At 36.0% G+C, this 53188-nt stretch overlaps 2 protein-coding genes and 2 non-coding genes across 4 annotated transcripts; 2 read left to right on the forward strand and 2 right to left on the reverse strand.

Moving 5' to 3' along the window:
• Nucleotides 1-1245: 1245 nt before the first annotated feature.
• On the forward strand, nucleotides 1246-1352 carry LOC131007363 (small nucleolar RNA R71). Its single transcript, XR_009096066.1, has one exon. It is a non-coding gene; the product is annotated as a small nucleolar RNA R71 (small nucleolar RNA).
• A 10364-nt stretch (nucleotides 1353-11716) lies between these two features.
• On the forward strand, nucleotides 11717-11823 carry LOC131007353 (small nucleolar RNA R71). The gene has a single exon (XR_009096057.1). It is a non-coding gene; the product is annotated as a small nucleolar RNA R71 (small nucleolar RNA).
• A 3823-nt stretch (nucleotides 11824-15646) lies between these two features.
• LOC131025692 (amine oxidase [copper-containing] gamma 2-like) lies at nucleotides 15647-20494 on the reverse strand. The gene is made up of 5 exons (XM_057955486.1): nucleotides 19719-20494; nucleotides 17850-18520; nucleotides 17644-17757; nucleotides 16041-16588; nucleotides 15647-15970 (listed from the first exon to the last, which is right to left on the reverse strand). The coding sequence occupies exons 1-5, from the start codon at nucleotides 20362-20364 to the stop codon at nucleotides 15760-15762; spliced, it is 2190 nt and encodes a 729-aa protein (XP_057811469.1). The 5' UTR covers nucleotides 20365-20494; the 3' UTR covers nucleotides 15647-15759.
• Nucleotides 20495-32370: 11876 nt separating this feature from the next.
• LOC131025699 (amine oxidase [copper-containing] gamma 2-like) lies at nucleotides 32371-38152 on the reverse strand. The gene is made up of 5 exons (XM_057955492.1): nucleotides 37380-38152; nucleotides 34321-34994; nucleotides 34137-34250; nucleotides 32842-33389; nucleotides 32371-32767 (listed from the first exon to the last, which is right to left on the reverse strand). Exons 1-5 carry the CDS (start codon nucleotides 37996-37998, stop codon nucleotides 32557-32559), a joined length of 2166 nt encoding a protein of 721 aa, XP_057811475.1. The 5' UTR covers nucleotides 37999-38152; the 3' UTR covers nucleotides 32371-32556.
• Nucleotides 38153-53188: the final 15036 nt, after the last annotated feature.

The raw sequence follows: 53188 nt of genomic DNA on the forward strand, positions 1-53188 counted from the left end.
TTAATGGTTCCTATTTCAAGCTTGTTGAAGATGGAGAGAGGCATCAAATTTATGCTTGCTCCCAAATCACACAAGGCCTTTCCAAAACGACCATTTCCAACATCACATGGGATAGTAAAGCTCCCGGGATCCTTGATCTTGATGGGTAGCTTCTTTTGAAGAATGGCACAACATTCTTCGGTGAGGTTGACCGTCTCAAATTCTTCTAATTTCTTCTTCTTGGATAGAACTTCCTTGAGAAATTTTGCATACTTGGGCATTTGTTGCAAAGCTTCAACAAGGGGGATGTTGATGTGTACCTTCCGAAAGATCTCAAGGAATTTAGAGAACTCACTCTCCACATTTTTCTTTTGAAGTCTTTGAGGGAATGGAATTGGTGGGCAATAAGGTGGTGGTGCCTTGTACACATCTTTCTCCTTCTCCTTATCGCCTTGCATTTTTGAGGAAATGTTCTCATCATTGTTCTTGACTTCTGGAGGTATCTTGGACTCTTCAAGTATCTTCCCACTTCTTACAGTGATAGCCTTGCAATGTTCTTTTGGATTCACAACGGTGTTACTCGGAAATTGCCCCTTTTTATGTTGGTTGCTTAAGGATTCGGCAATTTGTCCCACTTTCATCTCAAGCATTTTCAATTGGGTTGCTTGAGCCTCTAACCTTTCATCGGTTCTCGTCATGTAGGCTTGAGTGGCCGTTATGAATTTCATTAAGATCTCTTCAAGGTTGAGCTTCTTCTCTTCCTTGATCATGCCATCACTCACCGCAAATCCGGGCGGTGATTGCAAGAAGTTATTGGGATTACCATAGGAAAGATTCGGGTGACGATTTGCTTGAAACCCTTGATTGTATTGCCCTTGTCCTTGATAGCCCCCTTGTTGTTGGGGCCGGAAGTTCCCATAGCCTCGGTTGTTGTTGTTGTTGATGTAGTTCACATCCTCAAAGCTAGTTTGTTCTTCAACCACGGGTTCTACTCTTGATATTGACATAGCATCAATCTTGCTATTTATGGCGGTCATTTGAGCCGTCAAAAGGGCTATGGGATCCGAGCTTGTTGTAGCCGCCACTTTCTTCAAGATGATCCTCTCCGTCGGGAATTGATGGCAATTTGCGGCTAAATTCTCAATGATGTGGGCGGCCTCCTCGTGGCTTTTCTCCAGCAATGCTCCATTGGCCGATGCATTCATATCTCTTTGCATCTCACCACTACACCCGGTGTAGAATACACAAATGATTGTGTTTTGATCTAAGCCATGGTTAGGGCACTTCCTTAGCATCTCTTTGAATCTTTCCCAAGCTTCATAGAAGGATTCTCCATCAAATTGGTGAAATTGGACTATGTCCTTCTTCATCTTCATGGTTTTACCCGGAGGATAGAACTTGTTGAGAAATTTTTGAGCCATCTTCTCCCATGTAGTGATAGAACCACCCTCTAAAGATTGATACCATGTCTTGGCTATGCCCCTTAGTGAGAAGGGGAAGAGTCGAAGTCGAACGGCATCCTCCGAGACTCCATTTATCTTGATGGTGCCGCATATCTCCAAGAAGTTTCCAAGATGTCCATTCGGGTCATCTTGAGAAAGACCGGCGAATTGGTTTTGTTGCACCATATTTATGAGGGCGGGCTTGAGCTCAAAATTATTGGCATTGATCCTTGGAGCATGCACTCCTCCTTGTTGGAACACGGGTTGAAACATGTTACTAATGGGTGGTGGTGGAGGCGCATTCCTTTGAGCTTCTTGCTCATTGATTCGTCCTTGCATAGCCTCTAGTTGCCTTTGAAGTTGGAGGATCAATTCTTGATTTTCCGCCATGTTTCCCTCCATTTCTTTCTCTCTTCTTGCTCTTGCTTTATTGTGTCGGCAAAAAGTTTCAACCTCAAGGTTTATAGGTATAAGAGGTGCGCCTTTAGACCTTGTGTTCATACACTACCTATCAACCAACAAGGACAAAAAGTCAAATCACAATCTTAAAATAGAAAACAAAAATAAAAGCAAGTAAAATGTCTAAAGTAGTTAAGCACAATGAAGACTTGTTCGCTAATATTTTCACCACGCCGCAAGTATACGGGTAGTTGTAATATATGGAAGCAAGGTCGTATTCCACAAGGATTGGTGAATTTAAACTTCTAAATATTATTAATAAGTTGTTTTCAATCTATTTAGACAAACCAAAGATGAAGAGATATTGAGAACTAAAACAAAGCTAAATAAAGCAAGTAAATAAAATAACAACAAGATAAACTTAGTTAATAAATTGGGGAATGACTCGAATGAAAGTTATCCTAGGGACTAGATTTCGATGGATCGTAATGAACTTCAATCTAAAGCAATATTAATCTTGATATGGCCTACTTATCTAGGGCGATCTCCCCACTAGTTTTAGCCCCCTCCCGGACGACTAAAACAGTATATTACGGGTCATAATTGCCGTCCCCGGTCAATTTCTAACCTATTACTCCCAAGAGCACAAAAGATCAACAAGCCCTCACCCAACTCTCAACCTCCCGGTTTATTGAGATGATATGTATCAAACTCCTAATCTATTGTAATTATCCTCTCCCGATTCAAATCACAAATTAGAAATGCACAAAAGGTGGCCAACCAATCATACAAGAGATAAATCTAGGACTTGAAAAGATAACAATAAGCACAATCAAGATATATATAGAACAAAGAAATCAATCCATTACAAATCCATCTAATCTAATCCCTAAGATAAGAGATTTTAGCCAAGCATATTCATAATAAAAGCAAATCTCAAGTCATAAGAAAACATAAATAAAGATATAGAGAGATAGAGATTCATAGACAAATCCTATAATCTTGATCTTCAATCATGTAGTCTTGATGAGCTCCTTTCCAAGTCTTCCCCTTCTTTCTTTGATTTTGGTGTTGTTCTTGTGTGTGGAAGAGAGAAAAAATGGTAGAGAATAGAGGCTAGGGTTTGGAAATGGAGTGTTGGGGAAGATGAAGTGGGTGTGTGTGTGGTGAATGATGTTAGAAAAGAAGGGGAAAATGGAGTTTTGGGGCTAAAATCGCGTCTGGGGCCCACTTGGGGGAAGCCCCGCCCTTTTCCCGCGGTCACGGCCCGCGTCCGCGGCCTTCAAACGTGGGGGATGCTCAGGGGACCCGCGGTCCCGCCCCGCGGCCGCGGGTGGTGACCGCGGGTGACTCCTGGAGTCGGGAACAGCTGACCCGCGGTCCCACCCCGCGGCCGCGGGTGGTGACCGCGGGGTACTGGGCGTTTTGCACAGTCCGCTCGTTTTGCTCCGTTCTCCCTCGTCCGGACTCGGATTTGGTCGCCGTTTGCGCTCACGGATTCCTCTCGAGACGTACTTCAATCTCATATCTTCAAAATCCTCCAATTAATCCTTGATTTTTCCTGAAATTACTCCAAAACTACACCAAGACATCAAATCTTCATAAAACTCAACATTATGGTACAAACACGCATTGGCAAACAAAACATGAAGGAAAATGACAACAAATCATGTGGAATTGAGGTACGAAAACCATGTTTGTCAAGCCCCCAAACTTAAAGCGTTGTTTGTCCCCAAACAACAAAGAGAAGAGAAATAAAAGATAACAAACATGTGAGAATGAATTGGTGTCATTTCAAGGGCTTCAACAATTTCAAAAATCTTTCAAAAGTGTATCACAAGTAGAAATGCATTCCAAGAAATCACAAGTGATGAAGAGTTCAATATTATGGCCTCCAAGCTTGAATCCTCACAAATGTGGATGTTTCAATGATGCACTCAACTCTCAAGTGTTTAGATTGGGCGTGTTTGCACTCAAATTGAAACAATGTATGCAATCTACCATAAGCTTGCCATTTATCCTAACTCTCTATACTTCAATGTGTTATAAATAATGATCAACAAGGGCTTTTCTTTAGGTTGCAATGAGGGCTCTTTGGTGAGGTGAGGTGTTTATAGGCAAAGTGACTCATATATAATTCCCAAATTGAATAAGTCATACTCACCATTGTTCTTTTCAAATCAATCAATAACCAATATCCCCACATTTCTTCTTTTTCACCCTATGAATACTTATCAAGATCATGATTCAAAAGGCAAATCACTCCTCTTTATACTTCCTTTATTCAACATTTCTTTTTGCTTTTTTTTTTCTTTTCTTTTCTTTTGGAGCTCATAGGGGACTAGTGATTTTCACTCAATCAAAGTTAGACAAGTAATTTCAATCATTTTCCATACATTTTCATCAAAGTAACCACTAACAATCTAAGTTCTACCCATCATTGGTTAATTCAAAGAAAGGCTATAAGGCACAAAGAGGGTAAACTAGGATCGCATGAGAATTTGGACACAATTTAAGTCAAGTGGCTAACAAGGATGGCCTTAAATCACTTCAATATTAACAACACATCTACTTTTATTTTCAAGAGAGGACTCATGGCAAGTTCTAGAGATCAGCACACATGCTCAAATGATTTACACTCAAGAACAAAATGAGATTGTAAATGTATGACAATCAAATGCTCAATTCTCACAAGCTCATTTTCTTTTTCAAGTTCTTGGAGGTATAACATTTAGCTCACTTGTCACAAGTTCAAACTTTTCATGCATAATCCACAAGTGATACACACAATTTTTCCAAAAACAAAATTCATATCATAAGCCCAACACACATTTCATCCAACTCATATTTTTCAACAATCAAGCTCAAACTCAAGAGACATGGAAAAGCTCAAGAAAATAGACAAAATCTCATTATTCGAAAACTAAACTAACTAAATAAATAAACAACGGAATAAATGAGATAAGTAACCCGTCTTCACCCTCCCCCAAATTTATTTCACACAAAGGAGAAATAAGTTTGGATGAAGGAGAAAATGGTCACTTGTCTCGTACTCACAAGCGAGGTGGAGGCTTAGGCGGTGGCCATTTCTCATCAAATTTGCATGCTCCATCCGTCGCGATCCAAAAATATGGTGGCTTTGCAATTCTTGAGACATCCCGGGCGTCATGGTAATCTCGTTCACCATCTAGAGTATCACCACACTCAAACAATTCCTTATTAGGCAAATCAAAATAAAAATCAAAAGATGAACATAAATAAAAGTGAAAGAAGCAAGCCTTCGTAGAATCGCCCGTGTCGAGGTAAGGATCGACCAAATTTATGACTTTGCATTCTTTGAAGCTTGTGCAGTCTTCATCTTTTTGGAATTGTAGAGGTTGCATTGGAAAAGTTGGGCTCTCGGCTTCAAGGGGTTTGGAAAATTGATCATCATCTCTCTTTTCTTCATACTCTTCTTCAACTTTGTAAGGCTCTTCACTTAGCATTGGCATTGGTTCCTCATACAAGGTTCCATTTTTTAGGCTAATGGTTATGCACAAATCATCAATTTGCTTTTGATTTTCCATAGTGGTAGCCAAAGACCTTCTTTGCTCTTCTAGCATAACATCCGAGTTTGCTATACTTTTTTCTATCCAAGCTTGTGTGGCTAAGAAGCATTGTAGGAGATCGTCTTTAGAATTTGGTTTCTCCTCTTGATAGTACCAATTTTCCCCTTGGAAGCCTTCTTGAGTGGAATATGAATTTTCATAATTCCAACTATTGAAATGATCCTCATACTCCAATGGTGATTGCCACTCCATGGCATTGCACCCCATGTCATAATACCCACCATAAGAAGGTGTTGGTTGGAAGGCTTTTTGGATCAATGGTTGCCTACAATTTCTTTTGGCTTCTAAAACTCGCAACTTAAGTTGTATCAACGCCAATTGTAGTTGGAGTTGCTCAACCAACTCATTCCTTCCATCATCCATTTAATTTCTTTTTGGTGCCACTTCTTCGGTTGTGCGGCAATTTTCTCTAGCAAAAGTAAATAAACATATAAAATCTAAATTAGACAAAAGTAACTTTACATAATATCAAAAGTAAAAACTCAACCAATCCCCGGCAACGGCGCCAAAAACTTGTTCGCTAATATTTTCACCACGCCGCAAGTATACGGGTAGTTGTAATATATGGAAGCAAGGTCGTATCCCGCAAGGATTAGTAGTTCAATCTAGTGATTATCCTAATTCATTATGCTAGAGCTATTTAGACTAAACAAGGAGGTGAGTGGTTTGATTAACTAACAAATTCAAAGACAAAATAAGAACAATCAAACAAAGTGGATTAATTAAGTGATGAAGGTGGTTTAGGGATTAGGCATCGATGGATTAGCAATGGACTTCAAATTAGCTCAATATTAGTCTTGATATTCCTATTTATCTAGAGTGATCTCCCCACTAGTTCTAGCCCCCTCCCGGACGACTAAAACGGTAGATTACGGGTCATAGTTGCCGTCCCCGGTCAACTTCTAACCTATAACTCCCAAAAGCACAAAGGATCGGTAAACTCTCACCCAACTCTCAACCTCCCGGTTTATTGAGTCAATATGTTTCAAGCTCCTAATCTATTATGATTATCCTCTCCCAATTCAAATCACAAATTAGAAATGCATAGAAAGTGACCAACAATCCATACAAGAATTAAAGCTAGGGCTTGAAAAGATAATAACAAGGAAATAATCAAGACATATATTAAGCATAATAATCAATCCATCACATAATCAACTAGCCTAATCCCCAAACCAATGGGGGATTTTATCCAAACATGTTCACAAACAACAAACCTAAATCAAAGAAATACATAAATGAAAGAGAGAGTAAGAAGTGACAAATCCTATTAATGAGCTTTCTCCAATCTTCTCTCCTCTTCAATGCATTCAATCTTGGTAAAAAGATGTGGTAATGGAGGCTAGGGTTTGGTGTGGAGGAATTGGGGAAGATGGAAAATGGGTGTGTTGAATGTTGGGGATGATGAATAATGTGAGGAAAAGGGGGAGAAAGGGGTTTAAGGGGTGAAAAACCCGACTGGGGCCTGATCACTAGTTTCTTAGCAACAAAAACTGCAACTAACACAGGTAATTGTAGCAAGTAAAAAGTAACCGAGTATCGTATCCACAGGGACTATTAAAACGAATCACTCTAAGTAATCCTAATTAAACTCTAGTAATATTCAGGCAAAACAAAAATGAAGGTGAAACTCGAACTAAATTTAACCAAATAAAACTAAAGAACATATAAATAACGATAACTAACTCAAATATAAGGAAAACTCTGACCCTAGGGATGTACTTTCACAAATCAACTATATGCATTTAACCTATTGATTCAATTACCAATTTTAATCCAACCCTGATGAAAGATCGCTATATTATTCACAAGCGTCTCTAACGACCACCTATGAACGTAGATTAATAAACCCCTTTTCGCATTCAAGACTCCAAGGAATAAATTAACTCCAAATAGCACATAAAGAATAGCTTCCTATAGGTTCACCTATCGCATTCAAGACTCAAGGATAATACTATATCATGCATTCCTGAATCGGCTGAACAATTATCGCATTCAAGACTCAAACTGAACAGCTAGACATGTAAATCATTGATCAGATAATTCACAAGAGATTAAGCACCAGGAATCATGAATCATAAGTTGGAGGGCAAAATGATATCAATAAATCAGAAACACATAATTAATTAGCTATGTACAAACCCTAGGTTCAGAATAAAAGACTAGCCAGACATAATGAAATCAAACATAAACATAATTAAAAAGAACGCAATTGTAAAAACTGAATTAAATAAAAACCGAATAAAAACTGAAGTAGCGACTTGAATCTTCAATCTTGATCCAAGCCTTAAAAACTAGAAAAACAATAAAAATCTAAAGCTAAAAACTAAAGTATGAATGCTAAGGTTTTCGGTGGTCTGCGTTGATCTCCTCTTTTGAAAGGCCAAAAGAGGACCTATTTATAGGCTTCAAACTTCCTTCGGATCACCATGGAAAGTTGCCATGCAAAGTAGGATTCTAATGGAAATAGAATTCCAAAGGTAATAGAATCGTGTGAAATAAGGCAACTTTCCAGCTGGATGCACGCACTGAAAACACTCCCACTCTCGCTGCCTTCGCGATTCTCGCCAGAGGAATGGATGTCTCTCGGGGAACGGATTGCGTCAGAGGAATGGACGACTTCTCTGACCTCGCCAGAGGAATGGTATCGCCAGCGGAATGGTTGATCTCTCTGGCATCTCTGTCTATTGAGCGCTGAACTTTACGTCTCTGACGCTGGCGCTTCTCGGCAGAGAAATAAGTGATTCCTCTGCTCTGGAGATGTCGATTCCTCTGGCCTCGACTCCTCTGGCCTTGGTTTTTGACTTCGCTGATCTGGGCTTTGACTTCTCTGGTCTTCCAGAGGAATGAGTGATTTCGCTGCTCTGCATACCAAAACACCTAAAAATCGCGAAAATCATCTAAAATTGTATTCTTCCATCTCGAAAGCCTAAATCTCCTGCAAAGCATAAAATACACCATAAACGCACCAAATTCCAGAAGATTATCTTAAAACATGCACATGCAAACCCCTAAAAATAGTGTAAATTAAGCATAAATCAACTCCCCCACACTTAGCCTTTTGCTTGTCCTCAAGCAAAATCTATATGAATCCTAGGAAGAGATTGATTTCAACAACGTTTATTTCCATCCCATCATTCACAAAGTCAATTCAAAACTTTACAATCAACATACATCTCTCGGTCATGCAAGTAACTCAAAGTTTAAGAAGCAACAAAAGAGTAATGCAAGTAATTCGATCAGACCCAATTCTCCGCTAGAAGTGAATTCCCTAATGTGATCGCCTTTATAATCAATATCACCATTTTTCACACTTTGTGTGCTTGAGATTTCGACAGTTGAGCCATAATTCATGAAATAAAACCATTTGGATGTAATCCAAAGTCTTTTCACGTGGTTTCCCATGCTCATAGTTAGACTAGAGGAGCAGAGACTCAGAGCTATCACATTATAGAACAGGCCAGATGTTTCAGAGCTGGCAATTTTGAAGTTGGCAATTCGTCCAACATTTTTCACATTTCACAGATAAGATACGATCGTAGGCAATCACAATGACAACACTCCTTCTAGCATCTACCGGACAAATCACGTTTTACTAACTTACAAAAGTGTTGCAACAAAACTCAAAATTCTTTGCACAAACAAGAAACATATATCAAAAGTAAAACAAGAATATCCTCCATTCATTCACAAACCCGAAATGCACATTGGAAACCATCTTCTCTTCCACAAATTCATAAAAATTAGCCAGATTCGAGACTAAAAACTAAGCATAGAAAGATCAATTTCGCCCAATTTTGAAAAATATAAGCACAAAACACCACTCCCCCACACTTAAAGTATGCCATGTCCTCAGGGCATAAAAGAAATATGAAAAGTGTAGAAAACTTCCCTGAATATCGGCATTGCAAAGCTGAATCTTCGTGAGAGGCGTTGAAGAGGTTTGTGGCCTTGGGTAGAGTAAATAAGGCGGCGCTGGGTAGGGCAGCGAAGTGAGTGACTTCGCTGGTCAGGACAGAGGAGAGGGTGGCTTCTCTGGACAGAGCAGCGAAGTGAGCGGCTTTGCTGAAACACGAAAACCTCCAGAAACCTGACAGAGAAACAAAAGCCCCAAACAAAACAAAGAAACAAAAAGAAACAAAACAAAACACAACGAAACTAAAAGGAAGGAAAACAAAACAAAGAAAAATAGTTGGGTTACCTCCCAACAAGTGCTTAATTTAACGTCTAGAGCTCGACGATACCTCAAAAACTCATGGAGGTCGGAAACAACATTCTAACCATCGGAAGGCTTTTCTACTCTTGGGTGCCCTCTCCACCAAAACACTTCTCTTGGCTCGGACATCCTCCACCAGCATTGCCCCCTTCTCATTCTTATTCCGAAAAATTCGGAATTTCACTTTCTTCTTCTTGGGGGTATGGGTTTTCAAAGACCCCCCATCATGCTCCAAAAACAAACACATCTCAAAAGTCAGAACTTCTTTTGGTTTTGGAGTTTTTTCCTTGGCTTCATACTTGGGCAGCTCATTTTTCGCAACCTCTTCATCCTCCGAATTTGCTAGAAAACTGTCAGCCAAATTAATCACTTCGTTCTGGGGAACTTCCTTTGGTGGAGGTTTCTTGAAGATCACCGTTTCCCCATAGGCTCCCAATATCATCGTCCCCATTTGCATATCTAGCTTTGCTCCACATGTGGCAAGGAAAGGTCTCCTTAACAGCAAAGGCATCTTTGGATCCTCCGGAATATCCAACACTACAAAGTCGACTGGGAAGAAAAAATCACTCACCTTCACAAGCACATCTTCCGCAACTCCTAGAGGTTTAGAGCAAGACTTATCAATCAGTTGAATTGTCTTGTCGGTTGGCTTCAAATCCCCCAGCTGCAACTTCCTATATACTTTAAGAGGCATGACATTTATGCTTGCTCCGGTGTCACACAGCACTTTCTCAAACAATGACTTCCCAATCTTCACAGGAATATTGAAACTGCCCGGATCTTCTCTCTTTGGAGGCAGCTGATACTCCTTCACTGCGAGCACCTCCTCAATTTCATTGAATGCACGCTTCTTTTCCATCACAGCCTTCACAATTTGCACCACATTTGGCTTGTTTCTCAAGATCTCCACGGAAGGAATATTCACAGCCAACTTCTTAAATGTCTCCAAAAAATTGGAGCTTTGCTCATCTAATCTTGGTTTTGCCAGGTGATTCGGGAAAGGCGCCACAGGCTTGTACTCTGGCCTGGGAAATGTGGGATTAGGGATGGGCTCCTTAACTGCAGAAGAACTCGACACCTTAGAAATTGGTGGCGAATCGCATACAATCGTCTCCAAATCATCCTCCTCAAAAATCTCGACACCTTTTTCCTTGCCATTCCGCTGCTCTGGAGGATTCCTCTGCTCTGAGTGATTTCGCTGTTCTGGAACCCGCTTCTCTGGAACCCTCTGCTCTGGATCCCGCTGCTCTTGATTCCTCTGCTCTGGATCCTCAACTAGATTATCAACCACCCGGATGGAATGACATTGCTGATTTTGCTGAGGCTGCTGATGTTGGCTCTTCGGATTGAACTGAGTGTTGCTAGGAAGTTGGCCTGGCTTGTTCTGCGCAGCTGCTTGGTTGGCCATCTGACCAACTTGAGTCTCCAACATCTGCACCTGCTTAGACAATGCTGAAAAATTTTGCTCCATGTTGGAAATTTTGGTCCCCATGTTTGCCGAGTTTGCCTCCATCCCGGTCACCTTCACCAACACTTGCTTCATCATCTCCTCTAGTGAATCCTTCTTCGGCTCATTGATGACTCCTCCACTAGACACAGAAAACCCAGGTGGAGGCTGCACAGCATTGTTGGGATTTGAATAGGAAAAATTTGGATGATTCCTATTATTGGGATGATACGGTGGATTTCCACCCTGATGTCCCTGATAGTTTGGTCTATTGAATTGGTACTGCTGCTGGACAAAATTAGCATCTTCAAACTGTGTTACATCGGATAAAATCGGCTGCTGAGGAATTTTAGCTAGCAATGCTTTTCTCTCCAACTCATACTGCTTTTGAAGAGCTTCATATTTCTCTTTAAAATTATCTCTCTCCTCATTCACAGCTGCAATTCTTCTCGTGGAACTTCTGTCATTCGGCCATTGATAACTGTTGGAGGCCATCTCTTCTATCACACGATATGCCTCCTTTGTGTTTCTATGGAGAAGACATCCACCTGCAGTGGCATCCACCATACTTTTTGTCAGACCAGTCAAACCATTATAAAAGTGAATGATTTGCTGATCCTCCGTGAAACCATGTTGTGGACAGTTCCTGAGCAGCTCACGAAATCTTTCCCAGGCATCATGAATGGTCTCATCTCCTAGCTGGGAAAAGTGAGAAATCTCCGCAATGATTTTCTGAGCTTTAGAGGCAGGAAAGTATTTTGCTAGGAAAGCTCTACACAAATCCTCCCATCCAGTAATAGCACCTCTGTCCAGACTCTTGAACCACTCCTTCGCTCTGTCCCTGAGAGAGAATCCAAACATCTTCATTCTGATGGCATCAGGTGGCACTCCATTCTGCTTAATAGTGTCGCAGATATCTAGGAACTGGGTAATGTGAGCATGCGGATTTTCAGAAGCCGCTCCACTAAACTGCTCAGCTTGCACCATGTTTATCAATCCCGGCTTCAGCTCGAATGTGTTGGCTTGCACAGTTGGTCCCCATTTGCCTCCTTGAAATTGATCAACTCGAGGCTGATACATGTGATTCAGTGGTGGCTCTGGTGGAGGAGCCCGGTTGCGCTCTCTTTCTTCATCTAGTTGCCTCTGAAGGTTTGTCACGACTTCCACAAGAGTTTGAAGGTCCATGTTATTCTCTGCCATTGCTAGCTTTTTCTTTTCGCGGTTGTCTCTTTTGTATTGCTTTTCGATTTCCAAGTTCAAAGGCACTAGATGTTCCTTTCCTTTGGATCTCGTGATCATACACGCCTGAGACAACAAACAAAAACAGAAATTTTAAAAACTAAAAATAAAATAAAATTAAAACTTATAACGCCTGAAATAATGCTTAAGTCTAATCAGAAATATTAAAGTAAATTCTAAATAATCCCCGGCAACGGCGCCAAAAAGTTGATCACTAGTTTCTTAGCAACAAAAACTGCAACTAACACAGGTAATTGTAGCAAGTAAAAAGTAACCGAGTATCGTATCCACAGGGACTATTAAAACGAATCACTCTAAGTAATCCTAATTAAACTCTAGTAATATTCAGGCAAAACAAAAATGAAGGTGAAACTCGAACTAAATTTAACCAAATAAAACTAAAGAACATATAAATAACGATAACTAACTCAAATATAAGGAAAACTCTGACCCTAGGGATGTACTTTCACAAATCAACTATATGCATTTAACCTATTGATTCAATTACCAATTTTAATCCAACCCTGATGAAAGATCGCTATATTATTCACAAGCGTCTCTAACGACCACCTATGAACGTAGATTAATAAACCCCTTTTCGCATTCAAGACTCCAAGGAATAAATTAACTCCAAATAGCACATAAAGAATAGCTTCCTATAGGTTCACCTATCGCATTCAAGACTCAAGGATAATACTATATCATGCATTCCTGAATCGGCTGAACAATTATCGCATTCAAGACTCAAACTGAACAGCTAGACATGTAAATCATTGATCAGATAATTCACAAGAGATTAAGCACCAGGAATCATGAATCATAAGTTGGAGGGCAAAATGATATCAATAAATCAGAAACACATAATTAATTAGCTATGTACAAACCCTAGGTTCAGAATAAAAGACTAGCCAGACATAATGAAATCAAACATAAACATAATTAAAAAGAACGCAATTGTAAAAACTGAATTAAATAAAAACCGAATAAAAACTGAAGTAGCGACTTGAATCTTCAATCTTGATCCAAGCCTTAAAAACTAGAAAAACAATAAAAATCTAAAGCTAAAAACTAAAGTATGAATGCTAAGGTTTTCGGTGGTCTGCGTTGATCTCCTCTTTTGAAAGGCCAAAAGAGGACCTATTTATAGGCTTCAAACTTCCTTCGGATCACCATGGAAAGTTGCCATGCAAAGTAGGATTCTAATGGAAATAGAATTCCAAAGGTAATAGAATCGTGTGAAATAAGGCAACTTTCCAGCTGGATGCACGCACTGAAAACACTCCCACTCTCGCTGCCTTCGCGATTCTCGCCAGAGGAATGGATGTCTCTCGGGGAACGGATTGCGTCAGAGGAATGGACGACTTCTCTGACCTCGCCAGAGGAATGGTATCGCCAGCGGAATGGTTGATCTCTCTGGCATCTCTGTCTATTGAGCGCTGAACTTTACGTCTCTGACGCTGGCGCTTCTCGGCAGAGAAATAAGTGATTCCTCTGCTCTGGAGATGTCGATTCCTCTGGCCTCGACTCCTCTGGCCTTGGTTTTTGACTTCGCTGATCTGGGCTTTGACTTCTCTGGTCTTCCAGAGGAATGAGTGATTTCGCTGCTCTGCATACCAAAACACCTAAAAATCGCGAAAATCATCTAAAATTGCATTCTTCCATCTCGAAAGCCTAAATCTCCTGCAAAGCATAAAATACACCATAAACGCACCAAATTCCAGAAGATTATCTTAAAACATGCACATGCAAACCCCTAAAAATAGTGTAAATTAAGCATAAATCAGGGCCCACTTGGGGAGGCTCCGCCCTTTTCCCGCGGTCCTGGCCCGCGCCCGCGGCCGGCAAACGTGGGGGGGAGTCAGGGGACCCGCGGTCCCGCCCCGCGGCCGCGGGTGGTGACCGCGGGGTACTGGGCGTATTGCGCAGGCCGCTCGTTTTGCTCCGTTCTCCCTCGTCCGGACTCGGATTTGGTCGCCGTTTGCGCTCACGGATTCCTCTCGAGACGTACTTCAATCTCATATCTTCAAAATCCTCCAATTAATCATTGATGGTTCCTGAAATTACTCCAAAACTACACCAAGATATCAAATCTTCATAAAACTAAATATTCGGGCACAAACAAGCATTCACAAGCAAAACATGAAGGAAAATGACAACAAAACATGTGGAATTGAGGTACGAAAACCATGTTTGTCAATTAGAGACAGAGAGAAAGCGGATGATTGCTCCCTCAGATCTACATCATCGAGCTATGGCGAATCGATGGGCTGGTGAGAGACGAGTGCAGATTCAACGCCGGAGTTACAAACCCTAGGCGATTCGAAGAGGGAGGGAGGTGAAGTTTTGAGAGAGAGGAGTTGGGATTAGAGAGAAAGAGCGGCGGATGTGAATGGATGAAAAAATGGAATGAAATTAGGGTTGGTTTCAATTCCAGATTTTTCGGCCCATTATTGTATTATTAAAATATAATTAGTCAATTAATTAAGGCTTAATCTATCCCTTATTTTTGCCTAAAATAGAAATGTGCCATATATGTTGGGACAACCCAAAATGAAATTTGTGCCATGAATAATGGGACGGAGGGAGTAATACATAACACTATTATTGGTTCATCATTTTTTTTATATAATTATATGAAATGTTGTAGCTGGGTAATTGGATTTGTCATTGATAAATCATTAAAACTAAGTGTAATTGAGTTGTTATTGATAAATCATTTTTTGAGTCTCTGTTTTGATAGTTGTCTCACTTGCATTCATCATGCTTGTGGAAGATAGATTCTTTCTCATGTTTTTAGTTGAGTCGTAATCTGTTTTAGTTTGGAACTTTGAGATTTTTTTTTTTTTTTTTTTTTTTTGAGGTGGAACTTTGAGAGATTTTATGTTACCTTGTTGGGATTAAGTGGTAAGGGTTGGTAGTTACACCTAAACAAGCGCTTGGTGCAGTCATTGTTAGCTTTTATTATTGGTGGAACTTTAAAAAGTTGTTTTGGCATAAGAGTCGAATTTTGTAAAAGTCCTTGTAACTCATCTTCAATTAGGTAGTAGAAAACTTCCCATGAGCGTGGCCTTCGGACGTAAGTGCGTTTACATCAAACTGGGTAACCAAAGTTACGTGTTCTCTACTTTTCTTATTGCTTTATGCATAATTGACATTATGTGTAAAGTATCACTACAATAGTAGTTGGCCATTGGTAATCACATATTACCGAAGTGAGAGTATGATCTTTTTTATTCTTCACGCATTTAATATTTTTTTATAATAATATTGAATAGAAATTAAAACAGTCGGTCCAAATGATAAATATTCAACGATATAAAAACAGAGTGCATATCTTATTTTCAATTCAAACTATACGCAAGAAAACGGATATAGCTCTCAATTCGTGCAGCATCAATAATTTCCTATACACAACTAGATACCTAATAATTAAGCTGATGCATCAGCTTTACAAACAGGAAGATCACTCTCAAAGTTTGGAGGAATGTTAAGAATGGGATTGCTTTCGAAGAAATTCACGGGCTTAAGATCGAAGCTCGACGACACGGTGGGCATAATGGGGAAGTCTTCTTGGCATGGAATATGATGGAACCCTAATGTGTACCACACCACAATATCCTTCTTCTCTATGCTCCTGTCCCTGCATCATCAAAAAACACTAAATACACATTCTCTTATAGCCTGCAAACTAAACAGAAAACACGTTATACCTGTTAGACCACACTTGTAGAGTGTCGTCGCCGTGGCTCTGGGACACGAACGCGCCCCCGGCCCATTGCTCGGAGGCGTTGTAAGGCGTGACCCATATCTGGTTGTTGGTGAAGGCGCCCCGTTGCTGGGGGCGATCGATGGGATCGAGCAGATTAGCTGCGGTGCCACCGGGGACGAGCTTGTACCCCACGGGGTTCCCCACCCTCGTCTTCTTGGTAGGGTTCACGACGTGGAACTCGGATGGATCGTAGAGTTTGATCTTGACTTGAGCGTCTTTCTCCGTCTTGGCCACCTTCCTGACGGCCTTCAAGTAGCTCATCCGGGGGGACTCGGCTGGCGAGGCGTACTCGCGTTGGAGATTGACTTTGACGAAGGAATTGTTGGCGCCGTCGACGTCCATGTCGAGGTAGAAGGTGATGAAGTGGTCGTGGATGACGCCGATCACGTTCTCCGACAAGAGCGTGCCGTATAGGTCCTCTTCATTGTTAACTTGGTTCGTGTTGGAATAAGTAGTGCCTTTCACCATCAGTATTCCACTTAGGCCAACCTAGTTCAATCACAACATCATATTATCTTGGATGCCATGTGCAAGTCGGATCCTATATTCTATCATTCTTTGGCAAGGAGTTAGATTAAAAAATCCACCAATTTTAGATAATACTATTCGTGTATTTTATATCAAGCAAAAATGCAAAATGATACTCCTAAATTGTCTTAATTAACGTAATAACCGTGTCTATCTTTCATTCGTAGATGCAATATAAGATGGAGCCAAAGGATTTGGCTCGCTCGCTATGACGCTTTTCACATCTCTATTTCATAATGCTTTCCTACCTCAAAATCTATACTAATAGAAAAAAAGCCTAAGGCAGTCTAAGACACAACTTGTAGATTGCCTATTTTACCCCTATTATATACTCCCTCCGTCCCACGAATCTTGAGTCACTTTCCTTTTCCGTCGTCCCACGAATCCTGAGTCATTTCCTTTTCTGGCAAAAAAATCTCTTTTATTCACCTTTTCACTTTTTCACCTACTACACTTAACACATTAAATACTAGTATTTTCTTAATTATATTCTCGTGCCGAAAAGAATTGATTCAAGATTCGCGAGACGGAGGGAGTATTTATTATTATATTTATAAAATATAAATCTATTTTGATATACATTTATTTGTCACTCAAATCTATAAAAAATACTTTATATATATCTATAGGTATTGATAAGGCTTATAAATAAATATATCCATTCAATAAATTGTCTAATAAATGAATTAATAGATTTTTCTAAATAATAGATTATTAATTAAAATAACATTAATTACACGTACGACGTTAGTTCTTTCTGCTAATATTATTCAAAAGAATGTGAGTTCACTTTTTAATAGGTTTTGTGATTTAAAGTAACAGCTTTTCTGTCATTTTCAACAATAGCACCTAATTCATGAAAAAGTGAATTAGTCTAGATGGAAGTATATTCAGCATACATATGGCCCATTACTAATCAAAAAGTTTAAATATTTTGGCACCATATAAATAATGCAAGTTGATGAGTGTATTTCCAAACTAGCGAAAAGGATTGATAGGGAAACAATCCTACTTACCTTGACTCTAATTAGTCCATCCGTTTGGAACTCCCAATCCACAATATAGTCGTAGTTCGCGACGGATGCCGCCATACGCACCACCAGCGTCACCTTCGGCCTCGCCTCCCGAATCTTGGACGGAAAAAAAATCAAAGATATCCTCATAATTGCAAAAGGTAATATTGTAATTGCAACGCTTTAAAAGTCATGTTAAAATTGAATACCTCCATTCCGGTGATAGGGCTCTCGGCGTGCCTCCACGCTATGTCCCCTGCATAGCTCTCGAACACACAAACCATGCTAGACCTAACGTAGGGCGTCCCATCAGCGGCGGCAAACACGCCGTCCATATAATAGGCATTCCTCGGGCAATCGTTGAGCGGGTCGAGGGGCATCGCCTGCAGCCCGAACCCGTACTCCCCTGCATCCATATACGTCTTGAAGTACCAAGCATCCGTAGGGTCCATATACGGCACAAAGAGCTCCGACGTGAGCCCTTTGTACATTACATTCCTCATCTCGCCGGTCATGGGGTCGCGCATCATGGCCCGCGAGATGATGACACCGGCCCTCGGGTCGGGCTTGAGGTGAAATTCCCAGTTTGCCCACTTGACCAAATGGTCGTCCTCCACCGTGAAGCTCGGCCCTTTCGGTTGCTCCAGCGATATGGGATTCACTAGCCTCTGGTACGAATTTTGAGCCGCGAAACGATAATCCGTGTTGCCTGCATTTGGTATGGGTATGTTTTTGCCCTTGTCTGTGATTTCTAAAACTTCGTGGCTGTCTAAATCGACTACAACGGTTAGGCCTTCGATTGGCCTCATGTAAAAATTTGCAGTGTCTTTGGTGGAGTAGCATTGAACTTTTACCAACCGTCTGTTCTCCTCACTCTTGCCTAATCAATAGTAAATCACAATCATTAACCAAATTATATACCTTGTAATGAAAATTTTATAAGATAAAGTTTTATGAGTGATGATCTATACCATTGCAAATGTATTGTGTCAACTACAGCGGTACGTACGTAGAAAATAACATTTCAGTAGATAATTAAACTATATATTAATATTAGTGTTATCCTAAAGATTGTGCGAATTTCGTTACTAACTATTGGTGCAAAATTTAATTAACTATTCATCGACCCACTCACGAGCTCGTCACATCACTCTTTTATAGCTTAAAAATCGAATATCTCAGCATCTGCCTTACAAACTTAACTAAATATGTGGGAAAAGTATATCTATCTATGAGAAAAATCAAAGAACGTCCAAAATTTAAATCGTGAAGTTGATTGGTGAGAGCATTTAGACTATTACATCGTTTTCAATATTCAAGCACCTTTAATTATAATCTATAGAACATAATTAAGATTAAAATATAGGAATAATATTATATAAATAACCGAATTTTGGTTAAATTCCGATTATGTTCACTAAAAAAAATCCTTCACGTGTAAATTAATATACTTTGAAATTAGTTTGATTTGCACTGAGAATATGATTAATTTACCTCAGAATTGACGGTGACATGACAAGTTGAATTTTGGACTACCTTGGATATTCACATGTAAGCATCAATTTATAAGTAAATCAATCTCAATTAAACAATAAAAATCATTTAAAGATATAATTTTCAAATATAATTTTTCAGGGGCATTCGGTTGCCGAGATTAAATTAGCCACACTAATTTTGTCATAGAGGGTAAGCCAAGACTCGTACACCAAGATAAATCCTATGTGGCACTCATCCAAGATTGAATCACGGGCTGTATCCATCCAACCGAACAAGATATGATAAGATTAATCTAATCTAGTCCAATCTAATCCTTCAAACCAAACGACTCCTTAGTCTACAGGCAATGAACAGAGAATAATTGACATACTATTGTTCCTAAATTTATCAAGTCATCTAGTTGTGGTAACAAGTACAAACCGCTTTTACCATTTTTAGATATGTATTTGCTCTTATTTGTTTAAATCGCAAATATTACCGAAGAGAGAGAGAACTTTATTTTATTTTGAAATGCCGAAAAGAGAAAGAAATATAATACTAGTAGCAATAACGTAGTAAAATAGACCACGGCAGTCACTTACCGAACCATCCCGTCGAAAGAGGCAGGCAGGCAAGGTCCGCCAAATCGACGCCGCGCGCCACCACCGTCCGATTGAAATCGGCGCTGGCCAGCGGGGCCCACGTCGCCGACGTCATGTCCTCCACCGTCATGGTTGGGTAACCCGACGGCTGCCCCGAGATTTCGTGGCGGACCACCTCGCCGGAGCCCAACTCCACCGTCAGCACGAGCGACTCCCCGCCGGCACGCGCTACGACGGCGGCCTTCCGCGGCGGAAGCGGGTCCCCCTTCCTCCACCGGAGCACCGTCTGCTTTTCCGGCTCCTCGAGAACTACGGAGTGGAGTGCGTAGGCTTTGTTTCTGAAGAAATCGTGCTTCTGGACTATTTCCTTGACCCGGTTGATCTCCGTCAGTGTCAGGGGGTCGAGGGGGTGGTGAGGGACGGAGGCGGAGTGGCGGCGGCGCGTGGGGTTTGTGGGTGTTTGGAGGAAACCGGGTCTCTTGGAATGGATGCGGTTCTTGAAGTTGCAGAGGGAGGAGTGGATTGCGCAATCTAGCAGCGCCGCCTTGTGGGACGGCGGCGATGGGAGGATGGAGAGAGAGAAGAGTATGAGTAGGACGGCGGAGAAGACGAAGAAGCTGCGGCGGAGGAGACTTCTTGCTTCCATTTCCGACTGTTTTCTACTCAAATTGTGTGATTTTAAGAATATAGTGATTGTCTGATTGATAAGATATATAATATACAAGTGCGTGTCTGAGTTTTGTGACAGTGCTTATATTTTGATCAAATGAAATTATAAATATAATTTTTTCTGAAAAAGACAAGGAAATAAGTAATGATAAATATTGTGATTATTTTTAAAGGAAAAATAAGTAATTGAGTATTATTTTAAAATATTTATTTTAATACTCCCTGCGTCCTATTCAATATGCCCTCTTGCCATTTTGAATTGTTCCATTACAAATGGTCATTTTTAAAAATGAAATCTCTTTATCTCACAAAAAGTTGTGAGCTCCACCACTTTCTATCACTTTTATCTTTTAATCACTCTTCTTCTTAATAACCGTGTCAGAAGTATTGAGCCATGCATAATGGGACGGAAGAAATATTATATATAGATGAAAATTAGCACAAAGATTACAAAGAGTGGCATAGAGGTAAACATGGAAAAGTTTTTCATTGTATGGAAAAAGAAAAAATATATATTGGTGAGGAATAGTGCATAGAAATGTGAGATAGATATGTGAGAAAATAAAAGTAATACTCCCTCCGTCCCGTTGTTCATGGTCCGTTTTTTTTACACGGGTATTAAGGAGAGTTTTATTATGAGAAAAGTTATAGGGAGACCACATGTTTAATGGTATTGTTAATTAATCTTAAATATTGTTAATAAAATAACTCTCTCTTCTTCTAAACTTATATGGTCGTCGTCTTCTCCAAAATTATGCTCCCACCGTGTTCCTCAACACCGGTGAGGCTGCTGCCACCGGCGGCGCAACCATCACCATCATTCAAACAATCAACAAAATGTGTTTTCCCCAAATTCAAGAAATTCAAACAAGTGCTTGAAAGGCCGACCAACAAATTCAAGAAATTCAAAAAGCAGACCAACAAATTCAAGAAATTCTGCAACTAAAAGGCGCCTGAAAACCCTAGGCCGCAAATCACAACCGCACTCTTCTTAGATTTCTAGCGATTTTCTCCTGAAAACCCTAGGCCTAGGGTAACATAATCCTTTCCGGCGATTTCCGCCTGATAACCCTAGAGCTCGTTGTGCTGTGCGAGATGAGGATGGAGTGCTGGTGCAAGCTAGAGCTCGTTGTTTTCATGAGGCTTTTATCGTGGATAAAAAGTTTAGGCCTTGGTCAAGTGGTGTTTCATATGGACAGCAAGATCGTGATGGATGTTGTCAATTCCTCGAATATGAGCAGGTCTGTGTTTGAAGGAATCATAGAAACATGTAAGATCCTATTTCGTGAGAGTAACTATTTTCGAATTAGACATATTAGTGGAGAAGTTAATGTTTAGCTCATATTGTTGCTCGCAATGCTTTAAATCGCATTATCCCTTATGCCATGTGTGAACTGAGCCACCTCATTTTGTGATTGGTTGGTAAGACGAAGCTATTCAAACATAATTAATATCGGAGGATCGATCCATCAAGAGGCAAAATAAAAAATTAATATTGATCCTTTAGAAAAAAAGCTTCATATATATAGCCTTGAAACAATATCAATACAAGATCACATAAAATACTAAATAAAATTGAATTTAGACTGAACACGGACGAAATTAACGATATTGACCTCGTTGGTCACGGTTTTTGTTCTGAAAATTGACAAATTCGGAGACTATTGTTATTTTTACTTAATAAAGTTAATTCCGAGAAAACAAAGTAAATTTTACAAGAACATATCGAGATAATCAAGTAAAGGGGTGGATAATCAAATGCTATACGGCATTCAAATATACAAATACACAGCAGATATAAGGCATATATAAATGTGAGAAGATAAAGAAAAAAAGTTAGAATGTGTGTGTACAATATAGATTTTTGAATGGTGACAAAAAATACTAATCTGGAGCTGCGTCCAAATACGACAACAATGATGTATGGTTGAAGGTTATTGAGTATTCTAAATTTATTAATCCAAAGAGACACTATTTATATTTCAAATTCATTGTCTGTTTCTGAAGGCAAAAAAAGGGCTTGATGATTCATTGTACCATGAAACCCGCTTGTCACATGCGACGCACGTGACAATTGAAATCAGTATAAATTAATTAAAGGGGTTAATGACCAAAAAATATATTAACTTGTTACAATTTTCATCTGAACTTTCAATATTAAGCTCCAAAATACATGAATTTATATTTTTGTTGCAATTTTCACTTAAGTTTGACTTTCAACGAAATTAGAGCTTAATTGACAGTCAAAATTAAGTCATGTATATTAATTTTTGCCTTCTTAGAGCTCCGAGCTTCTAAATATTCATCATCATCAGAAGTTAGACCAACATCAGGTGAATTTTTGACTATTAATTGAACTCTAATTTCGCTGAAAGTCAAACTTAGATGAAAATTGCAACAAAAATATAAATTCATGTATTTTGGGGCTTAATTAAAAGTTCAGGTGAAAATTGTAACTTTTTTCAAAGTTCATGTATTTTTTGGTCATAACCCCTTAATTAAACAATTGAGAATTGAGATTCCACATAGGAATTATTAATTTATCCATTATCCATTGTATTAGTATACTATTTTATTTTATTTTTGTGCGCAATCCGTGCATATTTGATTGTGAAAGCATTATTATATACGCATCTCAAAATCCACAAAGTTTGGTATAATATTATAATGTGATGAATCAGAAAGTAAAACTTTAAACATCGAATAACGTAGAGTGAAACATCGATTAGTGCTAAGTGTTTAAATGACTCGTCTCTCAACGTGATTCCTCCTAGCATATTATCTTTACAATAATGTGGCGCAAACGTCACACCCCATTTTGTACATCAATTTTAGATTTTGGACAAATATCAGATTTTGATGTTTCATTGGCTAGCGTTTGAGCTTTATCGAATACGTCTCAATGTTTTAAATAATTATTATGAATTCATATTTAAACGATTAGATAAAACAATTTTATTTTAAAATCTAAAATACAAATTATTTTAAACTAAGGGCTCGTTTGATAGAAAGTAGTATGAAACACACGTATCCTTTATAAATCCAAACGTCCGATAAAATTATATAAATTTGTGCGATTATTCCACCTCTGAGGTCGTATACATAATACTCTCCATCAATTTTAATTATAACAGATATTAATTTATTATTGACTAAATTGCCATAATGTCAACTAAAATGACATTATTAAATAGTTTAATTATAAGGACCATTTAGGAATTAAAATTTTATATATAAACTTAATACTTCATACCAGATAACATATTGTATTATATATATATATATATAGGGTTGAGTTCAACAAAGAATTATCTTTTTCGAGAGAACGAACAAATCTATATATTTTACGAACAGATCAACATAAGTAATGAACAGACGTATTTAGTAAAAATATAGAAAAACTCGCCACCAGCAGGATTCGAACCCGGGGCAAATTGCTGTTCATGCGGTACATTGATCTGTTTATTAAAATTATAGATCTGTTCGTTTTTATTTTACGACTTCTCTATTCTCTACAATATTTAGCTTCTCTGTTGAACCCTTCTATATATATATATATATATATATATATAGGGAGAGGATCCTGTGAGAACTCCATATTTTTGTGAGAACTAGGAACCAATCATAGCCCTTGATCCTTTCAATCTAGCGGTTATAATCTAATACAATAATCAAGCATTATTTTCGTGGGTAAGGAGATTTGAGTCAATTTGACATTTTCTATTACCGTGTCTTTCCTAAATTCATGCAATAACATATCTCTTAATTTTGGAATAGTGATTTTAACCATATCATGCATCATCCGCTAACAGACGACTAAAGATTTATTTTGGTATAGTTCTTTAATTCTATATTCATGCTTCATCATTCAACATATCTTCTCGCCTTTGTATTGCAATATGCAGTGCAATACCTACTATATTCATGAATGCATTTTTCCATGTTCATGCGTTTAATTGCATTATGCACTATTGGCACCTATTGTATTCATGAATACATTTTCCCATGTTCAGACGTTTAATTGCATTATGTACTGTTGGCACGTATATTATATTCATGAATACATTTCCCATGTTCACGCCTTGTATTGCAATATGCACTGTAATACATTTCTCAACATGCATTTTAGTTGTCTGAATAAGCTTAGTATGTTAAATTATGTGATGAATATATTTGGAAAACATTTAATATTTTTTTATGTATTCATTGAGTATATAGTCATATTCATACTCGAAACATGTACAATAACCAATATGCATCACCAACTATAATTTAAAATCCATTAAAGCTAAAATTAATTGAACAACTATCCGTAGGATTATTCATGGAAGCAAGAAGATCCATATTGCAAAAAACTTAATCTTAATGTCACATAATTTTATTAATTATGTTATACTGACTTACAAACTCACGGCACATTATTTATAAAATATTTAAAATCATATACTTGACAAGGAATTACTCGGCTCCAGCTTTTACACCCAATTTTTTTTTAAAAAAACATGTCTTTCATTATACATGAACAATCGAAAAGAATGAACAACGTTGTGAACGAACATGCATTATATTATACGCAGTGAACGAACATAATTTCCATGACAAAATATTACTACATTTATTTGTTCATAAACATGATATTTATAGTAAAATATCTAGAAAAAGAAGAACAACGAATATGCATAAAATTATATGCCAATGAACAAACGTAATCCCGACGACAAAAAGTTATTACATTTATTCGCTCATAAGTCTGTGACCCATAGTAATATATCCGAAAAAATAAGAACAATTCAAAGTCAATAATCTGGTCATATTTTTGGCTTGTCTCATCCAAGCAAAACATAGTTAGCCTTGAACTTACTATTTATGCACAACTTGTGATAATGTATTCAAGTCAATAATGTGCAGACGCATATTTGAGTTGGCCTTCCTTCACATAGTTGCATTCACAATTTAGAATTGTAGCACAATCTCTCCAAACTTATGTGACTTGGAGACGATGATGGCATTCCACACTTCCAGCTCGGGGATCCATCGCCCATAAAAGTCTCCAAATTGCGCATAAGGTACAAACCTGTGTCTATTGTGTTTCTTGTCTGGTCTATCGTCCTGTCCAATATAAAGATCTTTCATAATAACCAAGTTATAATTCATTTGATGGTCTATTGTGCATGTTCTTATTAGTTTGAAACGAATTTACGTTCTACACTCGTTCTATTCATAGTAACCAAATTATAATTCACGAAATGAATTAAAACATATAACCCATGCACATAAGGGCCAAAATTATGAACAAATATTCTGACCCATGAACAAATATTTTGACCTATGAACAAATGTATTAAAACTTATAATTTACCTATGAACAACGTAACTGAACAAATGTACCAACATAGATGAATAAGACAGACATACATACAACATCTTTATGTATAGACCTTATATTTTAACAATCAATGAACAAATATATAAACCAATCAAAATATGTGAAATCAATGAACATACTTAATTGAATATATCTATGTATTACTCAAACAAGAACATACACGCTTTAAATTCCATTCACGATCAGAAGAATACTAATACCAAACAACACATACTCGAACATATTTTACATAAAACGATGGATGAATAAAGAATACAAAAAACATATTTCTCATGAATAGTACTGCCATTCACATTGAACAAACTAAATCGATCAATTCATGAATAACATCTACTAATAACCTGTGACATCTTCTCTTGTAGCATCAATGACCACGTATTTCAATGGACTCCAAACACAAATAAAGGGAACAATTGTTCAAATACACTAAAAGGAAAAATAATGAACAAGAACATTAAAGGTGATAAATAATCTAGAACGACGGGAACAATTGTTCAAGTAAAAAAAATGATACACAATACCTTCGAGTTCTTGACGGCAACAGACGAAACACAAGCAAGGAGTACAAGAGTTTTGAGAAATAGAAAGATAAAGTGAAAGTGATGAGAATGGTAGGTTAAAAGGTTGGGGGAATTAATATTCTATGCGACAATTATGGGATTTGATCTAATCAAGTTAAGTTAGACTCGAAAGTATGTTCACCAAAATACCCTTTTTTTATCTATTTTCGGTAGTACTCAGAATATTAAGGGATTACATAATTAATTACTAGATTAAATGGTAGCCATCAAATTAATTACTAGATTAAATGGTAGCCATCAAGATCTACGGTTGATTCGTAATCCTGTTTGATGGATTTATGGTCCTGAGTTCGAATCTCAAAGGTAGCAAAAAATTATTTTTCACCATTCATATATTTATACAACGAATTCATACGTGTTCTACATAAAATTCATACATTAAAAATTGCTCTTATTTCTTATTTTAAAATGTGCTCTCACGGAAGCCCACCCCTATATATATATATATATATATATATATATATATATATATATATATATATATATATATAGGGGCGCGCTCCAGTGATACCCCATATTTTTCGTGAAACACTAGGACAATGAATAAGACATATAATACTAATGAACAAAACGTATATCTAATGAACAAGATGTATATACTGATGAAAAATTCGTAATGAATAAGACATATATACTGATGAACAGGGCCGTATATACTGATGAACAATGCAGTATATACTGATGAATAACAAAATTTAAAATATTCTGCTCTTTCCAGGATTCGAACCCTGCGAAAAAAAATCACCCTCCAGATACAATATCAGCCATAGGATTGATAAAATAAACGCACCAGATCGTGCCCTAGATCTCACTAAAATTAGGAGGTCTCATTGGAGCGGCCCCCTATATATATATATTCTATCAAACATAATATTGATGTGACATATGGTAAAAGACATATCAGTCAAACATATCACACTTTATTTCATACCATGTACCAAACGAGCCCTATAGAATATAAAGATTATAAATTTGTTACTTTATTGAACAAAAATTAATGGTATGGGTTCGAATATCACACTATTAAAAAGTACGGCTCTAACAATAAAAAATTCGGTCATTAAAAATGAAAATTAGTCCGTTAAAATGATTAACGATTGATTTAAGTGATCGTTATTTGCATGGTCGTTCGGCTTTTAACGATCCGATTTTTTATCGTTAATTTTAACAATAAAAAGTTCGATCGTTATAAATATCGATTTTGATCGTAAATTCCTATTATTTAAAATTGTAATTGCCCGAATTTTTCTTTTTAACAACCGAGAATTACTTTTTAAGAATTGAAAATTCGGTTGTTAATAAGAACTCATTTTCAATTATAGTAACCTCAATTTGCTCATGATATAGCATACGTCGTGAAAAACTTTCCAATGAGTCACTCATCATCGATCTGCTCTAAGCCAAGAGAGATTAACTTTGAAGTTTCTTTCAAATAATCACCAATATAGAAAATACATATTTTATAAATTGTTAGCAAATATCAATTTATTTAAACTCTTCATCAATATGCAGTCTCATTCATACTTACTCTTAGGATATGTTGAGAAGGATATTTAAACTTTTGGTGTCGGAGAAAGAGTAATGATCGATTTAAAATAATAAAAGAAATTGAAAAGCTAATATTATCGTTAATTTATTTATAAAAAAGGTTAATATTATCGTTAAAAATGTGATTAAGAAATTTTCACCAATTTTTTTTTCCTAATATTAATGACCGAATTAATGATTAATTTTTAAAAAATAATATTAACGATCGAATTTTTGATCGTTACAAAAAAAACTAAAATAAAAATAATAATATAATATCAACTATCGAATTTCCGGTGGTTACAAAAGCAAAAAAATATGTTTAAAAAAATAAAAAAAATGAATAGTAGTAATAAAATATTAGCGATCGAATTTTTGATCTTTAAAAAAAAATAATAATAATAATAATAACAACGATCGAATTTTTAGTCGTTAAAACAAATAATAACTATTCCGAAATTTCGATTGTTGAAAAGATAAAAATAAATAAAAAATTTCACTCATGAATCTGTCGTTATTTGATCGCTAACAGTGAAAATTAACATCTGAAAATTCTAATTGTAAAATTTGGTCGTAAAGCCGCATTTTCTAATAGTTTCGTGCAAATAAAAAATTTCTCATAAAGAATTCACTGTACATTCAAAATTACTGCCTCCGTCCCAACTTTTAGTATCCATATTTCTTTTTTTGGTCGTCTCACATTTTTGTATCCATTTTTATTTTTAGTAAAAGTAGGTGTGATCCTTGCTCCACTTTAATTATATATTTTAACACTCACATAAAAGGTGGGACCCTTATTCCATTCACAACAGATCCAACCACTTTACTAAAACTCGTGCAACTCTCTAATGGATACTAAAAGTTGGGACGGAGGGAATAATAAATTATTTTATGGTGAGTCTTTAATTTTTATTTTTATTTTTGTATTTTTTTAGATACAATGAGTTTGTCTAATTTTACCAAATACTCCATTCATCTATAAAATGTGTTCTCATATTTGCTTTTTTGGTTCGCCTTTAAAATGTATTCTCATTTCAATTTTTAATAAGCATGCTCCACATAATCCACTCACAATAGAAATAAAACTATTCTTCCACTCACACATACTTAATAAATTTCTTAAAATCTATGCCATTTTCAATTGAGAATGTATTTTGGGAATGAAAGAATTTTAATTATTTAAATATATAAATACTATTTTTCCAATTTCTAAAAATTTATACCATTCTCGCCGCAAGAAATTTCACGTGGCCGAGTCTAGCATAAAAAATCATGTCTACTTTCTGATGTATAAATTGTGCCTGCCTTGTGTCTAGAGTAGGCAATTGAAAGCCATACAAAATAGATATTAACATGTTAAAACCATTGGCAATGAGGTACTGTTCTAGTGGCAAAGTTAAGACATCCAAAGACTCTCCTTTGTGAGAGGTCTTGGGTTCAATCCTGCCTGCGTATGGTGATGTTTTCCTACCTTGGGGTGGTGTTGTATTCCCGCGTGCGTGTGGTGTAGTTTTTCCACCGTTGTGTGGTGTTGAGGTCCCGCCTACATGCGAGTTGCATAATTGAGTATATTCAGATACCTCTTGTAATTCTAATTCAAAAAAAAATATGTTAAAACCACTATTATATATATTTCAGAAGAATTGAAATAAGTTAGATACTATTCGAATATCCATCAACAAAATAAAGAGAAAAAATGGAAAATACCTAGTTCTAATATTTATTTATTTTTGATGAAATGGTGGGTGTAGTAGTTGGCGATCCTCCAGAACAACACAACAGCTCACTAGTCAAAACAATAGGCATATATGACGGTTTATACACGTAATATATGTAGATAGAAAAACGTTTGTATATCTCCGATTTCCATGATAGTTAGCGAATTACACTTTTCTCCTCCAGATTTATCTCATAGATTTTGAATGAGTTCATGAGATCCATGAAATTCAATAGCAACAACATGTTGATGTCTCAATTGTTGTTACCTTCATTTCAAACCGAGATGGTAAGGTTTGAAGCGCCTTGGAGACTAGCAATTTGTTTCTAATCGAATCACCGAAATCTTGACATTCATTTGCAACGTCCAAGATCCTCTCCGTGTATGCATTGATATCGTCATCTTCCTCCATCTTCATATTCTCGAACTTGCAATTGGTGACGACGATGTGAAGCCTCGATTCTTTGATGCTTGTGTCTCCCTGACAATGGCGTTGAAGGACATCCTACGCATCTCTGGCACATGCACTATTCTTGATGAGTTTGAACATATTCATGTCCACAAATGCATAAATTGCATTGAGGGCTCCGTCATCGAGAATTGCAGCCTCAATTTGATCGCAGTTCCATTGTTGTGAAGGTACTGGGTTGACATCCACGTGATCATCGACGGCTTTTGGAACTGACCACCCATCTTCCACGGATTGCCACGCCCTTCTGTCGATGGACTTGATGAACGAGTGAATTATGGTCTTCCAGTAGGAGTAGTTCGATCCATCCAAGATTGGTGGTCGATAGTAACCTAAATTGCTTGGATCCATGACGAAACAACAGCTGTGGAAACTATCAGGATCACACTTAGTATATCAAGTGACTGCTCTGATACCAATTGTAAGTGTTACTTCGACTGGAACATGATGTTGTACAGAGTGTGTCGACAACACTCCACAAAATACAGAGTAAAAACAGCAGCGAAAATTCAATAAGAAACATGACACAAGAATGAATTTTTCCACAAGTTGTAATTATAACTTGTAGGTGCCAATATGGAGAATAATTCACTAAGAATACTTGGTGAACTTTTACAAAAACAAATAGCTAAACCAAAGACTAAGAATCATCTTTAGCTAGGCTCACAAGCTGAGAAAACGACTCACTAAATACAATGAAAATCTTCCTCACAACAATATAATGAAAATCTTCTTCACAACACTCGTGACTAACCACAAATGAACTAGCGAGAAACATAAATGTTATAAGGAATGTTATGAAAACACACTCAACAACACACGAGACTTCAGCAGAATCTCTCAAACTTAATGCACACCTTTTGATCTGATCTAACTCCTATTTATATAGATTAGGAGCCTTGATATGCACGTCCATATCCTTTATGTTTCAGCCCATATCCATAGTGAAAGTTGAGAGATTGAGGCATCGTGGATTTGTTCCATGAAACAAGGAACAACCTTCCACTCTCTCCTCAATCTTTTAGTTTCACCTTTATAGGAGCAGCCTAACCAACCTTTGACTACAGCTTCCAACCTACAAAAACGTGAAGAAAGAGCAAAACACAATACCAACAAATCCCATTAAAATAGGAAAGTTTTATAGAGATTAAAATAACTCCAACACATTCTCATTTTATGTAAAACTTATATATTTGTGTGCCCGCTTACTAGAATTATATTGGTCCGGAATCACTCAAGATTAAGTGGGCACAAAAGTATCCAAAATAAATTTTGTTATAGGAAGAAGCCAAGACTTATAAGGCATGACTAACCCTATGTAACATTGTCTCGAGATTAAGTCACAAGTCGTGTCCTTCTAGCCAAACAACATATTATAACATATCATGAAACTAAATTTATCTAATTCATCAAATCGAACATTGCGCTAAATGACCAAATTATCTTTAAATAAGAAAGGATATTATATATATAGTCCAGATAATAAAAAAAATTATATAGTAATAATAGATAGTTATAATGATCAGGGCGAAGCTAGAGGTGGGTAGGGTGTCACTGGACCCCCCGGAATTTTTTAAAATAGTTAAAATATTTTTGTAATTTTATAAATATATTATAAAAAATAGAAAGATATGATTTTATCTCTACAGTTACCGAATTGAACTATTTTATACTGAAATTGACATGCAAGTTTTAAAGTTGAATTGACAATTGATAAATTGAACACGTAAATAATTTATGCATGTCATGTTTGAATCCAAAAGATTCATTTTTTCAATGTGATATTGAAAGCTATTTCGCCTTGTAAATTAAGTTTTATCCGTCATAATTTTTTGAAGTTGTTTTGTATGAACTTGAAAGAAAGTTTAAAAAGTACTTTTTGTAATTTAAATGGAATTATAATTGTGTTAATGATTATTATTTAGTTTAAATCTAATTTAATTTCATTTTTTATTTCTAATTGAATTATTAATTTTGTTGAAATAAAAATTGGACCTTCGTGAATCGAAAGTTTGGCTCCACCACGGGTTAATAAAACATAGATAGTCTTATACTTTTGTTCTTAACTTAAATGAGTATATAATAGAGGTGTAGGTGTAATAGGCAAATTAAATTTTACTCTTTTATAAAGATATAGATTTAACCCAAATATTTGAAATATGATTCATACTTAATATTGGGAATTTTGTGTTTCGCATATCTATATAGAAGGCAACCTGTAGGCGGCAGATAAAAACGACTTATCAACTAAATATGCAAACGGGCCTGTGGCCTTGTTTTGCTCATCCTAGTGCAATTCCTTGTTTTGGACTTTCAAGGTTGAGGTTTTTTTAGAATTTGTTTGTAATCAAAGGCTCAAAGCACATACAATTCAGTAATGATCTCAAACTAGTCGAAATACAAATTCCATGTCATGCATATTGAATTCTGACACTCTCCGATCCCTACTATTGCATCTCCAGATGGAAACAAATTCATGGTGCAGATTCTCAAGCTGAAGCAGCAGCTTTGCAAACTGGCAGCTCTCTCTCGACGTAGGGAGCGACTCTCAGCACCGGATTCCTCGAGAAGAAGTTCACCGGCTTCAGGTCGAAGCCCGACGTCACGGTAGGCATGATCGGATAATCCTCCTGGCAAGGAACATGATGGAATCCCAATGTGTACCACAACACAATGTCCTTGTTCTCAATGTCCCGGTCCCTGCCACCACCCTCTTCCCTTTTAATCACCCAAATTCTAATAATTTTTCATATTATAAAAGATCGAGTGTTTACCTGTCGGACCAGACTTGAAGGGTGTCGTCGCCGTGGCTCTGGTAGGCGAACAGCCCCCCCGCCCACCGCTCGCTCTTGTTGTAAGGCGTCACCCAAATCTGGTTGTTTGTGAATGCGTTTCTCCTCTGAGGAGCATCCTCCGGGTCGAGCAAGCTGGCGGCCGTGCCCGCGGCCACCACCTTGTACCCGGCGGGGTTGCCGACCCTGGACCTCTTGCTGGGGTTGATGACGTGGAACTCGGAGGGGTCGGTGAGCTTGAGCTTGATCTGCGCGTCCTTCTCCGTCTTGGCGACGGTTTTGTTGACCTTCATGAAGCTCTTCCTGGGAGAGTTGCCGTCGGTGTAGTGGCGTTGGAGATGGACGTTGAGGAAGGAGTTGTCGGGGCCGTCGATGTCCATGTCCAGGTAGAAATTGATGAAGTGGTCGTGGACGACGCCGACGATGTTGTCGGATAGGAGGGTGCCGTAGAGCTCGGCTTTGTCTTCGTTCACTTGGTTCATGTTTGCATAACTAGTTCCTTTCACGATCACTATGCCGGTCAGTGACACCTGCAGGTCATCATCCATCAAATTAATTCCAACACACTTTTGTGGGTGATGATGATATGACTGTTTCATTTATATTGACTAGCAACTACCAGGAAACAAATTAAACTCTAGTTTTTTGTCATATAGTACTATATTTTAGACAATGACAGCAGGGACTAGAGAACTTCCACCAACTGATTTATACAAGTATAGAAGTCGATTCATTTATTAAATTTTAGAGAAAATTACAATTTAATGCCCTCACTACTGACCTTTTCACAATATGTCATGATCTAAATAAAATTTATATCCAAACTATCAAACTTTTAATAATTGTGTCCTAAGATTTGATTTTCAATGACGAAAATTCTATGTAGCAGACCCGAATTGTAGCTAAATTTTAACATCTGGGATTAAAAATGAATTGACATTGAAATGCGTCATTTTTATGATCATTTTAAATTTAGCTTACGTTTTAAATTCTTTAATTTATAGGTTTTTGTTGATGTTAAATTTAGCTTACGTTTTTCAGTCAGCTTTATTACTTAAAACCCAACTCAGCTTTCGGCATGTCATATAGGATTAATGTTGCTGAAAATTGAACGTTGAGACGCAATATGAATTTTTAAAAGTGCATATATAATATCTAATTGTTAATTATTTTAGATGAAGATGTAATTGTGAAAAGATACCAAGTTTTATATGTTAGTGAACAACTTAAAGACAAGCACCAAAAGTAGTAACCAAACGAGTATATGAAGTAATTACCTTGACATTGATTAGTCCATCAGCATGGAACTCCCAGTCCACAATATAGTCATAATTGGCCAGGGATGCCACCATTCTCGCAACAAGTGAAATTTTTGGCCTAGCCTCCCGAATCTATATATGCCACAATTAAAACATATATATATAGGGAATAGAGAATGAATCTGAATAAGTCAATAATTACCATTTCGCCAGTAATGGGGTTCTCAGTATGTCTCCAGGCAGCATCCCCTGCATATCGCTCGAATAGGCAAATCATGTTTGATCTAACATAAGGCGTGCCATCGGAGGCTGCGAAAACTGCATCCATATACTTAGCATTCCTGGGACAGTCGTTCAAGGGCTCGAGGGCCAGGGCCTGAAGCCCGAACCCGTATTCGCCCGCATCCATGTAAGTCTTGAAGTACCATGCCTCCTCAGGGTCCATGTAGGGCACGAAGAGCTCGGACGCAAACCCTTGGTACATCACATCCCTCATGACCCCCGTATCCAGATCACGGGTCCTGGCCCGTGATATCACCACCCCGGCTCTAGGGTCGGGCTTCAAGTGGAACTCCCAGTTGGCCCACTTCACGAGATGCTCGTCCTCTATGACGAAGTTGGGGCCGTTGGGCTGCTCCATGGAGATGGGGTTGGGGAGCTTGATGATCGGCCCGTTGGCCACGTTTAACCGGTAGTCCGTGCCGGCTGCTTTGGGGATAGGGATGTGTTTTCCTTTGTCGACGATCTCCACCACTTGCTTCGTGTCCAAATCAGTCACAACGATCACACCTTCGATAGGCCTCATGTAGAAGTTTGCAGTGTCCTTCATTGAGAAGCATTCTAGTTTTACCAATCTCCTTCCATCCTCAGCCTCACCTGAATCATTTCCTTACATAATTAAATATCACAATTCATTCATGCGTGGATCCAAAAATACCAAATTCGTAAAATATGTCAAATCCAATCTGGATAATTAATCATTATTGTATATATAATTTATTATTGACATCAAAAGATGCAAAATGAATTATCATAACGTGTGGGTATGTGTGTGTCTAACGTGATAATAAAGTAGTGTACGCAAGTCGCAAGCATAGCTATCAACACACCAAGATGACACTTTCTGTATATATATATAAACATTATTACACTTATTACAAAAACATATATATATAGCGTTAAAGTGTGCCTACATACATATCTATTTTCGTCATCAATTATTTTGTGACGTACAAATTAGACAAAATTAGTGATTAAGGACATTTTGGTAAGTTTAACTACATTTAAAAATATTTTTGAATTAGTGGGTATCCTTTGACTTTGCTATCCTAAGTAGGTGTGTACCATTTATTTTGAGGGAGAGGAATATGACAAGTTTTCATGCATGATCTATAAGACTATAAATGCTAATGAAAGATTTGTGTCTTAAGTTAATTAATGTCATGTGTAGTGCACTATCAAATCTATTATTTGATTAATACTCATAATAAAAAAGATATTATAACATATCAATTGTAAAGTATATTTATTATAAAAATAGATTTAGAATATATATATATATATATATATTTATATGTGTGTGTGTGTGAATTTATGAGCTCAAATTCTTAATTATTAATTAAATTGGGATTAAATGCTAAATGGAAATATATAACCTAATTGGATATAATTAATTGTAATTAAGATGTTTAAAAAATTAAACTAAAACACAATAATCGAAGTGAATAAAAAATGGAAAGAAAATATTTAAAATATATATATATATATATATAAATAGGACACTTACACAACGGCATCCAACTGTCCTAAGCATTAGAAAAGTCGACAGCAACACATACCATGTAAAATACTAATTAACACTTAAATTGTTTTCTCTAATAAATTTCTGTCACACCATGTTGCTAGCAACTTCGCTCAAAGAAAGTCTTCTAAAAGCATTTAAATAAACTTGAGTATTCTATTTCCACGTCACGTTAAGTCACGATGTAACTCATCTAATTAAACAATTCTTGCAATCATTTGTTGCAACCATGTATAACGTATTAGTATGACAAACATTACAATTTAGCACACAATAATGTAAATATGGTATCTTCAACACATAAATCCAAATACACTATATAAAAAACAAACAGCTAGGATACATCTCATTATATTAAATAAATCATTATCTCGCCAAAGTTTCCAAAAAGCTCCGCTATACCGGCCCAATTAATATTAGAAGATTCTTTAGCACAATCCCAGTTCCCAAATATCACTTATGAGGTGACCATTAATCTTGTAAACAACATAAAATAAATTTGCATGTAATTGTGTAGTTGTGAATGTACTCAATACGAAAAGATAGTAGATGCATAATACAAATCTGACTTTAAATCCATGAAATTTTAATTACTTTAATTTCCTACACGATTATCGATTTTATACTCCAAATTAATTAATGTTGAAGTAGACGCATACAACGTCTATATAGCTTAAATGGTCGATATATATACTAAATGAAAAAAAATGTGGTATCAACTAATTACAAAGGCATAGACTTGCTACTTCAACTAACTATGATAAAATTTATTTGCTAAATTTAATAATCATATGAAAAATCAACACAATTTATATCAAAAAAAATAATTCAGGTAAAAATTGGTGTATTTAGTTACAATTACACAAAGAAAATCTCTCTTCGTCTCAATTCAATAGTAAAAATTTTCTTATTTAAACGTCTTATTTTAATATATCACTTTCTAAAATGAAACATCAATGCATAATAAATACACTCACATAATTTATTAGTACTATTTAAAATTAAAAACAAATATATTTATTCAAAAAAAATATGAGAGGAGAGAGAATTTTTTTTTAATTTTAATCTTTAAATAAATATAACTTTTATATTTTAAATCAAATATATGAAATTAAAGCTCTTATCGTGATATTTAATTTAGTATTTATATTAAGTGTTTTATAATCAATCGAATTTCATAATTTTAGAAAGAAATAAAACAGAAAAATGAAGATGAAAAAGGAGAAAAACATAGTAGTTTACATCCTTCAATTTTTTTATTCTTTTTTGAGAGCCAACCTTCAATTTTATTATAACTATAAAATTGCCACTTAATTTTAAAATTGTCTTTTTAATATATTATATATATTATTGTTATTTTTTGCCCTTTTATTATAATTGTTCATTTTTAAATATTGGTAGTGGTACCCATAAATCCTTGGACGAAGAAAATAAAAAAGATCCAAGTCGTGAATTCTTACCATACCACCCAGGGGAAAAGGGCAAGCAAGTGACATCGGCGAGATCGACGCCTCTGGCTAGAATCGTACGGTTAAAATCGGCGTTGGCAAGCGGCGCATAAATCATGCTCTGCATATCCTCCAGCGTCACCATCGGGTAACCGGAGATTTGGGTGGCGTCGTGCTGGCTCACCTCGCTGCTCTCCAAGTCCACCGTCAGGATGTAGTTCTTCCCGGCGGCGCGTGCGATCACGGACGCCTTCCGCGGCGGCAGGGGATCAGGCTTCCGCCACCTCAGCACGACCTCCTTGTCGGCCTCCTCGAGGACCAGCGAGTGCACGCCGTAGACCTTCCCGGCGAAGAAGGACTTGATGGACTTGTGGGCCCGGTTCATTTCCTGGACGGTCAGCGGGTCCAGGGGGTGGTGGGGGACATCGCCGCTGTGGTCGTTTCCGACCGCCGCCGCGTCGGCTGGGTGCCGGAGGAAGCGGTTCTTGGCGGTGCACCACACGGAGTTGGTGGCACACTCGTGGAGGTCGGGTTTGGTGGGGAGCGGCGGGAGGGTAATGATGGTTAGGAGGACGACGGAGGCGACGGCGGAGATGAGGAAGAGACGGCGGAGGAAGCTCTTGCCCTCCATTTCGTGTGAGGGAGTGTGTACGCTGTGTGTGTGTATATATAGGAATAACTATGAGAGTGGTCCGGTCCCAGACTCCCAAATAGAACCTCGTATCTCATTTTAATCTCTTTATTTTGTAATTTTTATTATTGAAATTAAAAAAAATATTATATAACAACTTTTAATTAATATTTATTACTAAAAATTAAAATTTTAAAAAATTATATATCCTAACCTTGAATTAATTTATCTAAACAATCTATTATTAATGCAAATAAATATAAAAAATAATTATAAATTCTAATAAGATGAGTGAGCCCTTATTAATTATCTTAAAATTATATTAAAATATAATAAATTAAAATTTAAAAATAATTAAATAATAATCTCTAATTCCCTGAAAATTGTGGCTTTATTACTATATTGAACGTCCCTGAAATTGTGGTCTTTCCTTAATTGGAAATGACTCTTCACTCACTATTTACAAAAAAGTGTGAGACTCAATCTCCACTTAAACACAACTATCATACTTTTTCTTAAAACCCGGGCTATCTCTTTTGGTTCACAATTTTTAGGATCGGAGGGAGTAATAAATTAAGAGTGAAATACGATATAATATAGTAAATTATGAAACGAGAGATTTCATGTGGGTCGAGTGGCTGAGTGGTGTGGTGGTACTCGGATTTGGGTAAGAGCATCTCCAATGACAGTCTAGTCTAGAGTTTTACTCTACTTTAAAGGGAGATGTGTCCTCTAGGGATGGCAATGGACCGGATCTGGACCGGATCCTGCTTGGTCCAGATCCAGATCCATAATTTTTCACTTAGATCCAGATCCGGTCCAGATCCATTGGATCCAAAAAAATTGGATCTAGGTCCAGATACATAAGATCCACAGGATCTCGGGTCTAAACTCGAATCCATTTCCTTTTCACTTCCAAAATAAGTTCTAAACTAACTAAATATCAAATAAGGTGGTTGGCGTCACCTTCATGCTGTCAGCGCCGATGGGTTTCCGGGTGAGGGAGCGGCTCAGGCGGTGGACTGGAGATGAGCGGTAGTCGGGCAGTGAACTAGAGTCTAGAAAGGAGCAGCTTGTGGCGGACGAAATAAGAATAGTTAGAAATTCATAATAACATCAGGATATAGGGTTTGATAGAAATAAAAATAAAAATAAATTATACTCCCTCCGTCCACCAATTCAAGGCCTACTTGCCTTTTTGGGACGTCCACAAAAACAAGGCCTACCTATTTTTGGTAAGTTTTTATTCATTATTTAATCAAAAAAGTCAAAGATTCTTTACAAAAAAGTGGGACCCTTTCTCCACTCAACTAATAAAAATACACTTTTTCTTAAAAAGTGGGACCCTTTCTCCACTCAACTAATAAAAATACACTTTTTCTTAAAACCCGTGTTTTTTCCCATATGCCTTTAATTGGTGGACGGAGGGAGTATATACTTATACATATTTGGGTCCATGGGTCGGATCTGGACCGGATCTGGATTTTAAATCTATTACTCCATATTCGGATCCAAAAATTTAAAGAGCATTCCAGATCCGGTCCAGATCCGCCGGATCCAATTTAGACAAGGTCCAAATCCGAAAAAAAAGGGTCTGGATCCGCAGATCTGGACCGGGTCCCGGATCCATTGTCATCCTTAGTGTCCTCCAATTGTAATGCACTTTACGCCACAATCTAGAGTGAAGGGTACTGTTCATCACAGTACTTGCTTTAATCTTTTTTTTTTTTTCATTTGCTTTCCTGTTTTGTTTCTTTTATTTTTATATGATATATATTATTTATTTTGTTTTAATTGTAGAATTAGTTTTTCCACTTTCAAATATTTTTTATGGTATTAATTAATTTGTTTAAATTATAATTTATATTTAGTTTCAATTAATTATTAATATATTATGAATTCAAGTTTAGTTTCATTATATTATAATTTATTCTTCATAATAACATGAAACTAAAAAATTATAAAAGGCATTAACTATAAAATTGCGATAATAATAAAAGACAAACATTTGTGGGAGGTATATGCAAATTTAGTTCCTATTGTTATGTAGTTTATATTTTGACTAGTATCATTATCATGTAATATTAGTGTTGCTTGCTTACAAATAAATTTTGCTTTTTTCGTAAAGGCGACACGCCCAGATTTGCGAGTGATCTTAAGGTTGAACTTACCAATATCTGGAAGCCGGTTCATCCATGGCAAATCATCACGCTTGGTAAAGGTTTTTTCACCTTTAAGTCCTCATCGACGATTGATTATGCCACGGCAAATTCCTCTCTTTCCTAACATCTCTGTTCTGGTCTTATTTGTCTTCAAGCCTGGGTTCCCAACTTTGATCCCTACAAGGTAGCATCCACCATATCGCATGTTTAGATTCGTATTTTTCGGCTTCCGCATGATTATTGGCTCCCGGAAGTTATTGTAGGCATCGCACGACATGTGGGTGTCCCGATTTTGATTGATGGTCAGTCAGCTTCGGCTAGGGTGGGTCATTTTGCTCGTGTGATCGTTGAATTGGATGTCACTGGCCCAATTCCCAATTTCTTGGATGTTAAGTGTGGTGATCATACGTTTAGAGTCGAATATGGGTATGAAAATCTCCCTTATTTTTGCAATATTTGTAAGGTTATTGGCCATGCCACTAATGCTTTCAGGAAAGCTCATGATGATAAAGAAAAACCTTCCTCAGCACCGGATATGACGGACTAGGATGATGGTTTCAAGGTTGTTAAGGGACGCCGGCCGACTAAGAATAATCACTAACGTCAAGTGCAGCCTCACTCCCATAACACTTTTGAGGTTCTTGCTAATGATCCAGAGAATGAATCGGAACCTATTTTGAATGTGCATGGGAAGGGATCTGTCGGTCGAATACATGGTGGGTCGAACCGTGTTGCCTCTCGTACGCCTCACTTGGGTGTTCAAGAGAGTGTCAGGCAGCCAACTAATGAGGTGCAAAGGGAGAATGAGGATCTTCGTCTTTCACCTAGTGGGCACGATGCCCGTCGCTCTTCTAGGCCTTCGGATTCCCATGTTCCGACTGGTGATCAGCGCGCTGACGATCTCACTTTAGACCCCTATGTTGTGGTTCAGCAGCTGGAAGTCACGCAAATGCAGGTGGTGAATGGGGCTATTTTTGTGAAGGTGCGGAGCGCAGGACTTGATAAGACGACGGAGAATTTGATCTCCGAGGAACCTGCCATCGAAGTATCTGTTACAGGAGGTGAACCGAGTGACTGATCTGTTAACCCTCCTGCTCCGAAGGATATTGCTAGCCGTATTAGTAGGCTAGAAGAACAAGTTAGCAAGGGAATGCAACTGCTCTCGGAAGTGCCGACCAAGCGAGAACGTGGCCGTCCAAAGGGCACGGGAAAGGGCATGGGAAGGGAGCCGGTGCAAGCCGCTCCGGAAGATAGCATTAAAGGTCGCCTCAGGAATGCGGGGGAAATGGGGTATAAACCGAGGGACTTTGTGGTTGATCTTAGCAATAGTGCTAGTATGCATGCAATGAATAATGTAGTCCATTAGTCAGATGAAATGGACGATTATCCTGAAATCTGAATTATGGTAGTTGCTTTGTTTGCTTTACGATGTTTTGTGCTAGAGTCTTTGGATTAGGTTTCTTTAATTGAACGATCTCATTTCAAGACTCGTGCCCTTAGTCTGTGTTCTTGTGCTTTCAAGGGATGTATTTTTTTTCTTTCTCTTTTATATTAGACAAATATATTGAAAAGTATTATGTAATACTATTGTTTTTCATGTTGTTGGAATAGATTAACGTGCAACAATTTGAATATAGTTCATAACAAAATAATATTATAAATAAATAAAACTATCAAAAACATAAATATAATCAAATATATATAGGAGTATATAATAATTAGATAAAAAGATTAATTTAATAACAAGATAAAGTATCAAAATAGAATATTCCATTGTAGAGTGAAATGTAGGGTTGATTGTTGGAGAGCAATATGAAATTAATCTACATTTTACTCTACAATAGAGTGAAATTCACCTCTAATGTAGAGTAAACCATTGTAGATGCTCTAAGTAAATGAGGTTGTCTTTATTTTTATTTATTTTTATTTTAAATGAATTATCAAGTAAAATTAAATATAATATTATGGTGTATTTAAAAGATTAGTGATGTTTGAACAAAATATATCTAGACAAAATTTGATAAAATATACAAAAAATATATATTTATTTAAAATTTTTGATTTGAAATAAATGACTATTTAGTTAATTTTATTGTTTTGTCTATACTGTAATTGTTTTTGTAATTTTTTATTCTTTTTTAAATTTTTGTACATAAAAAGTAACAAAAAATTACAAAAGTAACTACAATGTTGATAAAATAATAAAATAAATTATTATTTTTATTTTGAACCAAAACTTTTAAATAAGTTAATTTTTATATATATTTAATAATTTTTTTTTTATCTAAACATATTTTTTCCGAATAATATTATTGCATTCAAAATTAAGATTTTTACCAACATACGCACACTGTTTTTTATCGTTTTCTGCTTTTGTTTTTGACATTCCGTTTCTTTTTCTTCTTATATACTCTCCTTGTGTTTTGTTTTGTATTGTATGGGAGTGATGGAATTCGGGCACATTGGAAAGTCTCTACTCTCTAGCGAGGAATCTTATACTAATGATTAAGTAATTGGGAAAATGTATTATCCCAAATCCAAGAACAGATAGATATAAGGAGTTAGGTGAGTGGGGTAGCTGTTTGGTGCTTCTGTTTCCGGCGTCTATTTTTCATTTAGGCTTTGTTTTCGTTAAAAAAATACAAGTTATAAGAAAATATTAAAATAAATTATCATACGTCAATGGTCCCTTTTCTATCTCATCATCTTTTTTTCGAGTGAAAAATATTTTAAAAAAATATTATAATATTATCGTAAATAAGAGTGAAAATAGAGAAAATAAGTTACTCGTATTTTTTTTTCTTTTTTGGAAATAGTTATTTACCTTACATAAGATGTAAAAAATAGTGAAAATATATAATATTCTCAAATATTTTTAATCAAATATAATGCACTCTTACTCCATCTCACTTTGATAGTCCACGTTGCTTTTTTACATATATTAAAAAATACAATAGTTTTTTTTAAATGTTAAGCTGAGATTGCAATTTTAACATGACTTTTGAAGTATAGCAAATTAAATCATCATCTTTTCAATTTTTGTAATTTCATTCCCATTTTTTTTTTTTCGATCGTTAGAGTATTGAATTGGAGCTTACGTGAATTAGTAAAGACGACGTCGTTGTTTTGAGGCTTAAATGACGCCGTTTTGTACAAATTCAATTAAAAATTTCCTCAAATAATGCGCCTTAATTTCCAATATTTAACAATAATGCGCCTTAATTTTCCATATTAAAGGATTAATTACGTTCTAGGATTATGCGCCTTAATTTCCAATATTTAACAATTTTATTGCAAACAACGTTGTAATATGAATATTATATGATGAATTTTCTCTAATTTTAAGTGTTTCGTTATTTAAATTATTTGAGTATGAGTAACATACATTATTGACGGGTATGAACATTTATCAACATGCCTAAACGATTTTTTTTCTAATTTATAAATTTAAATATGTGTGGATAATTATTATATATTTTTGTGATGAGAACGAGCAATCAAATAATTATTTACATATCAAATAATTATTTACATGTCTGATATAAAAAAATATTTTATTTATCATAACTATAAACATAGCTAAACTAACCGTCTAATTACTAACATAAATTGCCAACCGCCACGACTTTTGCAGTTTTCCGATCTCGAATTATCTTCTAATGTAATTCAAAAAAAAAAAAAATCTTCCAATGATATTACTACCATTTTATTAAGTACTACTATATTTGGTGGATTGCATATTTGCATAATATTATATAGCTTTTATTATTTATAAATAAAATAAAATCAATATTATCTATTTTGTGCCGCGATGATTTTCTTTTGTGGGATGACATATATATTTTTAAAAAACATTAGTTTGACATTCTAATCACGTTAGGGAAGATCCCATGTAACGAAGTTCGAAGAAAAAGAAATGAAAATATAGAAAATACTACTAAAAAAAAATTATTACATTAGATTTTTCATCAAAACTAGAAAAGGAAAAGATTAATTAGTATTCATTTCAACCACAACTAGAGTTCACAAAGCACGTGCACACGCCTCCTTAATGGTGTTTAGTGGCAGGAAACTTTTAAATATTCTAGGATGTTGTAAATATATCTTCTAGATCTATCTTATGTGTGTTGACCAAGAAACCTAGAGGGAGAATAACACTTGACATCTTCAAGCCGCCGGAGTTGACTGTCCTCCGTTCACACCGGACGTTCACACCGGACGTGTGTGAACGTTCACACCGGACGTTCACACTTGGTTTAACACCTATAAATATGGGTGTATTGTGAACTTCATTAGAACGATATTTGTATTCTCTACTATATTCTCTCGCTTCTCTCTAGTTTATAACACGTTATCAGCACGATAGTTCTAGTCCTCTCATCTTCCTTCGATCGTAAAAGGATTGGAGGTATGCCCTAGGAAAGAATTGTGTCTTTCCAATAAGGTACGACTAATTTTCTTTTCATCTGAATTTCAATCCGTATAATTTTAGTAATCATCTAAATCCAGACGAAAGAAACTTTGAAGTATTAGAATATTATACTGTTTAATATGTTTATATCAATAAATTGGCTTGGAAATAACCAGAAAACGGAATCATGGTAACATATATGCTTTGCATAAAAGAGATTGTTATTGAAATTTGTGCAAATTCCCCTTATATTTGTGGTTTGATGCAAATATGTTATATTTGTTTATTACGAATGATATAATTTTCGTTATTTTTGAAGAAATACAAATAATCCTAAAAGTTATATTTTGATGCTATTAAAATAGCATTTGTTTGATCATATTAAATTAGTGATGCATTTCGAATGATATTGATCTTAATCATTCCACCAAACAAAAGTGAATTTTGATTGGAATTTGGAGGATATAAAGTAAATTTTTGATCTGTACTTAGACGGAATATGTCATTTTATGTAAACTTGTATTTGATGTGGTATAAAAAGTCAATGTGAAATAGTAGATTTTAGAAAAATAATAAAGAAAAATATGAAAAGTTCACGCAAAATAGAAGACTATTTTGATAATTGGAGACATAATAGATTCGCCCGATTATGTTAAAAAGATATGATGCCAATAGATTTAATCTCAATATTTTTGTGCACCCTTTCGGTGAGATGACAAACATATATAATTGGATTTTAATTTATTTTGTTTGTTAAGAGTGCAATATTTGATTGGATCTTATTCTACAAAATCTTGAATATGATTTACTACTACGTGGCAATTCTTGTTTCGTATTATTTTATATAATCAGTAAACTTCAATGTTCTACTACTTGAATCACTATTGATATTATCATGTATTGGGAAATTTTTTAATTCATAGTGGATATATACTTTGTATATTATATATATACAACGTATTTTTTTTAAATAATCTTGAAAAACTCATTGATGCTATTCAAATAGCACAAGTAGTATTCCTGAAGAATATTACATTCAAGATCTTAAATTGATGCTATTAAAGTAGCACAAGTAATATTCCTGAAGAATATTACATGCTCTAAGAGCAAGTAAATTAAATATTTGGATAACATATCCTTGAATCTTTATCTATTTGATTCATATTGTTGCTCCCGATGTAGCACAATCAATATTCCATGAAGAATATTACATACTCTTCAAGAGCAATCCATATTACATGCTCTTGAAAATTAGACCTTGAAGGTCAAACGGCCCTAAAGGTCGAATGGTTGTACTCTTTTTCCCTTACTAAGTTTTTTCCTACGAGGTTTTCTTAGTTAAGGTTTTTAACGAGACAACTAGTGTAATATATGAGTAAATATATATGTCTTGTACTATTTTCCTCTACCAAATTTTTCCCATGGGGTTTTTACGGAGAGGTTTTTAACAAGGCATGAATATATATACATTAATATCATATGAAATCTTGTGATATTTGTCTTGGAAAATAAATACACATATTATTCTTCAAAAGAAGAAGTATTTCCTTGAGTTGACATTAGATGAGAATAATGTTAACATAATATCAGGTGCATCAAAAATCATTGAAGGCTCCGAAAGAGCTTGTATCATTTTGCCAAATGATACTAAATTAGATATTGAAAATGCCCTGCACTTTAGTAAGTAACTTACTAAGTTTCAAGGATATCCGAAATAATGGATACCACATCGAGACAATTATGTGAAAGGTAGAAATGAATATCTTTGCATAAATTCTTTTGTTTCAGGCTATAAGCTGACAAAAGAAAAATTAGCAACACTACCTTCTGGAATGTATTACACATTCATAAAAGCAGTTGAGACAAACCATTTCATGAACGTAAAGTTCAATGATACAAAAAGCTTTAAGCTTTGTCATGATAGGTTTGGACATCCTGGAGCGACTATGATGCGCCGAATAATCAATAATTCATATGGGCACAACATAAAGAATCAAAAGGTTCTTTCTACAAATGAATTCTCATGTGATGCTTGTGCGCAAGGCAAGTTAGTCATTAGACCTTCATATACGGAGGATAATACTGAATCTCCATATTTCTTAGAAAGAATTGAAGGAGACATTTATGGACCTATACATCCACCTTGTGGACCTTTTCAATAATTTATGGTATTAATTAATGCATTTTATAGATGGTCTCATGTATGCTTGCTTTCTACTAGAAATGCAACATTTGCTAGACTACTTGCTCAAATCATAAAATTAAGAGCTCAATTCCCAGACAATTCAATTAAAAGAATTCGTCTTGATAATGCTGGTGAGTTTACATCTCAGGCATTTGATAACTATTGTATGGCTATTGGAATTGAGATTGAACATCCAGTAGCTCATGTCCATATTCAAAATGGTTTAGCGGAATAATTTATTAAACGTCTTCAAATTATTGCTAGACCATTACTTATGAAATCAAAACTCCCAACTACTGCTTGGGGTCATGCCATATTACATGCTGCAACATTAGTTCGACTAAGGCCATCAGCTAATCATGAATACTCCCCAATGCAAATTATCTTTGGCCGAGAACCCGATGTTTCTCACTTACGAACTTTTGGTTGCGCGGTTCAAGTCCCAATTGCAACCCCCACAACGAACAAAAATGGGTCCCCAACGAAGACTTGGGATATATGTTGGATTTGATTCACCATCGATTATAAGGTATCTAGAACCTTTAACAGGTGATTTATTTACTGCACGTTTTGCAGATTGTCATTTTGATGAAATGACATTTCCAACATTAGGAGGAATAAATCTACATCCAGAAAAGCACAAGGAAATCTCTTGGAATGAGAAAAACTTATCACATTTTGATTCTAGAACAAATCAATGTGAACAAGAAATTGAAAAAAAAAATCATTCATTTGCAAAATATTGCAAATCAAATTCCTGATGCTTTTGTAGATACAAGAAAAGTGACACAATCTCACATACATGCTGCAAATACTCCAGCTAAAATTGATGTCCCTGAAGGACAAATAGCTTTGGCAGCAAATGAGTCCAAAATTCGTCAAAAACGTGGTCGACCAGTTGGTTCCAAAGATTCTATGCCTAGAAAAAGAAAGGGGCAAGATGGAAACCAAACAATGACGAAAACGACTAATCAATCAAATGAAAGTGATGTAATTCCTGAAGAATTACAAGTATCTGAAAATCATGAGATCTCAATAAATTATTTACATCAGATACTAGAGAGAGAAAATATCATTGTTGATGATATATTTGCCTTTCATATAGCTCTTCATGTTTTAAATGAGGATCCTCAACTAAAGTCTGTTGCAGAATGCAAACATAGACTTGATTGGCCAAAGTGGAAAGAAGCTATAGAAAGGGAATTAAATTCCTGTGATAACCGGAAAGTATTTGGGCCTATAGCCTTAACTCCGGAATCTAAAATCCCTGTTGGATATAGATGGATTTTTGTTAGAAAAAGAAACGAGAAAAATGAAGTTACGAGATATAGAGCAAGACTCGTAGCACAAGGTTTCTCACAAAAACCAGGAATTGATTATGAGGAAACATACTCTCCAGTAATGGACGCTATTACTTTTAGATTTTTGATTAGTCTGGTTGTGTCACAAAGGCTTGATATGCGCCTTATGGATGTAGTGACTGCTTATCTATATGGGTCATTAGATACTGACATATATATGAAAATTCCTGAAGGATTTAAAGTGCCTGAAGGATTTCAGTCAAAACCCAAAAGCATGTATTCAATTAAACTGCAAAAATCGTTGTATGGGTTGAAACAGTCTGGTCGTATGTGGTACAATAGACTGAGCAAGTATCTTTTGAAAGAAGGATACAAGAATGATGAAATATGCCCTTGTGTTTTCATTAAGAAAACCGAAAGTGGATTTGCAATCATAGCAGTTTATGTTGATGATTTAAATTTAATTGGGACTCCTGAAGAGCTCAATAAAACTGCTGAATATTTGCAGAAAGAATTTGAGATGAAAGATTTGGGAAAGACGAAGTTTTGTCTTGGTTTGCAAATGGAACGTATCCGTGGAGGAACGTTTATCCATCAATCCACATATACAGAAAAAGTGTTAAAACGCTTCTATATGGATAATGCACATCCATTAGCATCACCAATGGTCGTTAGATCTCTTGATACTAAAAAAGATCCATTTCGACCAATTGAAGAGGGTGAAACGATACTTGGTCCTGAAGTACCATATATAAGTGCAATTGGAGCATTGACTTATCTGGCTAATAATACTAGACCAGATATAGCTTTTTCTGTTAATCTTCTAACAAGATTTAGCTCTGCACCCACTTTGAGACATTGGAATGGTGTTAAGCATATTCTACGTTATCTAAAGGGTACCATTGACCTTGGATTATATTATCAAGAAAATTCTGATAATACTCTAGTGGGGTATTCGGATGCAGGATTTTTATCCGATCCACATGAAGCTAAGTCACAAACTGGATATATTTTCACATATGGTGGAACTGCTATATCATGGAAGTCTGTGAAACAAACATTGACTGCAACATCCTCAAATCATTCTGAAATCATTGCAATCCACGAAACAAGTCGAGAATGTGTATGGTTGAGAAATGTGACGAGTCATATCCAAGAGTCAAAGGCCAAACCAACTGTTTTATATGAAGATAATGCTGCTTGCATCGCGCAACTCAAGGAAGGATACATCAAAGGAGATAGGACGAAGCATATTTCTCCCAAATTCTTCTACACACACGACCTTCAAAAGGGTGGCGATATCGACGTGCAACAAATTTGCTCAAGTGAAAATCTGGCGGACTTATTCACCAAGGCATTACCAGCATCGACATTCAGAAAGTTGGTACACGAGATCGGCATGCGTCGACTCAAAGATATTCAATGATTTCAAGTTCAGGGGAAGCAGTTGTACTCTTTTTCCTTCGACTAGGTTTTGTCCCATTGGGTTTTCCTAGCAAGGTTTTAATGAGGCAACATCTTTTATTTTAGGGATTGGTCAATCAAGGGGAAGTGTTGTAAATATATCTTCTAGATATATCTTATGTGTGTTGACCAAGAAACCTAGAGGGAGAATAACACTTGACATCTTCAAGCCGCCGGAGTTGACTGTCCTCCGTTCACACCGGACGTTCACACCGGACGTGTGTGAACGTTCACACCGGACGTTCACACTTGGTTTAACACCTATAAATATGGGTGTATTGTGAACTTCATTAGAACGATATTTGTATTCTCTACTATATCCTCTCGCTTCTCTCTAGTTTATAACATAGGATTCTTTTTATTATTTTTTTAGCATATGGGCATTGATAATTTGATAGTTGGTGTATTATCGATTAATATATATAGCAACAAGCAACTTAGTGCTAGTCAAGTCTTCCGACTTTATGAAAAATCTAATTTATTTTTATTACTTTTGGGTGAAAATTCTAATTTATTCGACTGAATAATTTGTGAATTTAAGAGGTTTGTGTGAACAATAATGTTTTAGTTGAAATTTTGCGGTTGACCAAAATGGATATCATACCCGTTGCATGAATCTTTTTGTGTGATAGTGTATCCGCACCTTTTTTGGTGCACCTCCACCATACATCATTGACTGCACAATGTCTTATCTCAATTGTGGATTAAAATATTATAATTGTGGATACTCTTGATAATTTATTAAAGGATTAATTACGTTCAAATTAATGAACTTTGGCCGATTTTCAATTTTTCATCAACTTAATTTTTTGTCTGTAATTCTATCAATTTAATGATTCAATTCAACTCTTTCACACTTTTTTTAAATTCCCAAATTACAAGCTGACATGGCAATTTATAAGTTACTCCCTCCGTCTCTGAAAATTGTGACCTTATTACTAAATAGGGACGTTCCTAAAAATGGTGACATTTTTTTTTATTTGGAAATAACTCCACAAGCTTTCCCTCTCACTATTTACAAAAAAGTGCGGACTCAATCTCTACTCAAATACAACTACCACATTTTTTCTTAAAACCTGTGCCATCTCCTTTGGGTCTCAAGTTTTTAGGGACGGGGGAGTACATGATAGATGAGATGGACACGTCGGGCGACGATTAAAACGACGTCGTTACACATTTACTATAAAAGATGTCGTTTTACCTAATTTGTTATTTACATGATCAAATTAGGTTAAACTATCTTAAATCCATTCTTCTCTCTTTCGTTATTTTCCATGTAATAGTTTTCTCCTCACCGTCAATCTCTCCTGCCAACAAACAGATAGCAAAAAATACTCTTGATTTTTCCAAAGTTCAAATACAAGGAACTATCAATTTGCTGTTGAATTCCATCACTTTTCAGTTTTGGCACCCTCATTTTCTTCTTCTCCCTCTAAGAAGCTTCTTTATCACAGATCTGAAGCCCAAACTTGGCCTCAATTCACCTTCTCCTCCTCTGCCACCAACACGCTGCCGCAGGCGACGGAGAAGAGGACCCATGATCAGCCCAATTTGTCCAATTGCCATCGCTGCGGCCGCTAGATTACTCAATCAAACCTTAAGGACCGCCTCCACCCGAAGGACAACGTTTAGCTAGCGAATAGTGCTCCTCAGCAAGAAATGCCGCAAGAATATTTCTTTGGGCCAAATGTGCCCTTAGTACTGCTTCCAAGCAACGGGAAAATTCATGAAGTATGTGTTAGGGATTATGGAATGCACGCCTTGGTGTTATTTGGGGGTTGAGTTTGAGGTGTTTAGGGTTTGTGTGGATTGTTGAGTGTCTGAATTGCTCAAGAATTCAGTTCAGGTTTTGGGAAGTGAGAACAATGCCGGGTTAAAAGAAAAGGGTGAGGTTAAATGAGTTTTTTTACGGTTAGATTAGGGTTAGGTTAAAATCAATTTTAACCCTTAATCAGTGGCGGAGCCAGGAAATAATTTGGGAGGGGGCTGAACTTACACGGGGGTTCGGGGGCGGTAGCTCCCGAGAATTGTTTTTTGGACATTCTATATATTTAAGGCATTATTTTATTAAAAGACAAGCATAATAGTAATAATAAAGAACAACATTTTCATAGATTATATAATTTATATATATAACAAATTAGTTTCAGTACATTACAAATTTTTTTGGGACATTCTGTATTTTTAAAGCATTTTTTATTAAAAGACGAGCATAATAGTAATTATAAAGAACAACATTTTCATATACTATATAGTTTTAATATATTACAAATTAATTTCAATACATTACAAACTTTTTTTTTGTCATTTTGTACATTTTAGGCATTTTTTTATTAATAGACAAGCATAATAACAATAATAACGAACAATATTTTCATAAATTATATATTTTCAATAAATTACAAGCTAGAATCAATAATAATAAAAGACAAGCATAGTAATAAAAGCAAACAAATTTTTTTTTGGGCATTCCATCCATTTTAGGCATTTTCTATTAAAAGACAAGCATAATAGTGATAATAATGTATAATATTTTTATAAATTATATAATTTTAAATAACACAATTATCCATAAATTAATTATAAATGGAAGAATATAACAAGCTAATCAACTTTTGTAAAACAAATTTCTTTTATAATATAAACATATATCTCTCTATATATATATACTAAAAAAAATTCAAAATTTGGGAGGGGGCTTCAGCCCCCCCTAGCCCCCCCTTGGCTACGCCCCTGCCCTTAATAATGATACACCATCGTTTCTATTGTTTTACACCCAAAACGATGTAGTTTAATTAATGTGAAAAAATGACGTCGTTTCGTTTACTACCACGTAGGCCATGCCATGTCAGGTCGATACTTCACCGAAGCTCAAAAGTGTGGAAAAAATGAACGAGTCATTAAATTGATGGAATTGCAAACAAAAAATAAAGTTTATAGAAAAGTTGAAAATTGGCCAAAAGTTCGTGAATTTTAACCCTTTATTAAAATATGAATGATTTTGGGATATCAAAATTACAATTTTTTATGTTCGCGCACATATATATATATATATATATATATATATATATATATATATATATATATATATATATAGTATAAGGTTGAATAAAATTATCAATTAAGCATTTAGCTCAACCGGTCACCCGCCTACCTTATATCCACAAGCAGGATGTGGAAACGATATCGTAAAAACAATTAAACATAATATTTTATTTCCCTCCATTTTCTTAAATTTTGTGCCGTCTATAATGTGGAAACGATATTATGGAATGAGGGAGTAAAAGATAGTATCATTTACGAAATATCGTTCGTTTGTATATATTAAAAGTACCATTTTCTGTTATAAAAAGTATTATTTGTAATGTATTTAATTAATTACAATAAATTGATAGATATATGAATATATTTGATTAAACATGTATGTATCTATGTAATTTTTAAGTGTCACTATATGAAACTAGCCTATTTCATATAGCAAATTTAAAATTTAACCTATACGATAAAAACATATAAAAATTATCCACTTTTTGTGCAAAAAATCTGAATTACCCCTCCCCTCAAAAATTAAAAAAAAATCTCTTCCCCTGACTAATCACCAAAAAGGAAACGATAACTAGAAGAGCTATTACGAGGTGCTGCTATAGCAAACAAGCAATGAGAAGTC

The sequence above is a fragment of the Salvia miltiorrhiza genome, chromosome 1, assembly GCF_028751815.1.
Source record: "Salvia miltiorrhiza cultivar Shanhuang (shh) chromosome 1, IMPLAD_Smil_shh, whole genome shotgun sequence".
NCBI classification, from domain to species: Eukaryota; Viridiplantae; Streptophyta; class Magnoliopsida; order Lamiales; family Lamiaceae; genus Salvia; species Salvia miltiorrhiza.

Excerpts from the sequence above, each read along its gene's own strand:
- LOC131025699 (XM_057955492.1), bottom strand. The coding sequence starts at position 37,998 with ATGGAGGGCAAGAGCTTCCTCCGCCGTCTCTTCCTCATCTCCGCCGTC. Across the intron at positions 34,995-37,379 it reads CTTTTCCCCTGGGTGGTATG|GTGAGGCTGAGGATGGAAGG; the intron begins GTAAGAATTCAC and ends GAAATGATTCAG. Across the intron at positions 32,768-32,841 it reads CTTCAAGTCTGGTCCGACAG|GGACCGGGACATTGAGAACA; the intron begins GTAAACACTCGA and ends GGGTGGTGGCAG.
- LOC131025692 (XM_057955486.1), bottom strand. The coding sequence starts at position 20,364 with ATGGAAGCAAGAAGTCTCCTCCGCCGCAGCTTCTTCGTCTTCTCCGCC. Across the intron at positions 18,521-19,718 it reads TCTTTCGACGGGATGGTTCG|GCAAGAGTGAGGAGAACAGA; the intron begins GTAAGTGACTGC and ends ACTATTGATTAG. Across the intron at positions 16,589-17,643 it reads ATGGACTAATTAGAGTCAAG|GTTGGCCTAAGTGGAATACT; the intron begins GTAAGTAGGATT and ends TGATTGAACTAG.